Here is a 72089-nt window from a genome sequence, read left to right as displayed (position 1 = left end):
CCCAGAAGAAAACAATGGCAAGTCACTTCTGTGGAAAAATTTGCCAAGAACAATTACGGTCATGAGAACATGATCGCCTACGTCAGATAACCTGGCGCATAATGATGATGATGGAAGCAGGGCAAGACATCTGCAGGAAATGGCAGGGTCTTGAGGAGTGTTAGTGAACAACAAGGCCTTGAAGTACAAGTACATAGTTTCTTGAAAATGGTGACACAGGTAATCAGAGTGAAGGCTTTCATCAGCTGAAGCATTAAGTTTAAGAGTTGGGTGTTAAGTTACAGTTGCACAAATTATTGGTGAGGCCACACTGGGATTACTGTGTGCACTTCTGCTTGCCACGTTGTAGAAAAGAGGTAAATAAGCTACAGAGGATACAGAAAAGATTCACAGCATGTTGCCTTGACTGGAGGGCTTGAAATATAAATTGAAGATGGTATCAGATGGCTATCAAAAGCAACATCTTCAAGACGGGTCACAAAGCAACTTTCACTTCTTTTACACCATTTTATTTCAGATGTGGTTCTGCTACTGTTGGAGCCTGATATCTACGATCTGTCAGTGTGTGCCACAACCACAGATTCGGCAATTGTGCTTGGGAATATGCACGTATCAGTTAATTATTATTTCATTGTGATAGTATTTAACCCCATTCATTCCATCGTAGTTTTTGTCAAGACTTGAACCCAGGACACAGTAACACTTCGCTGCCTGAATTCCGCCTTGCCTGAGAAATTGGACTGTTGAGTCAACTGAACCTGAAGACTAGTGGTATTTGTTTAATTCTTAGTTGTTCTTTTCAGCCGCAACGTAGGCTTCGTTTTCCATTTGAAAGTTTTAGTTAACGGTCCTGTTTGGCCTAGCATTTATTGTTTTCCTTTCCCTTTAACACTGGTTGCATTAAAGTCTGTGAAATATCAACCTCCTTCAGTGTCTGTCAGTCCACATTTGGGCCATTGTCCGCACCATGGTGAGTGTGCTTGTTGGCTGATTGGGCAAGTTGACGCTTTGCCAAGAGTGCTTCACGAGGCTGCAGGCAAGGTATGTGACATGAACTCCAGGCGATAGGGCTCAGGCCCATGATCGACAGCATCTCTCGTTGCTTGCTTGTTTTGTTTTTGCTGCTATTTGTGCAACTTGTTTTTTTTCACACGTGGGGGTTAACTTTTTATCTTTGAACGGGTTCTGTGGTTCACTTTGTTTTGTGGCTGGCTGTGGGAAAGACGAATCTCTGGGTTGTATTCTGCATACATCGATATTCAACGTACTTTAAATTCTTTGAAATTGGATAGGCTGGTATTGCTCTCCCTGAAGTGAAGGGGTGACGTTAACAACCGCTATTTATAGTATGCTTCCATCTGGAAAAACAAACACTGCTGTATGGTTAGATGTTTCCTGCTTCATAAACAATGTGAAGCTTCACCTAATGTTCACCATATACAATATATGGGTGTATTGTGTACAGTTCAATAGTACAGGTGAACTTATTTTCTCAATAAGCTATTTAAATTGGATTGTAAATATTATGTCTTGTTTATCCTTGACAACTTAAAACCCAGCTAAAGTACCTTTCAAATTCATGATGTTGTTGTATAAAGTAATAATTGCTTCTTCCTCCTCTTTAAAGCACATGCTCTGTGGAAGGAATGATCATGAAGCAAGCCTGCTGTTCTTTAAAAAGTGACCGTATCTGCAGAAGTGTTACCTAGAGTACTGTATGCTACACAGTAAAACAATATAGCCAGAAAGCATTGTTCATTTTTAGAAGTACTTTTATTTTTGTGATCTTGCTTGCACTTCAGAATTTTTTTTCTTACAAAAGAAGCATCATTCCATGCAAAAATTCACATATTAGGCCTTTTCAATGGGATTCCACTGCCCCTCCTACCCCATCCTTCCGGTCTGCAGCAAAGCTAAGCAAGGTGCATGCCTTACACATCTGGTTTGCATCAGTTGAACAGGGGAGTGCAGAAACACACTGGAATGGGAAGAACGACATCCTTGAAAGAGAGTATTGGTTTTGGTGGGGACAGACCAATACGAACAGAGGTGTTGATATGAATGGAAGGGCCGAAGACAACATACCTGGAATCTTGAAAGTGCAGTTGTACCAGAGCTTTTAGCTGGAAACCAATGCAGAGGATGAATTCGGAGTTTAAAAGGAGGTGTGGATAGAGGGTGAAGCAACAGAGGATGAAAATAAGATTTTGGAAATTTTGTAGGAACTTACAAAGATTCTGCATGACATCTAAAACTTTGACAAACTTCTATAGATGTGTATGGACAGGTTGTATCACAGCCTAGTATGGAAAAACTAAGGCCCTTGAATGGAAAATTCTCCAAAAAGTAATGGATACAGTCTAGTCCATCACGAGTAAAGCCCTCCACACCACTGCGCACATCTACACAGAGTGTTGCTGCAGGAAAGCAGCATCCACCATCGGGGACCCCACTGACCAGGTCATGCTCTCCTCTCACTGTTGCCATCAGGAAGAAGGCACAAGAGCCTCAGGACTCACACCACCAGATTCAGCAAAAGTTTTTACCCCTCAACCATCAGGCTTTTGAATCAGAAGGAGTAACTTTACTTGCCCCCATTACTGACCCGTCCCCACATTCTCTGGACTCACTCACAAGGACTCTTAATCTCATATTCTCAATATTTATTGCTTATTTATCTATTTAGTATTTACACAATTTGTTGTCTTTTGACTGCCCTAGTTGTACGGTCTTTCATTGATTTTACTCTGGTTATTGGATTTACAGAGCATTCCTTCTAGAAAATAAATCTCAGGGTTGTCTTCGGCTGTCCATCGATTTTCGATGATGACTGAGTCCTGGGCAAGGTTGTATATGGTGGCATACCTACGGTAAAGGTACTTTGATAATAAATTTACTTTAAACTTAGAACTTCTGAACTTTAAAACCAGCATGAATATACTGAGAGTAAATTGATGCCAATTAACTTGAAGTTTTGCTTTTCTTAAATGACAGAGAGGATCAACAGGTCGGTAGTTTTCTAAGAGACAATTAAGAAGGTGAAATATTTGGCTGGTCCTAGACTGGAGGCCATCAAATAAATAGAGGAAAAAAGCTAAATTAAATCGAAGAGGGAAATCTAAATTAAAAACAAAAAATGGTGGAAATATTCAGTAGGTCAGGCCACATACCATATGTGGGAAGAGAAACTTAACTTATGAAGCAGTCAAATGAGGTTGTTTCCCAGACAGAAGGAAGGTGTACTCTGGAGATCCCCAGGTTCTCTGACCTTTACTTTTCCTTTATTTTAATGACTATGATATGAGTGATTAGGGCAAAATCTCTAAAATTTGCATCTAGGAGATGTGTAATATGAGAATTAAAAGATCTGAAGAATAACTGCAGCCTGATATAAAGAGGATAGGTGGCAGATTACTGCTGATAAATATGAAGCATGACATGGCAGGAAGAACAAGCAACAGCAATGTATGCTAGAGAAGACTATTGAAGCTATAAGAACATGAACTGTGGTAAATATGCATTCATTGAAAATGGCAAGTCAGGCTGAGAAAGTGATCTTTAATTGCAGATAGGGTTATTGTCTTTATAAAAGAGGCATAGGCAAAGAAGTCAAGTTCAGCATGTATAAAACCCTTGTTCTGTCAGTATGGACTCCTCACTTCAGGAAAAATCTACTAGCTTTCGAGAAGGTGCAGAAGATATCTACAAACATAATCCCAGGGATTAGGGACCGAACCCACGTCAATTGATTGGAATAGATGATTCACTCTTCTCGGAAAAGAGCATGTCACAAAGAAATCTGAATTTTAGCTTCAAAATGGGAAGATATAGGAGGCAGAGGGGAATTGTACCAATTTCCAGAGAGAACAAGGCCACCAGGAGACATGGAATGAAGGAAATTTGCAGAAACAAAGTTATCACGAATTCATGATATAGTATACTGTGTATATACGAGGGGTGATTGATAAGTTTGTGCCTAAGGTAGAAGGAGATGAGTTATTAATTTCAAATGCATTTTTTTAAACCAACACTCAGTTCAGGTCTGGAATGCAATGTAAAAGATAATAGTGTTGGAACATACAATTCTACTGCTTAATAAGGTACTGGATAAGCATCTTAAAAGGGAAAAGTGTACAGTATTATGGGGAGAAGGTGGGTTGTAGGTCTTGCTAAATGACTGGAACATAGAGTCTGAATAACTACTACATAGTGCACTTTGGCTATTGCGTTATCAGTCAATCATTTGTGATGCAATTAATGTATTTTTACATATAACCTGTAATTAATTATTTAAATAAACAAAAATGCTTAATTAAACATATATAAACACACACAGATCACATAAGTATTATTGAAATAGTAAACACACAATGTTCCTCCCTGCTTAGATATCAACTTCAACTCAGTAGAATGCAACTCAGCTACGAGGGGTGATTGATAAGTTTGTGGCCTAAGGTAGAAGGAGTCAATTTTAGAAAACCTAGCACATTTATTTTTCAACATAGTCCCCTCCTACATTTACACACTTAGTCCAGCGGTCGTGGAGCATATGGATCTTGGACCTCCAGAAAGAGTCCACAGCATGTGTGATTGATAAGTTCGTGGCCTAAGGTAGAATGAGATGAGTTATACAGCTCTCGTTACATGCACATGCAGTTCAACTCTTTGAGTGATTATACAGAAAGTTTGAAATTAATAACTCATCTCCTTCTACCTTAGGCCACAAACTTATCAATCACCCCTCGTATATATATACACATATACTATATCATACAACTACTATATAGACATCCATAGTATTGTAAATTTTAAATTGCCCCATTGAGGCATAAAGATTTAATTGCTGTAGAGGATTTTTTACTCTTGTGTGATAACATCGTTCCTGACAAGTGAGATCATTTTACTTAGCCAGTAAGACTTATGGTTGTGGAAGCAATCTCAGGTTCAGGGATATCCTCCATGGTGGTTGTAGGAGCTGATTCTGAGACTGCAGGAAGTGGTTCAGACAGTGGTAGCAACTTCCTCCTCCCTTTCTCTTTCTGGATCTACTTCAATCCCTTTCTTCTTCTTTCTCACATTCCTTCTCTCTTTCACACCATTCTCTTTCTCATTCACATTCTTTCTCTCCATCTCTTCCCTCCTAGCTTGTGCAACGACCTTGGGAATGTCCATTTAGTTCACTGGAGTATTCTCTTATGAATCCTTTTTATTGCTTCCTTTGCAATCTGATCTCTCCTCTTGGTTTCCTCGTCCACAGCATCATCTGATGAATCCTCTGTTTTCATACCTCTAGTGACTTTTTTCTTTTTGGCCTTCCATTCATCCAGCTGTGCTTTTGTCTTTGCAACTCCTTTTACAAGCAGCATTTTGTCTCCCACTTGCAGTTTCTGCAAATAAAGTTTAATGCATTCAGAGTAGATTCTGGTTCTTTATACTCACAAAAGCCGAATGCTTGCAACTTTCCTGAAGCTCCCTGCACTCTCTTCCAGCTTCAACCAAGCCACATTTTGCAAGTAACTGCCTGATGAACATATCTAAAGCTTTCTCAGGTGTGCTGCTGACAAAAAGTGTTGTAGTTGGATCACTGCTTCCATCACTTTCATACTTCCTCTGAGCAGCATGGTCCTTCCTTGGTCCAAAATACTTCCCAACCAGAGGCACAGAAGTTGCCATCAACACCTGTTTGTCTTCTGTTGGGCGACAGTTCATCGTAATCAGCAAGGAGACAGTAGTGGCATCATCTAGTACCTTTCTTAATTTGTTTTTGGTTGGCTTCATTGCAAGGAATGTGGCATACAAATGGTAGATGGATCTCCAGTCAAATCGTAGTTGTCTTAGCCACTCATGTCCCTACAATGCTGGCCTTTCTGTTTTTATCACATATAAGCTCAATGTGGCTTGTTAGTTGTTTTATTTCACAGTTATGGATGTCATTCTCACAGGAGTTATCTTCTGCCAGTATAAGTTGGATATCTGCAGGCTTCAGTTTGGTATCTCTGAAATCCCTTTCAAACTCATTTTGTGGAATGACTGGAACAGCTGAGCCAGTGTCAAATTCTATGTTAATTAATTCACCATTCCCTTCTGGTGTAAGCCATATCATTTGTATATTGTTAATTTTCACACTGTAAATCCTAAGGCTGCACAGTCCCGTGACACTCCCATCATTATCAGATTTTTTTCACTAACAGTGTGCAGATGAGTATTATTTTTGAAACTGAAACTTGACTTTTTAGCATTTTCTCTCCCCGTGCAAACTATACATTTTTGTCTGCCTGACATGCTCTTTGTTTGTTGAATTGAATTGACTTTATCCCTTACACCCTTTACATGAGGACTAAAAATCTTTACATTACATCTCCATCTAAATGTGCAATGTGCAATCATAGTAATTTATAATATATAGAACAGCCAATGTAATATAGAGTACACTCAAGTCAGCATGAGTTCATCATTCTGATGGCCAAGAGGAAGAAGATGTCCTGGAGCCTGTTGGTCCTGGCTTTTATGCTGTGGTACCACTTCCCGGATGGTAGCAGCTGGAATAGATTCTGGTTGGGATGGCTTGGGACCCCAGTGATCCTCTGCACCCTTTTTACACACCTGTCATTGTAAATGTCCTGAATCATAGGAAGCTCACAACTACAGATGCACTGGGCTGTCCGCACCACTCTCTGCAGAGTCCTGCGAGTCAGGGAGGTACCGTTCCCATACCTGGCAGTGATGCAGCCAGTCAGAATACTCTCAATTGTGCCTGTAGAAAACTCTTAGGATTTGGGTGTCATGGTTCGGTCCATGAGGTCCGCGTTCTGGTTCACGGTCCTGTCCATGGACTCCGGGTCTTCTGGCTGTCCATTGTTTCAGTTGTGCTTAATCACCGGCACCTGATTCTCATATTAGGGCTGGAATATAAGTGGCCCTGGGTTCAAGTGTGGTTGCTGGTTTGCCTTGTTGGTATCTTGTTCCTGTGGGGTAAGTCAGGCTGTTCTTGCTGTTACCCTATGGTGGGATCTGTCCCTTCCTGTCCTTGCCTCTGTGGGGTAAGTCAGGCTGTCTTTGCTGTTACTCTGAGGCTGGACTGTTCCCTTTCCTCCCTCTGAAGCCTGGCCTGTAGCCCTGCCCAGCAACCGCGCCTGAAGCCTTGCCGGCAATCTCGCCTGTATCGCCATCAAGTTCTGCCGCTGGAGTGAGACTGGAGCCTTGCCATGCCAACAGAAGGAACTATCTATTGTTGAGCTTGGAACTGTCTCTTTGTGTCCCTGTGTTTAGTGTCTGTATATGAGTTGTTGCCCTATGTCCCCTCCCCAAGGAGGAGTCCTGATTCTGTGTAAAGCCCTGGCCATACGTCCTGTTCCCAAGGAGGGGTCCCAGCTCTGTGTTCTGTGTTTCTGTGCTCCAGTCAAGGCTCAGTGTTCCTGTGCTCAAGTCCAAGGAGGTTCCAGTCTGTGTCCAAGTCCAAGTCATAGCCTAGGCCCTGAGTCCTAGTCTCATCCAGGGCTAGTGTCTGTGTCCTGCTATGCCTCTCCCCACTTCTGCTTTGCTCTCCCTCGACCAAGGCTCCTGCTCTCCCTCGATCAAGACCAAGTCTGAGCTTCATGTCCTCCCCCAGCCCTGGAGTCCTGTGTCCTGCCCCCACGTCCAGTCCTGTTGCCTTGCCATGTCCTGTCCTCGCCTGGATCTGGAGTCTGAGCCCGAGTCAAGACCTAGGATCCGGGTCCCTGTCCAGTCTCTGGCTCGGAGTCCTTGTCCAGGTTCCTAGTTCCTCATCCAGGTCCCACTTTCCTACTCTAGTCCTAGCCCATCCCCAGTCTCCTAGTCTTGTCCAGTGTCGTTTCTTCCCTACTTCCCTTGCTTTCTTGGTATACTTAGTCCTCTCCCTAGTACTTCAGTGTCTGTGTTTTGCATTTGGATCCATTCCCAATGCCCCATTATGACATTGGGGGCCCATACCAAACTTCCTCCTTCTTTTGAGGTGAAAGAGGCGCTGTTGTGCCTTTTTCACCACACAGCTGGTGTGTACAGACCATGTGAGGTCCTTGGTGATGTGGATGCCGAGGAACTTAAAGCTGTTTACCCTCTCGACCCCAGATCCATTGATGTCAATAGGGGTTAGCCGGTCTCCATTCCTCTGTAGTCCACAACCAGCTCCTTTGTTTTTGCGGCGTTGAGGGAGAGGTTGTTTTCTTGACACCACTGTGTCAGAGAGATGACTTCTTCCCTGTAGGCCACCTCATTATTGTTTGAGATAAGGTCAATCAATATATTGTCGTTGGCAAATTTAATTAGCAGATTGGAGCTGTGGGTGACAATAGAGTCATGGTATACAGGGAGTAAAGGAGGGGACTCATTACGCAGCCCTGAGAGGCTCCTGTACTAAGAGTCAGAGGGTTGGAGGTGAGGGAGCCCATTCTTACAATCTGCCGGCGATCTGACAGGAAGTCCAGGATCCAGCTGCAAAAGGCAGGGTCAAGGCCAAGGTCTCTGAGCTTCTTGGCGAGCTTGGATGGAACTATGGTGTTGAATGCTGAACTGTAGTCCCAGAACATCATTCTCACATAAGCATCCTTCTCAGATGTGTAAGGACAGCACGTAGAGCAGTGGCTATTGCGTCATCTGACTAAAGTTGTTTTGGTAGGTGAATTGTAGGGGATCCAGTTTGGGTGGTAGCAAGCTGCAGATGTAGTCCTTGACCAGCCTCTCAAAGCATTTGCTTATTATTGAGGTGAGTGCGACAGGACACCAGTCGTTCAGTCATGTTACCTTGGTCTTTTTTGGTACAGGGACAACGGTGGATAATTTGAAGCAGGAAGGCACTCTACACTGGGAAAGGGAGAGATTAAAAATGTCAGTAAACACACCTGCCAGTTGTGCTGCGCTTTGTTGTATTTTCTGCAAGTTTCGCCTTTAAACTTGTGTTTATTTGGTGTATGTGAGCCCCTGTCACAACAGTAATACAGTTTGTTCAGCCGGGCCGGTTTCTGTTTGGAAGTAATTTTGTTCATGCTCACTTTCATTCCTGCATCAGTGTCTGCAGTTTCCATTGAAACAGCTCTTTCAAAGGTAAGCTGACTTCAGTTTGGAGCCAGTTTTGAATGCTTTCTTTTAAAATTCTACAAAGTAAAGTGTATCATTAAGCCCATTACTGAACTGGCAATGCTCAGACAATCTCTTCAATTCAGCCACGCATGCTTTAACTTTTGACTCCACATACAACACCTAAAGCGTCAACAATGGCTTTGTTTCTCAGAGTTCCTGCCTCACTTTAATAATAGTAGCAAAGCTTATTTGTGATGGTTTGGTTGAAGCTGTCAAACTTTGAAGCAAACTGTATACCTTTAAACCTAATGCACTCAGCAAAATTAGCACGTGCTTCTTGTTGGTTATTTCATTTGCTTCAGAATACTGTTCCAATAGCTCAGTATACATGAACCAATTACCCATCGTGTAATCTAACTTGTCGATCTTCCTGATGTAGCCAGCCATTTCTGATTTTTTTTAAAATTATTATTACTTGGAACACACTCTTTGCAAACCCATAGATTCTTCAGTTTTTTGACTTTTTTAAAAAACTCAGTTGTGTCTTTGCTTCCAAAGAACATTTTGTTACTCGCTGTCTTTTATTTTATATCCACTTCAACATGTCGGTAGGCATCGCAAGTTCATTTTAAAAGTACCTCATTTCTAATGTTTTGTTTTGTAACATCAAAACATTAAATGAATTCAAAGACAGTCACAGGAGCCTGGGAGTGCAGTTGTAGCTTCACCTTTGCTTTACGCGAGGTGCGCACGCATCACATGGTAGTGTGATGAAGTTTGCAATTTACATATTTTAACCTATAACCAATAATTAATTATTTAAACATGCAAGAATGCTTATTCAAACAATATAAATATATCCGTGTGTGTATGTATGTGTGTGTATATTTATATATGCACACACGTACAAGATCACACAAAAGATCACTCAGATGTTACTGAAATATTAAATACACAGCTGGTCTCTATTGTGCACAGAGTGGGAAGGAAGCAGTAAAAGAGGAATCATAATTGGGGGGGGAAGGGATGAGAGAACAGAGGAAGGGAGAAGTTCTCTAGAGATATTCTGTAATGATCAATTGTTTGGAATCAAATGACCACACCTGTTGTCTCAGGGATGAGTGTGCCTGCACCTGCACCCTGACGCTGGCATGCCTTCTTGGCCACTTACCTATGCCTCTCTCACAAAGTTCAATCTTGCCATTTCCAACAGATTTACAGACTCGCTCTCCGCTTCACATGGCCAAATGCAGTACTGAGCACAGTACTGTGTTGTAACCTGATAAAGCTTCTACAAAATTTTACAGCTGAGCAACCAACAATCCAACAGTGCACTAAACAGCACCCATAAAGCAATCATTATTCCTGTGTAGCCAAAGTTTCCTATCACTACACTTGGAAATTCAAGTTGGCGTAATCAATGATTTAAGGATAAAAAATTTTAATAACTCAAAGGAGGTTTCTGATTTACCATTCCTGAACTACTAGAATGTGAATTTGTGTCTTTCCTGGTGCTGATAAAATGACATTGGTGGATGGCACATGTTGCATATTCAAATCCAATAAATAATTAAACAAAGCGGCCAGACTGAACAAAGCTGCAAAAGCAGCTGCTGCTCTGCATCATAAAAGTCCTGTTTATCATTCAAAACGAAAATCTCAGGATGCTTTTTTATTTTTATCCAAATAAAAACTGCTCACTGTCATTCCCTACTTATTTTGCTCGTGCTAATGATCAAATTTTAGGGACAACAATTTTCAACAAAATAAAACACGTCATAGAACATAGAATAATTAAAGTTAACTCACTGTTAAACATGCATACACAGATTTGAGTCTGTATGTACTTAAGTTTAGATAACATCTGCAAGGACTTGAAGGAAATTCTGACAAAGTTTTAGACCAGATGTTTGCAAATTTGCAGCCTGCTTGTTCTATAACACTTCTGCAGAGGGCAATAAAGCACATTTCTGCACATATGAAATAAAATGCTTAACTTGCAGCTTATATGTACAGTACAAACTTCAAGCCAAGGAAAAGCTGCAGTAATCATGCATCTTGGGAAGTCAAACCCAGGTAGGACCTTCACATTGAAAGGTAGGGCTCTGGGAAGTATTGATACACAGAGGGGCCTTGGAATTCAGGTACGTGATTCACAGGCAGACAGGGTGGTGAATGCAGCTTTTGGCAAGTTGGCCTTTAGTCAGGGAACTGAGTCCAGAAGTTGTGATGTTACTTTGCAGTTGTTCCAGACATTGGTAAGGCCTCTTCTGGAATACTGTGTTCAGTTTTGGTCACCCCGCTATTAGAAAAACACCATTAAGCTGGAATGAGTGCTAAGGAGATTTACTAGGATGTTGATAAGACTTGAGAGATTGAATTATGGAGAGAGCTTTGACAGGTTTTTTTCCTTGGAGTGTAGGAGATAGGAGAGGTGACCTTATAGAGGTGTATAGGGTGAATGTCAAGTAATAAACCTAGTGTTAGGGAATCAAGACCTGGGGGGATAGGTTTAAGGAGGAAGGTTAAAGATTTAATCCGTACTTGAGGGATATTTTTTAATGAAACACATTGGGTGGTATATCTATGTGGAATAAGCAGCCAGAAGCAGTGGCTGAAACAGATACAGTAACATCTTTAAAACACAAGAGATTCTGAAGATGCTTGAAATACAGAGCAACACATACAAAAAAATACTGGAGGAATACGGTAGGTCAAGAAGCATCTATGGAGGGGAATGAACAGCCAATGTTAAAGGGCTGTGAACCTTCATTAGGACTGGGAAGGAAGGGGGTAGAAGCCAGTATAAGAAGGTGGATGGAGGGCAAGGAGTTCAAGCTGGCAGGTGAGGGGAAGGGTGGGTGGTTGAGGGAGGAGTGGATGAAGTAAGAAGCTGTGATGTGATAGGTAGAAGAGGTAAAGGGCTGAAAAAGAAGGAATCTCATAGGAGAGGTCAGTGGACCATGAGAGAAAGGGAAGGAGCACAGGCACCAGAGGAAGGTGATGGACAGGTGAGGAAGAGCGAAGGCACAAATGGAGAGCCAGAATGGAGAATGGAGAGAAATTACTGGATGTCAGAACAATCGATGTTCATGCCATGAGATTACAGGCTTCGTGGACGGAATTTGAGCTGTTGCTCCTCCAACCTGAGTGTGGCCTCATCGTGGCAGTAGAGGAGGCCATGGACAGACATGTTGGAATGGGAATGGGAAGGTGAATTGAAATGGGTGGCCACCACAAAATTTTGACTTCTGTGGCGGATGGAGTGAAGGTGCTCAATGAAGCGGTTTCCCAAGCGGTTCAGTTATGGGAGCTCTGTGTGGATCGATATCTTAATACAAGCTATTGAATCATTGTTTCGTCTGCAAAATGAATATCATGTCTACTGTTCTGGCTCTCGCACAGCAAAATTCAACAAAAAAAAGAAACATAAACTTGCAAAGTCGCATATTTTAACAAGCCACAACTAAAGTCACATTGCTCTAATCTGTGGATTTTTTCACTGCTTAAGGTTATGTTTCTAACACTGGCAGACATGACTGAGAAACTTCCAAACCAAGCACAGGCTGCACAAAAGCTCCCCAGAGTTCACCACTAAGTGTGTACTCTCAGCGCTTAGCTGCTGAGATTCTGATACAGTGAGTACCTCAGTAGTAATACTATTGGTAACACTCCATTATTCGAGCGATCCAATATGGGTTGGATAGCCCACTTCCCTAACTGATCAAGATCCCCATGTAATCTATAATAACCTTCTTCACTCTCAACATCTAACTTCATGTCCTAAAGGTCTGAGTGTTTTAGGTGATGAAGCAAATCTCTTCAAACTCTTAACGAAATATAGCCAGTGTCTTACCTTCTTTATAGCTGCATCGATATGTTGGGACCAGGTTAGATCCCCAGAGATCTTAACACCCTTGAGCCAACACACTCTGTTTCTTACCTCCAAGCCAATTTTTAATCCAAATTCGATTGGAAGTGATTGAACCTTCCAGACTGGCCTAGTATGTGGGACCTGGTCAGAAGCCTTGGTATTGCAGTCAACTGCATACTTGGGACTAAGAACATCATCTAAAGGTTTTCAAAATGGTACAAAAATAGCAATATAGCAGGAGCAGGTGGTTGGCTTTAGGTGGATGGCTGAATTGCAGACATATGGCAGGTGTGATTTTATATGGTTTACGTGTGAAGTGATGGACTCTGAGACAGTTTTTTTTCTAAATGGGACAACCAAGTCAGGGGACAGGGGCAAGGTCACTCAAGTACATGTTCAGAAGTTGAAAGGGCACATCCACAAGGCAATAAGAAAGCCATGGCACACATCTAATTTTGCAAACAGGCCCCTAGAGTATAAAAATAATAAAGCAATGCTAACATTTTATGATGGGTAATCCTGTGGTCAATTGCAAGCAATGTAGGGCAACACAGTTTAATACTGTGGTGAGGGTATGGGCAGTGGTATTTATTCCTCTACAGTCCTTTTTTCTTCGGTGTGTATAGATTTGGCTAAGGTTGGAGAAAACATTGGAAATGCTCAGCAGGTTAGGCAGAATCTGGTGACTGAAACGATTAAACTTGCAAGGCACATGGGAGTCCATGTCTTGCAACACACACATAAAGTGATTTGTAACTTCACCAGAATGGCTCTTGAAACAATTCTTTGAAAATAAGCATGGTTTCCATGTGATTAGCTTTCTGATTGTTTCTAGTCTATAACAACGCTTGTTCAAATGTACAAATTCATCATATCACAGAGTCAGTGAGAGTCATATGGTAAAGATGTTATACAATTCCTCAGTACAACGAAGAAAACTGATGGCAGCAAAATACAAAGTAGTGTGAAGATGCTTCTCAATAATAAAATTACTAGAAATAATTATGAACAAAGCTGAAGAGCTGATGAAGGCAGCACTGAACATAAACAGGAAAACAGTCAAAAAGTTACTATTGAGTGCTGTTCACAACAGGCCAATGTTTGAATTGCTTCTTTTCTGTCCAAGATGACACTCTATCAGACTATCTTCTGCGTTATTCTTAAAGACCTTTGCTGTCCTCTTGTTGTTAAACTATGTTGCCTTTACTCCTTACCTAGGTCTTGGAGCCATCAGGCCATTGGCTTTGCTCAGTGATTAACACCAGTGGCTCACTATTTAAAATTTCCATTAATCACTTGCCTGAAACTGTAGCCCTTATCTTCCCATTTGTGGAATTCACATTTGATGGAGGCGAAACTGATATCATAGCAAGTCCTTCCTATCACATGACAAATCACTAAAAAAGCTTTAATTAGGCCATTTCACATATTAGTCATTACCACATCAGTGGTTCTTAAACAACGTTAGTTGCAAATATCAGTGTTCTTAAAGTAGACTGTGCAATACCATTATTCTGGAGACATTACTGAGTTCCTTCTGTCTTCTGCATCAGACTCAGAGTTGTAGGGCACAGAAACATTCCACTCAGCCTAACTCACCCATGCCAACCAACATGCCTTTCTAAGCTACTCCCATTTTCATGCATTTGGCCCATATTCCCCCATTCCTTTTCTATCTGTGTACCTATCCAGACGTTTAAACCAACACTGATTCTATCTTCATCTAGCAGCTTCATCCAACATACCCATCTCTTCCTGTGTTCCTTGACCCTCAGATATTTATTAAATATTTCCCCTCTCACCTCAAGCCCATATTCCCTAGTTTTAGACTCCCTTATCTGGAAAATGTCAGTGACTATCTATCTTATCTATGCCCCCACACCCAATTTTTATAAACTGTTATATGATCAACCCAGTCTCCCATTCTCCAGCAGGAGCTGATATGTATTTAATATTTCAGTAATGTTTGATTAAGCCCATTTTGTACTCAGCAACCACCATCCCAGTCAACAATTTTCAGGGTGTCAAAAGCCTCACCACTAGCTGTTTGATTATGGTTGCAACATTTCGACATTATGCACATCAGATCTGCGCCATTTAATCTCTGACTCATTACCATGTCACACTTTACAATGGCATTGGTTGCCCTGTGGGATGGGATTTGATTAGGGACATCCCCCCCCCAACCACACACTCACACATATAGAAGTTCCCCTTCCTGTAATTTTTCCCTAAACTCCATGGCAACACTTTCTGCGATTTCTCCATGAATGGTTTCCATTAAAGTTTGGCTGACTTCTTAGTGGTCAGTGCTGCCAGGATATGTGAATTAGCAGCTTTTCATGCAGCTGTTGGAACCTCACTGATTCATTTCCAGGTACTGTATATATTACCTCTACACTGTTTCTAAACATTTCCAGATACTTTGCAAAGGATCTGATGGAGCTATTAGTAGCACATCTTGAGAAATGGTAAGAGTTGGGTCACATGGTGAAGTGAAAGGTGGGACCAAACAGTATTCAGAGCATGGAGACTACAGCAACTTAATGGTTAATTTACCAGCCAGCAGACAAAGTCTGAACCACAGTTGTGAGTTTGAGTCCTACCCTAGCAGAGGGAAAGATGAAACCCAATTGCTAGGCAGTTACAAGCCATGTTTTATCAGCTCTATTTGAGCCAAACCCCTCCCACATGTCTTCAATGTTAATGCTCCCCTGCAGTGTCAAAGATGGAGTACAGAGTCTCCATGGGGGGAAGATGTCAGGTTCGGGCTTCACAGAAACACTGCTATACTCCTGGGCTGTGATGCGGGCAGCTTTGAAATTGGCTGGAAGAAAGTGTGCAACTCCCAAACCACCCCTACCACCCCATGTTAACAGTCAATCTCAATGCCACGTTGGCAGTATTCTGCATTGGGCTGCTATCTTTTTGACCCAGACTGGCTCGAAGCTGAGTTCTGAAGAAAGGGACTGAGGTTCCGTGAGTCACACATACTTTGGATAACTTTTTCCATGGAAGTGTAAACCTATTCTATTTAAAAACCGTACCATGGATGAGACACTAGCAGCTGGCAAAGATGCTCCCACCTTGCTCTTCAAAAATTCGAGGAATGATAGTACTATGGTCCTTTACATCTCTGGTCAGAGAATGAATGCATTCAGAAGTATATGGATCTTCAGAAGAAAAACTGGTGTGAGACCTTGCCATAAAGTCAAGATTCTGCAGATATGGAAATCCAGAGCAAAATGCAAAAATTCTGGAGGAACTCAACAGGTCAGGAAGCATCTATGGAGAGGAATAAAGAGCTGACGTTTCTGTCTGAGACCCTTCAATAAGGAATGAACATATTTGTTTCTTTCCTCCTGGCTGCAGCTGCTGGTGGCAGATATTCGTAACTAGATGAACAGGTACCTTTAAGTTAGCCAGCGCCTTTGCAGAGAAGCAAAATGCAATGATCTAATGCCTTGCTTCCCACACTGACAGAAGGGAAAAGGGGTGTTAGTGAAGTGGAATCATCTCTGATTTTGCAACGATAAAAGCTTAGTGACATAATAACACAAACCTGTGATCACTAATACAAATTCCTGCAGATCTCTATGAAGAGGAGCCAGGGATGGTCTGTCTTCCATGTGCTGAGAAAGGCATCTTCTCCTTTTCACACTGTCCTACAGGACAATGTGGAAATGAATCACAATGTCAACACAAGGGCATGACAGAGCAGAGGTGAGTGCGAGACACAGCAGTGTGAGTGAGTGAACAATGCGTGCTGGCAGTAGAAGACATGGTGAAATGGTTGGTTGTGTCCACACAGGTGTGTGTCTAAGTTCGGCAATCCGGGATTTGCTGAATGTTTTTTGAGTTGTATGGCATGTTCAGGGAGAAGTAGTACCTCTGTGGTAGCTGCACATCTTAAGACCCACCAGATACTCAGTTCTCATCTGTGGCTCCAAGTAGCTGTTTGTGACAGCTGCCACAACCTGGCAAACTGCTTTGACAGGTGGACTAAATCAAGTAGGGATAGCTGATGGGCCACATACCCCAGTGAGATAGGAACATGCCTGTTCCAGCATGCGATGTCAGCCCCAGTGGACTGGGTGGATGAGATCCAATGGTCAGGAAGTTGGTTTTGCAACACTTCATGGAGAGCAAAGGGCATGACAAGACACTAAAGAAGCAACCAAGGAAGACCCCAGTTGGGATGGCTACTCGTACTACTGGACCTCAACTTCTGAGGTCAAAGGAGTAGAAATGGGTTGCAAATGGGTTGTCTACTTTAAAAACTCTCAGGTAAGTGTTTCACTGTCATTGCTGGATCTAATGGGCAACCAACAAATCAATCATGTGAGGCTTACAGTGCAAACCTTCACCGAGTGTGAACATGGAACTTCTTCCTATACTGCTCCCCATAGCTGCCACTATTCTCACTCCATAGGGTGGCCGCAGTTTTTGCAGTCAGCAGGTTCAATTTTGTCTACAGCAGCAATAAGTCAACATTTGCTAGCACCTGCCCCCCAGCTCTCTTCCAATAGCCCTGCTGTAACGCATAGGTACACAAGTCAGGGATGAACTGATCCACACAGTGCACTTAGCCAGTGGTCTGTACAGAACCATCAGCAAAGATAGTTGTGGTTCAGGCTGATAGGGGTGAACGTGGAGGCTTGCTCTATCAGGTAAAGTATGCTTTGTGACTTTATGTTGGGGGAGAAACATCAGTGCTGGTGATGCAAAGAGACCAAATAAACTCATCAAAAAGGCTGGATCCGTCCTTGGCTACAACCCGGACTCTTTTGAGTTAGTGATGGAGAGGAGATCACTAAACAAACTGTTAACCATTATGGAAAATCTGGCACATCCTCTCCATGACCTACTGAATAAGCAGTGGAGCACCCTTTCGAACAGACTCATTCAGCTTCGCTGTCACAGGGATCATTGCAGAAAATCCTTCCTACCTAATGCAATAAGTACATACAACAGTTCATCTCTGTGCAACAGGAGAACACACAGAGTACAATAGACTATTATTTCATAAATTATTGCACATTGGTAAATTACTATTGTGTATATTATTATTCTGTACTCTATTATTAGTTACATCTGCACACTGCTAAGTGTGTTTCTAAATGTCAAAAGAATTCCCCACTCAAGATCAATAAAGTATTTATTATTACTATTTCGGCCATGGACATTGAAAGCTCCAGACAACCTCCAATAGTAGAGCATATCAGTTGCTGTGAATTATGCATGCTGAATGAGTTATTAACCATTAATAAAATTTAGTGCAGTGTGCACAGATGTGTGCATGTGAAACACAATGAACTCAAACAAGAACTCAACTCATGAACTTTATTCAAGGATTCTTCATCAACTCCCATAGGATTATGTCATATGATTGACTGTCCAAAGAGCCTTTAGTTATATGACAACCTTAAAGTAAGGATTGTTGTCCACATCCTTTAATTTACATTGCTTTCCATGTTTGGGAAAATTTAAAAAACAAAAGCTGATCTAATGTATTTACAACTCTTATAAATATAGCTAAGGTATAAGTTTCCACATTATCTGTAATCTTCAGCAAATGCCAGCATCACAGAATGGTTGAGTCATAAAGGAGTCTATTCTGTTCATTAAGTCCATACTGTTTCAGCACAGTATTATCTGGATAATTGAACAGTTATATGTTCTCCATAGTTCTTTCCTTTCAGATACTTGTCTATTTCCCTTTGAATACTACAACTGAAATTGCTTCTACCATACATTCAGCAGTGCATTCCTGAGCACAACTACTCACTGTGTAAACCAGTTTTCCATTTAATACTTTAAGTTCCTTTGTCAATCACCTTCCTTCTTTGTCTTCTAGTCGTTGACCATTTCATTAGAGGATAGTTTCTCTCCAACTCCTATATCTATGCTCTATATGTCTTTTAACTACATAGGTATGTGGCCTGGGACTGAAGACAATACGATGGGTGATTGATAAGTTCGTGACCTAGGGTAGAAGGAGTCAATTTTAGATAAACTAGCACATTTATTTTTCAACATAGTCCCCTCCTACATTTACACACTTAGTCCACAGTCATGGAGCATGCGGATCTTGGATCTCCAGAAAGTGTCCACAGCATGGGTGATTGATAAGTTCGTGGCCTAGGGTAGAAGGAGATGAGTTATACAGCTCTCGTTACATGCACATGCAGGTCAACTCAGTGATTATACAGAAAGTTTGAAGTTAATAACACATCAGTTAATAACTCAACAGTAACTTCAAACTTTCCGCATAATCACTCAAAGAGTTGACCTGCATGTGCATGTAACGAGAGCTGTATAACTCATCTCCTTCCACCTTAGGCCACAAACTTATCAATCACTCATCTGTGGACACTTCCTGGAGGTCCAAGATCCGTATGCTCCACGACCGCTGGACTAAGTGTGTAAAAGTAGGAGGGGACTATGTTGAAAAATAAATGTGCTAGGTTTTCTAAAATTGACTCCTTCTACCTTGGGCCACAAACTTATCAATCACCCCTCATATGTTGGTGTTTTATAAAGGTTTATCATGACTTCTTTGCTGTTATACACTTTCTCTATGAAGCCTGGATCCCTTCAGCTTCCTTATATATCTTCTCACCTTGCTCTGCTACTTACAATGAACTATGCTCATATCACTCCAGATATTTCTGATCTTCAATCCTTTCTATAACAAATTAATATTGCCTTTCCCATTCATTCTAACAATCTGTCACACTCCCAAACTAATGTCTCTCTATTAGAGAATTTAAGTGAAATACCTGCCCTTTTACCTCTTTGCTTCCCACTATTCTGGGATTGAAAAACACTGCATCCATGTGAAGAAATAAATCATTTGCATTTCTTTCAATTTAGCATACTGGATTCAGTGCTCACTCCACAACACTGAAGAAATCAAAATACACGTAAGGTTTGTGGAACATCTTTGCTGAGTGTCATAAGATGGTCCCTCAGCTCTCAAATGCAGGTCACATTAACTCTCCATTCCACTGCCACTCCATATTCATACCACTAAGTTGTAAAGCTACCCAAGTGTAACATAAGAAGTTGTTTAAGATTGCATTTGCCCTCTACGCAGCAATAGAGAAGGCCAACAACAGACAGATTGATTTAGGTGTGGGAAGGAGGGTTAAATGATATGTAACTGGAAGCTCACAATGGTTGCTGAGGACAGAGCATGGGTACTCTGCAAAACAATTGCCTAGTCTACACTTGGTTTCTCCAATATAGAGGAGACCACATCATAAACATTGGATTCAGTAATCTCAGATAACTAGTCTTTGCAATTTGGAAGGTTATCAAACTGAAATGTTTACTTTGCTTTCTTCTCTCCACAGATGCTGCCTTCAATTTTATATTATATTTCTAGCATTGGATGTTTTCTGTTTTTTGCTTATTGAATGGCAGAGTAGTATACTTTACTCCTGCACCAGTTTCCAAAGCAGGACCATTCATATCCAGTTTATGTTACTGAATCCTCTAAAAGTGATTTCTTAAAAGACTTTAAGGTGCTAGCTCTGTCGTAACAAAATAAAATCCACTACTTTTTCTTTGTAAAATTACTTTACAATTTACTTCTGAACAAAAAAAAAATTTTAATTTTCAGATAAGTTGCCTTTTTCTAGTTTAACTCATTACTAACCATGGAACATTTTATACTTGGGTAATGTTAAATTTAATTTGATCTCAATGGGGTTAGGAATGCATCATCCAGACTCTCAAGAGTACCTTTGGTTGGGGTGAAGACAATTAAATGCAGTAAAGGAATGTGGAATATGGTGGTACTGCTTGTAAAGACCATAGGACCAAAATATATAAGAAGCAGAATAAGGCCATTTGGCCCATCGCATCTGGTTTATCATTTCATCATCTCTGATCCATTTTTTCCTTTCAGCCCCAATTTCCCAACTTCTTCCCTTATCCCTTCAGCCCTTGACCAGTCAAGAATCTATCAACCTCTGCCTTAAATATACACAAAGACTTGGCCTCCACAGCTACCTGTAGTAATGAATTCCACAGATTCACAACTCTGGTTAAAGAAATTCCTCCTCATCAGTTCTAAAAGAGTGCCCCTCTATTCTAAGTCTGTGTCCCCTGGTCCTAGACTCACCCCCAATGAAAATGTTATCTCCATATCTACTCTATGAAGATGTTTCACCATTGGATAGGTTTCAATTAGGTCACCCTTCATTCTTCTGAATTCTAGTGAATAGAGATCCAGAGCCATCAAACACACTTCATTTGACAAGCCTTTAAATTCTGGAATCATTTTCATAAACCTCCTTTGAACCCTCTCCAGTGTCAGCACATCCTTTCTAGATAATGGGCTCAAAACTGCTCATAATACTTCAAGTAAGGCCTCACCAGTGCTTTACAAAATCTCAACATTATATTATATCCTTGCTTATACAACTGTAAAATATCTGTCATTTATTTGACTAGACAACTGTAGTTGTGCAAAGACTTGATGCTTAAAAAGGTGGGGGGGGGGGGGGGAGTCCTTATTGGACTGGATTTAAAAGCAAAACAATTTCATGGGAAAAGTGCATACATAACAAAATGGCGCAGATCATTTTCATTCTGAACAACATATCTCAACTTTTCTTCAGGTTTTGTGCTTCATATCCAAAGTGCTTCATCCATGTTGGTTCATAAATCTGAGTGCAGGGATTTGGGATCATGTTCTGAAAGGTGCAGTTATCTGCAGATTGAGGTAGGTTTATAGATTGTTCTTGATATACCTGGATGTCATTTTGAGGAGGATTAATAGTTGCTGTCAAATGAGAGGTAGATAAGGTGCACAAGCCATCATCACTCAGATGATCAGATGTTCCATCTGCACATGAGTCAACTTCCAAATCATCTTTCTCTGCATTGTCATTGATGGAAAGTTTCACTGAACTTAAAGGAACATCGGAACAGTTCCAAAACTCCACATCTGTGATCTCCATTTTAATTTCCTGAACTGTACCAAAATGGTGTACTGCTTCTGGTGCTGGAGCCTCTTCAGTGCTATTATTGCTGCTTGCTTTGTTGGTATTTTGTACACCTGAAAACTTCTGGTATTGTAAATGAAACGATGCCGGGTCTCCAGGACTTAAGTTTTGAGTATAGTTTGCACAACCCTTATTTTCTGTAGATGGTTGTAAGGAGGAAAGAAGCCTCACATTGTCACTGTCTGAGCAACTATCTTTTCTTTGCAATAGGCTGTTACACTCATAACCCTCACACTTCAAGCCATTACTTTGGTAACAAAGATGTTCATTCATATCATCAGTGAATGAAGCTGCAAGTTCTACTCTCTGACTTTTCCGGTAATAATCACTTGAGTGATCATCCTGTGTAATGAATGAGATATGATCATCTTCTGGATTTTCATCAAGCTCTTGGCATTGCAGATTCACATGCAAATCCTGAGAAATTATGACCTATTCAAATAAAGAGACATTAGTTTTAAGCATTATTTAGCATTCTGTTCAACAGGCTTAAACCTCAAATAAGAACAAAAGTAATCCTGTCTAACAATCTCATGTTCAGCAGATCATGTGGCCATGGTGTATGATCCTTCTGTATCTCTATCCCATGACCTCCACCTTGAGCAGAAGGAAATCAGACCATGCCTGGAATGCGACAAGGAAATCAGCCTGAAAGCAAATGGGGTCAGTGAGTGTCTGGGAGGAGAACTATAACAGGAAACCCATGGAGTTTAAACTATGGATCTGATCTTTTACCTGGGGCTTCTCCATCATAATTAAGGATATCAGAATTCCCTGGGTGTGCGATTTCGAAGAGTCTGGATAGTTATTTGTATATCATTGCCACTATCTGTAATTCAAATACATTGTCTTTTGGTTTAGTAATTCATCATACTTCCTGCCTTTCCACCTAAAGGTATTTTCTTCTTCAACTGCCATAACCCTACTGACATCACTGGTTCCCTCTTATGTGCTCCAAGCAAGCTACCCACAAGCAAGTCTCAGCAATGAGCTGCAGGAGGCAAGTCAAGCCTTCCATTCTTCCCACATCCAAGAACACACACGTGCAGCAAAGGATAGTCAACGTGGAATCAGAGTCGCTTTAGCAGCCCGTGGTACTGCTTCACAGTGGAGCTAGTTCAGAACCCCCAGCCTGGACTCCTGCTATTTTTCAGGGTTAATTAACACATTGGATCAACTTTGTGATGCAGCACTTCAACCTTTTTAGTGCTATTTTGGAAAGGTCCAAAATGTAACTATACAGCCAGGTAGAGTAAAAGTGATTTACATACCAAAGATTTGGGAAGTGGTGTCTGGACCAAGTGTAGATAGGTAAATTCTTTCAGTATGCAGATCATAAAACCAGCTCCTATTACACCCAGAATGAAAACTGCTGCAGCTATCAAGGGTGCAATCCATATTATATCTATCGAAGAAGAGAACAGACAGAAATCAGGTTTAAGACCTCTGCTCAGGCAAATCATCATGGAAGTCACTTACATTTTAAGTCTCATAAGTTATCTGCATCCTTCATAATAACACAAATAGGTGGAATTGTTCATGGTTAATTTGGGTTCAGTAAAGCTTTGAGACACCAGAAATTCTGCAGATGCTGGAAACATTGAGCAAAACACTCAAAATGCTGGAGAAACTCAGTAGGTCATGCAGCACCTATGGAAAGAAGTAAACAGTTGACATTTCAGTCCGACACCCATTATGGTCCTGAAACGTCAATTGCTTATTTCCCTCCATTGATGCTGCCTGACCCAATCAGATCCTACACTAAAGATTTGTATGGCCCAATCACACAACAAGTAGAGCTGCTGCCTCACAGTTCTAAGGACTGGTTCAATCATCACCCCCTTGTATGTGTATGTGGAGTTTAAATAAGGTTCCAAGTGCCCATTGTTCCTTATCTGGTTCTAATTATCACCTTCCAGAATCTGATCTGCAACCCTTTGTTGTCTCTGCTTATCACGTTCCAACGTCGGAGACTACCTCTACTCTCTCACGCCCCTAACTGGCTCCATTAGTCCAACATTCCCCTCCATATCTGGATCCACCTATCACCTCCCCCTCATCTCTTTATACTATACACTCTCAGCCCCGATGCAAGAGAGAAATTGCCAACTGGAGGCAGGGCTGACTGTGATCATTGGCGGTGGGTTTGAGGTTCTGCTGGGTGAACAATTGCAGGATTATAGCTGGGTGAGTGATCAGTGAATGAGAGAAAAGACTAGGTGACATTGTTACGACAGCTGTTGTGTTTGCTACTGCAGTGGGGATGAGGTCTCCATGTGACAGCTGGAGAAGCATTCTCATACATCCTCATACCCATCCCTTGACCGTGAGCCTACCTACCAATGATCATCAGGCCACTGTCTCAGTAACATCACAGATCATAACCACTTCAGGGGATTTATCCTCCACAGTCTGCAAACGAGTTGTTACATAACTCCATTCTGTTCATCAGCTCAGATGAAACGCCTCAATCTGAAACATCAACTGTATCTCAACCCTCATCCCCCCCTAAATGTCACTCAACTCACTTAGTCACTCCCACCTCTTTTTGTTGGTATAAATTCCAGTATCTGCTGTCTCTTTTGTCTCTGCAGTTGATTTCCCTATACTAGACTTGGACTTCCAAAGAGCTCCCTTTGAATTACCCAAAAGCAGACTCAGCTGGTGTCTCCACAAGCAACGTTCATCAATAGACTGCTGCACATTTCCAGTGTCCTCAGCATGTTATTTGGAAATCACACAGAGGAAGCAAGGGTAAAAACCTCAGATTTTCCATTTACTGTGGTAGATCCCCAATTAACCTTCACGTGTTAATTTTTATGTAAAAGAATCACTTCACATGCAAAAAAATTACATCATTAAATGCAAAACAAGCAATTATTTGGTAGCAGAATAATTCTAAAAGGAGAAAGTAATATTGAAAATAATTATTTAATTTGGTTATTTACCTGTATTTTGGGGTGAGGTAGTTATGCAAATCTTTTTAGAATCCTTTAAGTGAATGTTAAGTAATGATTCAAACCTTGCTACAACACAGTATGTAAAGTTGGGTTTTAGGTTTTTAAACAGATAATATCCTTTCCCCAGTTTATCGGGTTCTATTTTAGCATCCTGTTGGGAAAAACACAACCATTAACTACTGAGCAGAACGACATAAAACTAAGATACATCATTTCATAAACTGATTTCAAAATGCAATGTAATTATGAATATATACAGCAAAACTGCAAAATAACTTATTTAATTGCCAGGTGCAGCAAGTACAGTAATACAGGTCATTGCAGACATTCTTTCTATGTTCACAGTTAATGTTCACAGTAGTTAGTAACAGTTAACAGTAAAAAAAAAATACATTATCTATTCATCAAGGTGGGTGCAGTTTTGGTCAACCAAGATCAATGACAAATCATGAAGGGGCTTTTCACACATATATAATAAGCTCCAATTGTCCAGTAAAACATCTTCGAACTATCAGGGTAGAGGTGGGTCAAAGCAGAATTCATTGAAAACATGGTAACTGGACAAACATGAACTGCATCAATCAGATACTCCTTTATTAACAGAAATGACTGCCTCCTTGTGCTGTCCTGACCTGATCAACTGACCCTAGGACTTAAAAAGAAGAAATTCAACCCTTTGAATTTGCTCATTTACTCTAATAAATATCTCAAAAAGCTATAAACATAATTTCCCCCTCATAAATCTATGCTCAACCATTTTAGCTTTAATGTCACAGGAGGCAATGCAGCCCATCATGTCCATGATAGCTCCCAGTAGATCCATTAACTCTATTTCCCTGTCACCTATATTGTTTCCCCACATACCCATCAATTCCTTTTTGACCTTGTCTGCCATTAACATACTGCTCAGGAGGCAACTGATGTGCCATCATGTCTTTGGGTTATGAAAATCATCATCTCCTCCTTACTGACCAGCAACACAGGAGCATCTCAGGGCTACATACTTAGCCCACTGCTCTCCACTCTCTATAAAATACCTCCAGATGTGTGGCCCAGCATAACTCCAATGCCATCTACAAATTTGCCAAACACACCACTGCTGTCTGCAGAATCACAGGTGGTGTGAGGCAGCATACGGGAGCACTACGAGAAGAATGTTGTTCTTCAGCAGCAACCTTGCAATCAAAGTCAGCAAGACCAAGGAACTGATGGTGGACTTTATGGAAGGGTAACTCAAGACAACACACACCAATCCTCGTTGAAGGATCTGCAGTGAGAAGGGTGAGCAGCTGCAAGTTCCTGGGTGTCAACACCTCAGAGGACCGATCCTGCCCCAGCCATGGAGAAGGCTTGCCAGCTTCTCTACTTTCTTAGAAGTTTATGGAGATTTAGAACTCTGACAAAGCTCAACAGATGGATAATAGAAAGTATTCTGACTGATGCATCATGGACTGGTATTGGAAACTCTAATACATAGGAATGCAAGAGGTTATAGACAGTAATGGACCAAGCCAATTTCAGCACTGGTACATCTTTTCCCAACATCAATGACATCTACTAGAGGTGATGCCTCAAAAGACAACATCCATTATCCAGATCCCACATGAGGGCCATGCCCGTTTCTCAATGCTGCTATCAGACAGCAGGTACGGGAATCTAAAGATCCACACCTCAAAGATTCAAAGTGCATTTATTATCAAAGTATGTATACTGAATACAACATTGAAATTCATGCTCGCTCAGATGGGCCCAAAACAGAGAATCACCATGGAACCTGTTCAAAGAAAACAACAAACACCCAAAACGCAAACAAGGAACAAATTTTGCCAACAGCAAAAACCAAGTGAACAACACATAGAATATCAAACGTCAAACCAGGAATCCAGTAGTACTCAGTTTAGTTCAATTCAGCGCCACACCTCCAGCTGAGTATAGGCTGCAGAACTATTCTGTGCTAAAGTCCCTCAGTCTGCATTGATCACCTCGATCAAACCACTCAAAAACAGCAAAAAAAAAGTAACCAGAATCCAGAAACACATGCAACATGAACCTCAAAAACCCCAAAATGGGTCCACAGCCTTGTCGATCCATCCCAACACTCATGTGCTTTTCTCCAACAGCAGCCAACTGGAGCGAGAGGAAAACAGATCAAACACGACAGATGATGCTGAACACTCACCTGTCCTCATCAGTTTCAACCTTGCATGATTCCTCAATCAGAGAGGAGCAATGGAGTTAATCATGGGCCCATGACTCACATGCAGGCCTCCAAGCCACCAGGCCAAATACTATGCTCCCAACTTCACCAAATTCCCTTAGACAGAGCAAAGCGTCCACTCGTTCAATAGGCCCAAAAACAGATCATCAAAATGTAAATCACAGCTTCCAACTGCATGCAGCGTGGGTAAAACACAGTAGCAGCTTTGTGAACTGCCTGCAGGACACCACCATTAGTCACGGTGCTTGCTGGAGCTATCTTAAAGATCAAAATAAGATGGCAGCTTCTTTCCCAACGTCATTGGGGTCTTGAATTAACCTGAGAAGCCACAACATTACCTCAGAATGTATTTCTTTTTCACTCTATCAGTCTTGTACCAGTGTTGATACAGTAAGGTTATTTTGTGGTTTACTTGTGTCCATTTGAATTATGGATAATCTATGATCATTTACATTTATGTTGTCTTATGTCTGTAATGTACCATACTGCTGCTGCATAAAGATAATTTTCATGGATTTATGTGCCTAGGCATGCCTATTGGCAACAAAAATCTTAAACTTGGGAGGAAACCATTTAGTCATATAAGGGATATTCACTACACCCTGATACCCAAGATCGGGACTGACATATGAAATCTGTGAAACAATAGGCATTAGTGACATACTTTTTATAATTTATAGCACAAAGTATTTGTTTTAATTCCAGTCCCATTGCTTTATTCCCATTACTAAATTTTCCTGTTCTGTAAATGAGTCATACATTTTTTATAATAAAGGTCAATATAACATCTGTCTTCCAAATAAGTTGTTGTATCTGTATGTCAATGTGCAGTGATTTGTGTACAAGGAAACACAGGTTCATCTGAACACCAGCACCTTTCCATTTCTTGTTTTCTGACTCTGTGGCTCAGAAGGGAAGGGGGAAAAAGAGGAGCACTATAGTGATGGGGCTGAGATGAAAATTGGATCAGCCATGATGAAATAGCAAAGCAGACTCAATGGGCCAAATGGCCAGACTCTGCTGCTTTTTTTATGATCGTATGGTGATAGGGGATTCAACAGTCAGAGGAGCAGACAGGAGATTCTGTGGATGTGAAAGAGATGCCTGGATGATATGTTGCCTCCCAGGTGCCAAGGCTAGTGATATCGTGGATCAGCACTCTGAAGATGGAAGGTGAGCAGCCAGAAGTCGTGGTACATATTGATATCAGCAACGTAACTAGGAGAGGGATGAGGTCCTGAAGGGAGAATATAGGAACTAGGTAGAAAGCTGAAAAGTAGGATTTCAGGGGTAGTAATTTTTGGATTTCTGCTTGTGCCACACACCAGTGAGTGTCAGATAGGATGATATGACAGATTAATGCATGGCTGACAAATCTGGGCAGGGGGATAGGATTTCAGATTTCTGGATCATTGGGATCTCTTCTGAGGAAGGTACAAAAAAAAAAGGACAGGTTACATCTGAACTTGAGGGGGACTAATATCCTTGTGGGCAGATTTGCTAGACCTGTTGGGGAGGGTTGAAACTAATTTGGCAAAGGAATGGGAACTAGAGTGATAGGTCCAATGATAGGGCAGTCAGTGTACAGGTAGATGCAGTACATACAGAGTCTGTGAGGAAAGATAGGTTCAAAACTGTAGTCAGTGGTATAGGTTGATGTATATCTATTTTAAAGTGAGAACTATCAGGAACAAGGGTGATCAACTTAAAGCATGAGACAATACATAAAACTACAATCTTGTGGGCATTCACGAGGAAATCTGCAGATGCTGGAAATTCAAACAACACACACAAAATGCTGGTGGAATGCAGCAGACCAGGCAGCATCTATAGGAAGAAGCGCTGTTGATGTTTCGGGCCAAGACCCTTACTGACAAAGGTCCTGACGAAGGGTCTCGGCCTGAAACATTGACAGTGCTTCTTCCTATAGATACTGCCTGGCCTGCTGTGTTCCACCAGCATTTTGTGTGTCTTGTGGGCATTACAGTGATTTGGCTGTCAAAAGAACAGGAATGGCTGCTGAATGTTCTGGAGTTTAGATGTTTCAAAAGGAACAAGGAGGGAGGGCAAAGGAGGTGGGAAAGTGACATTGCTAATCAGGGACAGTATCATGGCTGCAGAAAGGGATGACATCATGGAGGAATTGTTTACGATGTCAGGGTGTGTGGAAGTCAGAAACAGGAAGGGAGCAATCACTCTATTGGGAGCATTCTATAGACTGCCCAATAGCAGCAGTGACACTGAGGAACAGACCTGGAAGCAGATATTGGAAAGGTGCAATAATAACAGGGTTGTTATTCGGAGGTCTTCAAATATCCTAATATTGATTAGCACTTTCTTACTTCAAAAAGTTTTGATGGGGCAAACTATCTTAAGTGTGTCCAGGAAGGAGTACTGATAGAATATATAAATAGGCAGACGAGAGGAGAGGCCATTTTGATTTGGTACCAGGTAATGAAACAGATCCGGTGTCATATCTCTCAGTGGGAGAGCATTTCAGAGATTGTGACCACAACTCCATGACCTTTAAAATATCCTTGCAGAGGGATAAGAACAGATGGCATGAGGAAGCATTTAACTGGGGGAGGGTGAATTATAATGCTATTTGGCAGGAACTGGGGAGTATATATTAGGAACAGATGCACACAGGAAAAGGCGAAAGAGAAGAGGACATTCTTTAGGGAGCACTTGCTGGGGCTTCGCATAGGTCTGTCCCACTGAGGCAGGGAAAGAATGGTAGAACAAAGGAACCACAGCTGACAAAAGGTGTGGAACATCTAGTGAAGAGGAAGAAAGAAGCTTAATGTTAAGGAAACAGCAATCATAGGGGCTCCAGAGAGTCACAGGGGTAGCCAGGAAGGAGCTGAGAAATGGACTTAGGAGAGCTAGAATGTTGCATGAGAAGTCCTTGTTGAGGAGGGTTAGGGAAAACTCCAAGGCATTCTACACACGTGAAGAACAGGAGGATGGCCAAAGTGATGGTAGGAGCAATCAGGGATAGTAGAAGAAACATGTGCCTGGAGTTGGAGGAGGTAGAGGTTGTTCTTAATGAGTACTTTGCTTCAGCATTCATTAGTGAGGGGGACCTTGATGACTGTGAGGCTGATATGCTAGAACATATTGATATTAAGAAAGAGGAAGTTCTTGAGCTTTTGAAAAATGTTGGGATAGGTAAGTCCCCAGGGCCAGACAGAATATACCCCAGCTTACGATGGGAAGCAAGGGAAGAGATTGCTGCACTCTTAGCGATGATCTTTGTATCTTTACTGGCCTCAGGAGTAGTACCAGAAGGCTGGAGGATAGGAAATGTATTCCTATGATCAGGAAAAGGAGTAGAGGTAACTCTAGGAATAATAAACCAGTGAGTCAAATCAGTGAACAAATTATTGGAGAGGATTCTTAGAGTTAGGATTTTTGAGGATTTGGAGAAGAATAGTCTGATTAGCGATAGGCAGCATGGCTTTGTGAAGGTCAGGTCACGTCTCACGAGCCTGATTGAATTCTTTGAGGATGTGACCAAGAACATTGATGAAAGCAGAGCAGTGAATGTGGTGTATGTGGATTTTATTAAGGCATTTGATGAGATTCTCCATGGTAAGCTCATTCAGAAAGTCAGGAAGCACGAGTTCCAGGGAAACGTGACGGTGTAGATACAGAACTGGCATGCCCATAGAAGGTAGAGGGGTGTTTGTAGATGGAGCATATTCTGTCTGGAGGTTGATGATCAGTGGTGCTCTTCAGGGATCTGTTCTGGGACCACTGCTCTTTCTGATCTTTATAAATGAGCTGGATAGTTGTGTTCATAATTTTGCAGAAGACACAATGGGTTGTGGAGTTGAGGGTACGTGGAGTGTTGTTGTAGGTTGCTATGGAACATTGACAAAGAAGGTCTGAGAAGTGGCAGATGGAGTTCAACTTGTAAAGTGTGAAGTGGTTCATTTTGGAAGGTTGAATCTGAAAGCTCAATGAAGGTGAACGGCATTCTTAACAGTGTGGTGGAACGAAAGGTTCCACGTCCATATTTAGCTCTGGTCATCTCATTAATGGAATGTTGTGGGACCTTTAGAGTGGTGCAGAGGAGATTTACCAGGATGCTCTCTGGACTAGAGGGCAGGTCTTATGAAGATGGACAGAGTGAACTAGGGCTATTCTCTTTGGAGCAAAGAAGGATGAGAAATAATTTGATAGGAGTGTACAAGATGATAAGAAATGGGCAGAAATGGCTAGTACAAGGGGGCATAATGTTATGGTGATTGGAGGAAAGGATGGGGGTGTCAAATGAAAGGTTAAGATCTTTACACAGTTGTGGGTATGTGGAATGCCCACCAGGGGTAGTGGTAGAGGCAGATACATTAGGGGTATTTAAAGAACTCTTAGGCAGGCAAATGGATGAGAGATAAATGGAGGGTTATATAGTAAGAAAGGGTCAGATTGGTCGTAGAGCAGGTTACAAGGTTAGCACGGCCTGTATTGTAATGTTCTATGTAACAGCGCTGAAGGCCATTCATTGATAGGAATTTTGAACTGCCAAGTCCCAATCACTATTATTGCTGTACCTCACTAACAACTTCTGAAAACTAAGTTTATTCCAACTTGATTTTCTGTCCATAATGTAATACTTAGCCCACACAGGTATATTATTCCCAGTCCTATGTGCTTTAATTTCATTAGAAGACCTCTTTTTATCTGGAAGTCCAAATGCTCCATATCCATTAGTTCTTCTTTATCTACTTTGCTGGTTACAATCCCCCTTAAAATAGATATATCACACATATCAATATTTTCTCAGTGACTCGGATCAGGCTAATTAGATTGTGGCTCATTTTCTCTCTATCTTTAACAGTGGGGTTATTTCTTTATTTATTCAGGGACATGAAAACAAGAATGGACCATGCAAACACTTGAAAATGCAATGGCATTCAGTCAGGTTACAGCCGATCATTTACCAATGGGCAGTAATTAAGAGATACGTTCACATGTTATGCAGTTCATCATCTGTGTGGATCAGCTTTATTCTAGCTGTAGGAAAAAAAGCAAACATTTACATGTGATGGTGCTAACTTGGCTCTGATTTTAAGAGAACGTATTGTTTTAATAGTGGCTATTCTTTTAACAAATAGTTATGTAAAATATGTGTATGGATGATAAAAATATAACATTTTGATAACAACATGATGATAAAAAAATACATTGTATTCTCAATACAATATTATCTTTGATATTATTAATATTACCAGAATGGTTTAAGTAAAATATTCATACTTACCATATAATGTTTGTCATTTTTGTCAAATAAAATAGCAATATAAATCAAATGTGGATCAATATCCTTCAGTATCTTTAGTTTATTATCTCCTTGCTTGTGTGGTGTCAGAGGCATGTCAAGCGTAACTTCAATGGTTTGGATATTGTTCTTCACATGAATAATTGGGGGACCCAAGATGGCTGCATGAAATTGAAACAAACTTTAGAAGAGTAACAAGAAGATAGACATTTTAAAAATTACAGCATATTAAATATCAGTTGGACATGATGATGATGATGACGAAGTCGACTCAGGCCTAGGCCAGCATCGGGCATTTTCATGCCCTACAAGGTGCGGAACGAAAGAACGAGAGAAAGTGGCACACCACTCCTCACACAGACATTTTGCGGTATTTTTCTTTATTTTACGAGGTGAAGTTGTGAGCTCAACACTCAACCTGGCACAGATGCAAAGCATACTCGGGAACTGAATTCGAACCCGACTGGATTTGAACCTGGGAACCTCCGGTCCGGAATCAGGTGCTGATGTCACTGAGCCAACAGCCGGAGTCAGTGAACACAATATGATTGAATTCTACTTGAAATTTGATAGGGAGAAAGTAAAGTCTGACGTAGCAATATTTCAGTGGAGTAAAGGAAATTACAGTCATATGAGAGAGAGGATCTGGCCAAAGTAAATTGGAAAGCGATGTTGGCAGGGATGACAGCAGAGCAGCAATGGTGAGAGTTTCTGGGAAAATGAGGAAGGTGCAGGATAGGTGTATTCCAAAAATGAAGAAATACTCAAATGGCAAAATAGCATAATCGTGACTGACAAGGGAAGTCAAAGCTAATAAAAGCAAAGAGAGAGTTTACAACAAAGCAGAAATTAGTGGGAAGATAGAGGATTAGGGAGCTATTAAAACCTAGAGAGAGTGACTAAAAGAATCATTAGGAGGGGAGGGAAAAGATGAAATATGAAAGCAAGCTAGCAAACAATATCAAGGTGGCTAGAAAAAGTTTTTTCAAGTATGTAAAAAAATATAAAAGAGAGATGAGAGTGGTATAGGACCACTAGAAAATGAGGCTGGAGAAATAATAATGGGGGACAAGAAGATGGCAGATGAACTAAATGAGTATTTTGCATCAGTCTTCACTGTGGAAGACACCAGCAGTGTGCCAGATGTTGAAAGGTGTGAGTGAAGAGAAGTGAGTGCAGTTACTATTACAAGGGAGAAGGTGCTCTAAAAGCAGAAGGGGAGGGGGGGGGGAGGGAAAAATGTGTTTGGTAGTTTCTGCCACCTCCAACGGGATCCCACTACCAAACACATTTTTCCCTCCCCCCCCCTTCTGCTTTTCACAGGGATCGCTCCCTACATGACTCCCTTGTCCACTCGTCCCCTCCATCCCTTCCCACCGATCTCCCTCCTAGCACTTATCCTTGTAAACGGAACAAGTGCTACACCTGCCCTTACACTTCCTCCCTCACCACCATTCAGGGCCCCAGACAGTCCTTCCAGGTGAGGTGACACTTCACCTGTGAGTCGGCTGGTGTGGTATACTGCGTCCGGTGCTCCCGGTGTGGCCTTTTATATATTGGTGAGACCCGACGCAGACTGGGAGACCGTTTCGCTGAACACCTACGCTCGGTCTGCCAGAAAAAGCAGGATCTCCCAGTGGCCACACATTTTAATTCCATGTCCCATTCCCATTCTGATATGTCTATCCACGGCCTCCTCTATTGTCAAAATGAATCCAAACTCAGGTTGGAGGAACACCTTATATACCGGCTGGGTAGCCTCCAACCTGATGGCATGAACATTGACTTCTCTAACTTCCATTAATGCCCCTTCTCCCCTTCTTACCCCATCCCTGACATATTTAGTTGTTTGCCTGTTCTCCATCTCCCTCTGGTGCTCCCCCCACCTCCTTTCTTTCTCCTGAGGCCTCCCGTCCCATGATCCTTTCCCTTCTCCAGCTCTGTATCACTTTCACCAATCACCTTTCCAGCTCTTAGCTTCATCCCACCCCCTCCGGTCTTCTCTTATCATTTCGCATTTCCCCCTCCCCCCACTACTTTCAAACCTCTTACTATCTTTCCTTTCGGTTAGTCCTGACGAAGGGTCTCGGCCCGAAACGTCGACAGCACTTCTCCCTATAGATGCTGCCTGACCTGCTGTGTTCCACCAGCATTTTGTGTGTTGTTGTTGTTTGAATTTCCAGCATCTGCAGATTTCCTCGTGTTTGCCTACATCTTCCACCCCTGTAATGCAGACTACGAATAAGATTTCAAGACCTCATCATGATTCACGATATCACAAAAAAATACTTGACAAAACCACGATAAACAATTTAACACACACACACCCACCCCCCCCGAGGAACTCAAGAGGGGCGTAGGAGAGAGGGGTGAGGGGTGGAGGAAATTGGGTGGAGAAGAGGAGGTCGAGGAGAAAGGATTGGAGGAGAGTGGGTTGGAGAGGGATTTCAGAGAGAGGATGGAGAAGATTGGGTGGAGGAAAGGAGTTGGAGGATGGGTGAGCAGAGGGGACAGAAGCTGGGGGTCATCAGGAGGCATACAAGAGCAAGGTAGATCAGTTGGTGTCACAACAACTTTGCACTCAGCATTAGTAAGACCAATTTGATTTTGGAATTCAGAAAGGGAGGGTCAAGGGAATAAACACCAATCCTCATCAAGGTATCAGTGGTGAAATGGGTGAGCAGTTTCAAGTTCCTGGGTGACAACATCTCAAAAGACCTCTCTTGGTTCAAGACAGCTACTTTCCTACAATCACCAGGTTTTTAAACTGACCTACACAAATCCAAACCCTAACTTAGTAATGTAACATACAGATAGTCTTGTACTACCATGGACCCATCACTAATATCTTGTTCACTTTTTCCCTCTTTGCTGCCTTGTATATTTTATGTATAACTTACAGTATGTTCTGTGTGTTGTCCGAAACAATGTGACTGTGATACAAGCTCCTTTTTCACTGTACCTATACCTCATCGTATTGGTGTATGTGACTTGATATTTTGTCAACAGGAAAAATATTTGGATTTGTTTGCTCAGACTATTATTCTCAAAGCATTTCTTTAACACTATCAGTAAACATGGAAACTGAGATCGACAGCACATTACATAGACATTGTGCCAGCCATGTAACCTACTCTAGAAACTGCCTAGAATGGCCCTACCACACAGCCCTCTATTTTTCTAAGTTCTATGTACCCATCTAAGAGCCTATCCAGTCAGGCATGATGGAAGGGCACCACCAACATGGGCAGTCAAGGAATAATACTTGGAAAGTTCTGTTGCCTGCTGAAGGCAGGAGAGTAGCATGAGATGAGATAACATCGCCAGTGTAAATATCCTCTTGTTTGTCTCTTCATGAAAGCTCAAATGTCTCAGTAGCAATGAACTAGAAGGTAACAAACAGCAGGCTGAATCTCATCAGGCTGTAGTGAGATAAGAGTAGAGGGTCTCTAAAGCTATTTCCAAAACTCCCAAGACCACACCAACAGATGGCGGAGCTGCCATTACTAAAGTAACAGGAAGAAATGGAGTTCAGAAGTAACTGAATGATGAGGCCTGGCTATGAGACCAATGGATTTTGAGGAGGGGGTCGGGGTGGGGGTCTGATTGTACATGATAAAAGAGGCAAAAGTATGCAACCACTCCTTTCCCTACCTAGATTGGCTCATAGATGATAAATAAACTGTTACACGTTATAGAGCCATACAGCATTGAAACAAGCTCTTTGGACCTGTACATCTGCATTGCCTAACAGGCATCCATTTTGAGGCCAGCCTTATGGGCACGTGCATCCATGGATAGCAAGCGTCATTTTGTTCCCTCCACATTTCCATCATTTCCTGTTTTATGAAATTGTTTTGTCTTGTCCTGAAATACTATGTATGACAGGAATGATTCTGTGCCACGATTGAGGGGGCTCAGGAATACCGCTGAAGCTGAATTCTCCCACAAATATGCCAAACTTCTTGCTTAGACATCAGCAGATTGTGTCAAGGTTGTACTTTGAAAGCACCCACACAAGCATCTAATCAATGAAGACAGTGATTCACTAAAAATCTTTTGTGGCTAAAAATCACAAAGAACATAATTTATGGAAAACACTCAGCAGGCTCAGGTAACAACATGCTCCCTGCTACTTTAACAGGGTTTTTCCCGCCTCAGAGGGATTGATTGAGACAGAGTTCATTAGGGTGGAATTAGTAAAACACGTCGAGACAGCAGAACTCCAGTCAAATTGATCTCTGCGGTGTTTCAGGAAAACATGATTTTTAAGTTGACAGTATTATTATAATAAATCGTATACTATTGGTGTTTAAGAAATAAAATTGGATTTGACTTGTATCTTCAAACCTGAACCTCCAGGAATGATCTGAGTTCAAAGTTTGATAGTACACACAGCCTGGGAGTCAGACTCAGAATCAGGCTCATTGTCACTAATAACTGTAGAACATAGAACAGTACAGCACAGTACAGGCCCTTCAGCCTACAATGTTGTGCCGACCCTTAAACCCTGCCTCTCAAATAATGCCCCCCTTAAATTCCTCCATAAACCTGTCTAGTAGTCGCTTAAATTTCACTAGCGTATCTGCCTCCACCACTGACTCAGGCAGTGCATTCCAAGCACCAACCACTCTGAGTAAAAAACCTTCCTCTAATATCCCCCTTGAATTTCCCTCCCCTTACCTTAAAGCCATGTCCTCTTGTATTGAGCAGTGATGCCCTGGGGAAGAGACGCTGGCTATCCACTCTATCTATTCCTCTTAATATCTTGTATACCTCTATCATGTCTCCTCTCATCCTCCTTCTCTCCAAAGAGTAAAGCCCTAGCTCCCTTAATCTCTGATCATAATGCATACTCTCTAAACCAGGGAGAATCCTGGTAAATCTCCTCTGTACCCTTTCCAATGCTTCCACATCCTTCCGATAGTGAGGCTACCAGAACTGGACACAGTATTCCAAGTGTGGCCTAACCAGAGTTTTATAGAGCTGCATCATTACCCCTCATCTCTTAAACTCTATCCCTCGACTTATGAAAGCTAACACCCCATAAGATTTCTTAACTACCCTATCTACCTGTGAGGCAACTTTCAGGGATCTGTGGACATTTACCCCAGATCCCTCTGCTCCTCCACACTACCAAGTATCCAGCCATTTACTTTGTACTCTGCCTTGGAGTTTGTCCTTCCAAAGTATACCAACTCACACTTCTCCGGGTTGAACTCCATCTGCCACTTCTCAGCCCACTTCTGCATCCTATCAATGTCTCTCTGCAATCTTTGACAATCCTCAACACCACCAGCCTTTGTGTCATCTGCAAACTTGCCAAACCACCCTTCTAACCACACATCCGTTAATAAAAATCACAAAAAGTAGAGGTCCCAGAACCCATCCTTGTGGGACACCACTAGTCACAACCCTCCAATCCAAATGTCCACCACGACCCTCTACTTTCTGCAGGCAAGCCAATTCTGAATCCACCTGGCCAAACTTCCCTGGATCCCATGCCTTCTCACTTTCTGAATAAGCCTACCATGTGGAACCTTATCAAATGCCTTACTAAAATCTATGTAGATCACATCCACTGCACTATCCTCATCTATATGCCTGGTTGCCTCCTCAAAGAACTCTATCAGGCTTGTTAGACACAATCTGCCCTTCACAAAGCCATGCTGACTGTCCCTGATCAGACCATGTTTCTCTAAATGCCCACAGATCTTATCTCTAAGGATCTTTTCCAACAGCTTTCCCACCACAGACGTAAGGCTCACTGGTCTATAATTACCCGGACTATCCCTACTACCTTTTTTTGAACAAGGGGAGAATATTCACCTCCCTCCAATCCTCCGGTACCATTCCCATGGACAACAAGAACATAAAGATCCTAGCCAGAGGCTCAGCAATCTCTTCTGTCGCCTCGTGAAGCAACCTGGGGAATATTCTGTCAGGCCCCGGGGACTTATCCATCCTAATATATTTTAACAACTCCAACACCTCCTCTCCCTTAATATCAACATGCTCCAGAACATCAACCTCACTCATATTATCCTCACCGTCATCAAGTTCCCTCTCACTGGTGAATACCAAAGAGAAGTATTCATTGAGGACCTCGCTCACTTCCACAGCCTCCAGGCACATCTTCCCACTTTTATCTCTAATCGGTCCTACCTTCACTCCTGTCATCCTTTTGTTCTTCACATAATTGAAGAATGCCTTGGGGTTTTTCTTTACCCTTCTCGCCAAAGCCTTCTCATGCCCCCTTCTTGCTCTTCTCAGCCCCTTCTTAAGCCCCTATATTCCTCAATAGACCCATCTGATCCTTGCTTCCTAAACCTCATGTATGCTGCCTTCTTCCACCTGACTATATTTTCCACCTCACTTGTCACCCATGGTTCCTTCACCCTACCATTCTTTATCTTCCTCACCGGGACAAATTTATCCCTAACATCCTGCAAGAGATCCTTAAACATCGACCACATGTCCATAGTACATATCCCTGCAAAAACATCATCCCAATTCACACCCGCAAGTTCTAGCCTTATAGCCTCATAATTTGCTCTTCCCCAATTAAAAATGTTCCTGTCCTCAAATTCTATACTTTTCCATGGTAATGCCAAAGGCCAGGGAGCGGTGATCACTGTCCCCCAGATGCTCACCCACTGAGAGATCTGTGACCTGACCCAGTTCATTACCTAATACTAGATCTAGTATGTCATTCCTCCAGCCAGCCAGTCAACATACTGTGACAGGAATCTGTCCTGGACACACTTAACAAACTCTGCCCCATCTAAACCATTGGAGCTAATCAGATGCCAATCAATATTAGGGAAGTTAAAGTCACCCGTGGTAACAACCCTGTTATTCTTGCACCTTTACAAATTCTGTCTCCCAATCTGTGTTCAATACAACATAGATTGTATTGGAATTTGTTGTTTGGCAGCAGTACAATGCAATGTATAAAAATTACTGTATATTACAATGGGAAATATAAATATATATTTGCAAAGAGAGCAAAATAGAGAGGTAGTGTTCATGGACTGTTCAGAAATCTGACAGCTTAGGGGAAGAAGCTGTTTCTAAAATGTTGAATGTGCATCCTCAGGCTCCTGTAACTCCTCCCTGATAGTACTGATGAGAAGAGGGCATGTCCTGAGTGATGAGTGTCCATCACTTCCATTTGAAGACATTCTCAAACATGGGGATGCTAGTGCCCATGGAGCAGGATGAGCCTACAACCCTCTGAGATTACACTCTAGCCAGAGATGCAACCGGTTAGAACAAACTTCATGGTACATCTGCAGAAATTTTAGAGTTTCGGTGGCATATCAAATCTCCTCAAACTCATAATAAGGCACTGGCATGCCTTCTTCATGAATGCATCAATATGTTGGGCCCCAGGTAGAACCTCTGAGATGGTGACACCCAGGATCTCGAAACTGCTAACCCTTTCTACTGTTGATCCCTCCATGAGGATGAGTGTGTTCTCCCAACTTCACCTTCCTGGTCCACAATCAATTCCTTGTAATAACTGAAGTTCAGTCCAATGTCGTAATTCTGATAGAATTCAACCAGCCGTTCTTTCTAACTTCTCTACGCTCCCTCATCATCATCTGGGATTCTGCCGAAAACAGTTGTCATTGGCTTTTAATCTACCTAGCCACACAGTCATGAGCATAGAGACTAAAGCAGTGGGGTTAGCATGCATCTTATCCATAAATTCTGTGGTGATGAAATAAAAGTACCATATCACAGGGCCAGAATCACAGCACAGCTCTTCATACTCCTGTGAGGTTTGAGCCAAGTACCCACTTGGTAACCGTGTAAGCTCTTTGCTACTTTCATTAATTAATAATAATTGTTTCCACTGCATTACAAATAGTATGGAAACTGATTACCATATAGTGATGGTTCCTCAATGTGTACATGTACTGTTTTTGTCAGGAAAAAACTGAGACGACTACTGTAAACCTCACGAGTATGCACATCCACTATAGCAATCAGTGGGTAACAAGGGCTGAAGCCGTCACAACTGTGCCAGTACTTCAAAAGAACTGTGCTAGCTGCATGCACTTCAGGATGAACTCCACTATGGATCCAAGCCATTTTCTTATTTTGTAGTTTATATTTCAAATCAGAATCCTTAGAGTGATTTGCAACAGTTTGTAGATTACATAAGAACATAAGAAATAGGAGCAGGAGTAGGCCATCCAGCCCGTCAAGCCTGCCCCGCCATTCAATAAGATCATGGCTGATCTGTCCGTAAACTCAGCTCCATCTACCTTTTTCCCCATAACCCTTAATCACTATGTAAAAATCTAACTGTATCTTAAACATATTTAGTGAAGAAGTCTCAACTGCTTCCCTGGGCAGAGAATTCCACAGACTCACCACTCTCTGGAAAACATGGTTTCTCCCCATCTCTGTCCTAAATCTTTTCCCATGAATCTCGAGGCAATGTCCACTAGTTCTAGTCTCACCTTGCAATGGAAACAATTTTCCTGCTTCTAGCTTATCTATCCCTTTCAAAATTTTGTATGTTTCTATAAGATCCTCTCTCATTCTTCTGAATTCCAGAAAGTATAGTCCCAGGCAACTCAATCACTCCTCATAGGTTAACCCCTTCATCTCTGGAATCAGCCTGGTGAACCTTCTCTGCACTGCCTCCAAAGCCAGTATATCCTTCCTCAAGTAAGGAGACCAGCACTGCACACAATGCTCTAGGTGCAGCCTCACCAGTATCTTGTATAGTTGAAGCATGATCTCTCTGCTCTTGAATTCAATCCCTCTAACAATGAAGGCTAACAATCCGTTTGCCTTCTTAATAACCTATTGTACCTGCAAGCCAACTTTTTGCGATTCATGAACAAGCACTCTGAAGTCCCTCTGCACACAGCATGCAGCAATCTTTCACCATTTAAATAATAACTTTCTCTTCCATTACTCCTTCCAAAGTGGATGATCCCACATTTACCAACGTTGTATTCCATCTGCCAGACCTTGGCCCCCCTCACTTAACTTATGTATATCCCTCTGCAGACTCTCCACATCCTCTGGACAATTTGCTTTTCCACTCAGTTTAGTGTCATCAGCAAATTTTGCTATGCTACACTCAGTACCCTCTTCCAAATCTTCAATGTGAATGGTAAACAGCTGCGGGCCCAGCACTGACCCCTGCGGCACCCCACTCACCACTGACCGCCAACCAGAGAAACACCCATTTCAGATTGTTTATTGTCATTTAGAAACCACAAATGCAATTTTAAAATGAGACAACGTTCCTCCAGAATATCACAAAAGCATATGATAAAACAGACTACACCAGAAAACCCACATAACGTCTGGCAATCCTCAATCCAGAGTCTGGAGACGCTGCTGCGTATTAATATCACGCTACCGTCTTAGCGTGTTCCTTGGAAAGGAGCTCCAAGTCCACCAGACAAACAAGACCAAAAACTAAAGCTACAAGACCTGCACAAAACCACATAGTTACAACATATAGTTACAACAGTGCAAACAATAGCAAAATTGATAAAAAAAACAGACCATGGGCACAGTAAAAATGTTAAAGGACTATAAGTTCAAAAGAAATCACCACACAGTTTCCACAAGTCCCCAGGGTCCCGACAGACTCGCCATCCCACGCCGGCGGCAGAAGGAAGTACCCCCGCTATGGACTTCCACAGCACCGCTTGACTCAGCCTCACAGACACAGCAGACAATGAAAACTCCGTCGAAACCAGCCTCGCAGATGCAGCGCACACTGAAAGCGACCTGACCACAGTGGATTCCGAGTCCATTGAACCTCTGAGCCAACAACTATCCCCTACGGCACAGTTTCTCCAAGCACCATCCTCTGCCGAGCGTATTAAGACGGCCCGCCAATGGCCATTGGCAACGCGACCCCGAGGACTAGAGGCCTGTTCTTCCCAGCAGAGTCCCGGACCTCACAGCAGCAGCAGCAATGAAGAAAGTCTTCCGTTTTCAATCGATTATGATTGCGCACGGCACCCCACTTCACAAATAACAGATAATCAGCTCTGGAGTGGCCGCAGCAAGCTGCGTCGTGCCGCCATCTTGGATCATATTATTTATATATCATATCATTTATACCAACTCTCTGCCTTCTATTGGTTAACCAATCCATTATCCATGCCAATACACTTCCTCCGACTCCATGCATCCGTATCTTATTTATAAGTACCGGTATCTTGTGCGGCACCTTATCGAACACCTTCTAGAAATCCAAGTATACGACATCCACCTGTTCCCCTCTATCCACTGCACTCATTATATCCTCAAAGAACTCCAGTAAGTTTGTCAAACAGGACCTGCCCTTTCTGAATCCATGCTGTGTCTGTCTAATGGAACCACTCCTTTGTAAATATTTCATTATTTCTTCCTTAATGACAGCTTCATGCATTTTCCTGACTACAGATGTTAAGCTAACTGGCCTATAGTTGCCTGTCTTTTGCCTACATCCTTTTTTAAAAAGTGGTGTGACATTTGCTGTCTTCCAATCTGCCGGGACCTGCCCAGAATCTAGAGAGTTTTGGTAAATGATTACCAATGCATCTACTATAACCTCCGCCAATTCCCTCCGCACCCTGGGATGCATCCCATGAGGACCAGGGGACTTATCTACCTTCAGGCCCTCTAGTTTGCTCATCACTATCTCTGTAGTGACAGTGATTTTATCAAGGTCCTCACTTCCCATTTCATCCATAACATTCTTCTTTGGCATATTAGACGTGTCCTCCACCATGAAGATCGACACAAAATAGTCATTCAATGCCTCAGCCATTTCCTTATCACCCAATATCAATTTCCCCTTCTCGTCTTCCAAGGGATCTACGTTGACTTTGGCCACCCTCTTCCGCTTTATATATTTATAAAAACATTTACTATCTGTTTTTACATTTTGTGCTAATTTACTTTCATATTCTATCTTCCCTTTCCTTATTTCTTGTTTAGTTGTTCTCTGTTGCTTTTTGAAGTTTTCCCAATCCTCCAGTCTCCCACTACTCTTTGCGACTTTGTACACGAGCTTTTAATTTGATACTATCTTTTATTTCCTTAGTTATCCAAGGCTGGTTCTCCCACACTTACTGTCCTTACTTTAGACTGGAACATATTTTTGTTGAGCACTGTCCTCCCTCATCCCGTTGTGGTCTCCCTTGTTCAAGATTATTGAATTTGTGATGATTTTGTAGATTGTAATGAACAACAAAACAACCAATGATTTTTCTGAATATGCAGATTGCTGCATCAGATTTAATAATAACCTGTTATGCAATCCTATGTAAATAGCACAGCCACGACCGCATTGTCTTACACAGTGCTCCTCCCCTGACAAAATCTTAAATCTTTGTTTTTCAATGTTACTGTCAACATCAAGGGAGAGCTGCACCCAAAGGATGTTTACTTTCTGCAGTATCTGTGGCATTCATTCAAGGAGACTAACTCTCTGCAAGGAATGAAACCATGCAATGACGTACAAATGACAGGAATAGGAATGGAATTAGCATTCATTCTTCAAGGATTGGCAAACTGAATGACATTGCAGGAAAATAAGAAAATGGACCGTTCAGTTAAGATGCAAAAAAAACCAAATACTTGAACCAAATTGGCAAAAAAAAAATCAATGATGATATTTGTTTTTTTTAAAAACAAATAAATCATGTTTCAAATGTGCAAGAATAAACTTCCACTTCAAATTCACAGGTTTTTCTTTTTTAACAAGTCATTTCCAAAAGATTTGTTGTAGAAATGTTTATCATAATCTCTCAACACTAAGGAGTGACAGTTTCACAGCAAGAAACACTGTTGTCTCACAGTTCCAATGGCCTAGTTTCAATCTCTACCTCTAGTGTCATCCATATGGAGTTTGCACCTTCTCCCTTCAGTGATCCAAGTTTCCTCTGGGTGCCCCAACCTCCTCCCACAAGCCAAACTACTTGAAACTCCTTCTGACCATATACTAAATCAGCATTTCTTTTTCTATCCACACATATGGTTTATGTTTATATTTATTCTACTTGTATAATTCCTATTTTTATCTTACTGAAAATAAGACATTTATATTTAATTGATCATTTAACTTTACAATTTCACTTTGTTATATAGTTGTGTTTTTAAGGTCATGTTTCAACTGTTCCCATGTTATTTAGAATCCATTTCTGATGCCAGAACTTTCAAATTATCTTGCACATCCAGTATCTTGATGTTAATAATTTTTGACTTTTAATAGACTATATTTTTGTGAATGTTTTGCTTAGCCTATTACAGATTTCCTAAAAGCTATATTCTTATTTGATTTACTCTGGTGATGCTTTTCTGTTTCCTCTAGTCTAGTATCTATTACAGTTATCTTGGCTCACTGACTCCTGGACTAAACAAAGTTATTAGTTAATGTTAATCATAATTCAGAAAAAAATAACTTGATTGCATTTAAAAGTAGTGTTAACCAGTAGTCATTTAAAAAATGAGGGGAAGAAAAACGATTGAAAATAAAAGATCAGAAAGTGGCCAAACCAGAATTTCAAGCAGCTCACTTCCCATCATTAAGAATGTAAACAGGTTTCTCCAATAACATTACTACCGTATGACTGTGGGTCATGAGTGAGTTGAAACCCACAAGCATATTTACATATGCTTACCATTACATCCAAAAACCAATGACTGAAAATGACGATTGAAGTAATCCTAGACCCTCTCTGGTATCCTTTCATTTTAATGGCTCAAACAACTGATGATCAGTATTGCAAACAGGAGGAAATCTGTGGATGCTGGAAATCAAGGCAACACACACAAAATGCTGGAGGAACTCAGTAGGCCAGGCAGCGTCTATGGAAAAGAGTGAACATAGAATAGTACAGCACAGTATAGGCCCTTCAGCCCACAATGTTGTGCCGACCCTTAAACCATGTTTACCATATATCCCCCCACCTTAAATTCCTCCATATACCTGTCTAGCAGTCTCTTAAATTTCACTAGTGTATCTGCCTCCACCACTGACTCAGGCAGTGCATTCAACGCACCAACCACTCTCTGAGTGCATGACCATACACTTTCCAACGTTGTATTTCACTTGCCATTTCTTTGGTCATTCGCCTAAACTACCCAAGTCTCTCTGCAGGCTGTCTGTTTCCTTAACACTACCTGCTCCTCCACCTATCTTTGTATCATCGACAAACTTAGCCACAAAACCCTTAATACCGTAACAGTCGACATTTTTGGCCAAGCCCCTTCATTAGGACTGAGAGTAGCATTGGTTCTACAGAATTGTATTGGTTCTTGCAAAATTTCTGTGGCTGCAACAGCCGATTTCCTGCTCTGCATTTTGCTTTTTGGACTGTCATTGGTTCCCTGCTGCTCTTGCTGCCTGCTGAGGAATGTAAGTCAAATGAAAATTCCATCTCATACATCTCTTCCTTCTGTAGGTGTTCATACAGTACATGCTCACACCGATTAGATCACGGATTCAGCACATAAATACGCCCAGTTCCACCTCTCAGTACTGCTTTGATTTAATATGCCATCCCACAATCTTTTATTCTTTTTTTTAAAAAACCAAATAATCAAATGCTTGTAAAAGAGAGAACAGCAGATTCAGCAATTTGTACCACAAGTTCATCAGCAAATTCTGCTCCATTAACTCAGCAAATAACATCTCAAGAAATTAAATCAAAGCTGATTTATGGATAGATGGATTGTATTAACACATTAATGTCTCGCATGAAGAACCTACTAATGTTTTATTTTTCTATTTCATTAATACTATTCATGTGTTTTCTTTATAAATTCTCTTAAAGACACATCTTCTAAAATTTTCTTGCCTAAATTCTCCACTACAAAACTTTACCTTAAAACTTTCTTCATTAGCTAAATGTTGGATCACTATGTATTCCACAGTACTTCCAATAAGGTGGCAGCATGTTCAGATGCAACAGCTTCTTAGGGTCCAACCAAAGGTGTTTTATTCTTTTTTTTAAAAGAAACAATCGCAAGACAATGCAGGACTCCAAGAACTTTGTGTACTGCAAACTACCCCATCAGTGAACTGCTTCTTGGCAGGGGCACTAGACTGGGTGCAGGCTGTGCTGCTGCCTGCTACAGGAAGGGATTGGAGTTGGTGTGTGAAAGGAGCATGTAGTGTAACCATGGGTGATTGTCCTTGACATTTCTCTTGCAATAGTAAAACTCTGTTGGGCATTGATAATGTAAGATGCCGCAGACCTGGTTCCTTGTTTGGCAACAGATGGCGGGAGAGTTGCATAGCCTCGGTTGTAGTGAGGAGTAGGCCTCAAGCCGTGAGCTTGCTTGCTGTTGCAGTCCATGAGAGGAGACGCCAGGGGCTGTGCAGCATTGCGTCGGTGCTCAGTTGGGGGCTGGCTTCTCCCATTGGTGCTGCCCTCCATAGTTCGATCAGTGGAATGACAGGCTGGACTACGTGCATATGTTTGTCTGCATACTAGCAGGAACTACACCATCAACTTGCAGGACATATCACTTGGACTTGGGTTAAATATGTGTGTTTTTGCATGACTGTGTGTGTCCTTACTATTTTGTTTGTGCTGTTTATGATCTGTACCTTGGCCCTAGAGGAACACTGTTTTGCTCAGCTGTATCTATGCATGGTTGAATGATAATTAAAGTTGAATTTGATTTGGATTTTGCCTTGTTCATTATCTGCATGTCAGAGTCTATCAGATGCTGTAACTATGGACTACCCTGGGACTTTAGGTTATGTCAAAAGCACTGTGTAAAAGCAAGTTGGCTACCTAGCACTGGACTTCACAATAACATATCAGATTTACCTTTAAAGTCCAACGTTTGCTATTCAGGTAACTTAAAATCCACAGAGACATTCATTCATGAAACAAGTATTAAAAGTTTCCAGGGAATTTAACTGCATCCCCCAATCACTTGTTCACATGAATAAGTATTATAACCATGGATTTTGATCAATTTAGCTGAGAATATATATTTGTGAATCATATGCTACTTTTCTCCCCCCCCCACAGTAGAGCCCAAAAAGCAGGGAAAATTGAAAAGCATAATTAACTAAAAATTCAAAAGCTGAAATTTCAGCAGTTCAAAAGTATTCATCTCTCCTTGCTCAGTATTTAGTTGAATCACCTCTCACAGCTATTTTAGTCAGGAGTTTCCAGAAAAGGACAAGTCTCTATTAGCTCTGCATAATGTGATGGACCAAGATTTGCCCAATGCTCCTTGCAAAATTGCTCAAGTTGTGCTACATTTGTTGGGGAGATCAGTTCTCTTCCATTGGTTTCTCTGGCAGTGGGCTTCGGACCATTGTCCTGCTGGAAGACAAGTTTCCTCCCCAGTTTAAGCTTTCTGGCAGAGGCAGCAGGTTTTTATCCAGGATCTCACTGCATTTAGCAGCATTCATCTTCCCATCAATTCTGAAGAGATTTCCAGTCCCTGCTGCTGAAGATCATCCCCTTAGCATACACAAAGTACACTGCAGATGCTGTGGTCAAATCAACACGTACAAACAAGCTGGATGAACTCAGCAGGTCAGGCAGCATCCGTTGAAATGAACAGTCAGCGTTTTGGGCCAAAACCCTTCATCAGGACTGAAGGAGGAGGGGGCAGGGGTCCCATAAAGAAGGTGGGTGGAGAGTGGAAAACCAATCAGAGGAAAGATTAAGGGGTGGGAGGGGAGGGGAAGCAGGGAGGGGACAGGTAGGAAAGGTGAAGAAGGAATGTAAGGGGCAAGCACTATGGGTAGTAGTAGAAGGCAGAATCATGAGAGAGGTGATAGGCAGCTAGAAGAGGAGGCAGAGTGAAAGGGGGATGGGGGAAGGGAGGGGGAGGGAATTACCAGAAGTTGGAGAATTCAATGTTCATACCAAGGGGCTGGAGACTACCCAGGTGTTGCTCCTCCAACCTGAGTTTAGCCTCATCATGGCAATAGAGGAGGCCATGTATGGACATATCCGAATGGGAGTGTGAAGCAGAGTTGAAGTGAGTGGCAACCAGGAGATCCTGTCTGTTGTGGCGGACGGAGCGGAGGTGCTCGACGAAGCGGTCCCCCAATCTGCGTCGGGTCTCACCGATGTAGAGGAGGCCGCACCGGGAGCACCAGATGCAATAGATGACCCCAACAGACTCACAAGTGAAGTGTTGCCTCACCTGGAAGGACTGTTTGGGGCCCTGAATGGTGGAATGCTTCACACTCCCATTCGGATATGTCCATACATGGCCTCCTCTACTGCCATGATGAGGCCAAACTCAGGTTGGAGGAGCAACACCTCATATTCAGTCTGGGTAGTCTCCAGCCCCTTGGTAGGAACATCGAATTCTCCAACTTCCTGTAATTCCCTCCCCCTCCCTTCCCCCATCCCACTTTCACTCTGCCTCCTCTTCTAGCTGCCTATCATCTCTCTCATGATTCTGCCTTCTACTACTACCCATAGTGCTTGCCTCTTACATTCCTTCTTCACCTCTCCTGCCTATCCCCTCCCCCACCCCTTGATCTTTCCTCTGATTGGTTTTTCACCTGGCACCTTCTTTATAGGGCCTCTGCCCCATTCTTCTTCAGTCCTGATGAAGGGTCTCGGCCCAAAACATTGACTGTTCGTTTCAACAGATCCTGCCCGACTTGCTGTTTGTACGTGTTGATCCCCTTAGCATGATGCTAACTCCGCCATGCTCTGCAGTCGAGATGGTGTTATCTGGTTGATGTGCAATATTAGATTTACACCACAAATACTGCTTGGTGTTAAGGTCAAAAAGTTCCACTTTAGTCTAATTTGACCACAAGACCTTCTTCCACATTGCTATCTTCTATGTGGCACATTGTAAAGTCTTTGCAGGCAAGGATATGTTTTTTTTAAAAAGCAAATGCTTCTTCCTTTCTGCTCTTCCATAAATGGCCTTTTTGTGCAAGGCCTTGGAGATTGTGGAGCCTTGAGCTCTTGAGCTTCATCGCAAGTTGCAGCCACCGACTGCTAAAGCTCACTCAGAGTGACTGTTGGCATCAAAGTAGCCTCTCTCACAAGTGCCATTCTTTTCTGATGACTAACTGTAGAGGAGTGGCCTGACCTGGGCAGTATGGCTGTGGTTTCATATGTTCTCCACGATGGCTTGCACTGAGCTCTGAGGTATATTCAGTGCCTTTGAGATGGACTTGTGCTTCTCTATTATTTTCCTGACTTGTCTTTAATGCTCTTTTATCTTCATTTTGGTTTGGTCTGTTGAAAACCTACCATACTGTTGGACCTTACAGAGGAATTCATTGAAAACAGGTGACCCTCCAATTTTCTAAATCAACAAATTGAGAGAGTTGCTAAGGTAATATGCAGTACTGCACTTGAGGAAAGTTAGTATAGTAACTACAAAGGAGATAAATAGCTTTTCAGCCTCATAATTTCTGTTTTTAATTTTTAGTAAACTATTGACAGGTTTTGGAATTTATCTTTTGATTTGACATGTTTTGTAGATTAGCTCAAGAAATCCTACTTCAATATACGTTTGTATTATAAATTTAGAAAATGAGACATTAAAATGTGAAAACAGTCATGCGGGCTAAATACTTTTTCAAGACACTGTATGTTGCATGATAAATGATAAGAATGGAAATAACACAGTTGGCTGTTTCTGAAAAAACATTGTGTCAGGAGCAAAAACCCAAAACCAGTACTTGGCTTCCGACAGAGAAGGATTAGGGTTGAAACACATCTTCCATTCACCCTGAGATTCTGGGGAGCGCTATGGAGCCACGAACCAAGATGGCAGCTTAACGTGGAGGCTCCGTACAACCTTGCACTAAACAACTTTAAAACCACAAGTTAACAATATCAACTGAACTTGGGTTATGTCAAAAACAACTACAGTCAAGGACTGTGATATCTTCACCCAAAAACGTGGCTCAAAAAAAAAAATCGAAAATCAACACCATCAACGAAGCAAGATGAGGACGTTTTTAGCAATATGGCGGAGCTAACGGCAGTGCTAGATGAATTAAAGTTACTTCGCTCTGAGTTTGGATCCAAACTAGACAGTATAGTTGACCGCCTGGGTAAGATGGCCAGCTCTGTCGTTGCCTTGGAAAACAATATGTCGGAGGTGAAGCGAAATGTTGCTTCTGATACCTCACGGACGGTACAGGCTGAAAACTGAATAATGGCAGCAGAGGAGCACGTGGAAAAGAACGAGGCTGAACTAACCAACGCGATAAAACGAATCGCCTACCTGGAATTCAAGACTGAGGACCTGGAGAATCGGAGTCGAAGGGAAAAACTTGCGGTTGTTCGGCCCCTGGGAGGGCGCTGAAGGAAACCAGCCACTGCTGGAGTTCATACAAAACATGCTACCGCGCTGGCTGGAGCTGGACACCGACAGATCCTTCATCCTAGAAAGAGTTCACCAAACTCTTGCACCATCAGAACGAAACCAGAACAGAGCGGTTCTCATTCGGTTTCTGAAATTTCAAGATCGGGAGTTTGCTTTCCACTCCATTAAACAGCATAATGTTTCGTATGAAAGAAACAAGCTTTACTTAGCTCAAGACCTCTGAGCTGACACCATATGGCAGTGAAACAAGTTTAACGTGGTCAGAAGAGTGTTTGAAAAAGGAACTTACCCGGATTTCAACATAATCCATGCAGGATGAGAGTCCTCCACAATGGGAAAATACACCTGCTTTCATCACCAAAAGAGGCGGAAGGTTTCCATCGAGAAAACGCTTGAGGGGTTTGATTAAGGCAGTTGTTTCCTTCCATACACGAGGATCAGCTGATACTGATGGCTTAACAGGTATAAGCCTACACTGAGTCCCAGAAGACATCTTTCTCTCTTCCTTTATTTTTCTTTTACTAGAACTGCCACGTTAGCCTCTTTTATTCTATTCTTGAAAAGATACCACATTTAAGAGGTTGTTTATACTGCCAGAATAGCTTTAATATTTTGCCAATTTTTATTGTTTACAACATTTTTGTTTGTTGAAATCTTAATTCTATTGAGATGGGATTCCATGGACCTGAAAGAACATTTATAATAGGCAATACTGGCATACAGTTCAGTGGCTACTTTGACTTTATTTCTATGCTAATTTGGTTGAGTATATAATATTCTAAGATATAATAAGGTGTGTGGTTGATGGACACCACTCGTTGCCGATGGAGTTAGGTTCGCATAGTTGAGGGGCTCCTCCATAGACAGGATCAGCACAAGCTCTACAGTTCTTTGTTTTAAGTAAGGGAGGGGGAATTCAAGAGTTCAAATGTCTAAGTGTAAATATATATGTGCTTTTTGTTTTTCTATACGTATGTCATGCACCCAACACAGCAGTAATAGTTCTTACTCCTTTTCCTGGTTTAGTTGACATATACTATATATGGAACAGACAAGCACTCAGAATATCTTTAATATAAAAGTCACAAGCTGGAATGTTCGGGGACTAAAGAACTTAACCAAACGGAAACAGGTTATGAATAGGATCAAACAGCTTAAGTCCAAAATAATTTTTCTTCAAGAAACTATCTGACAGTTTCAGATATTAAACTGGTACGGAATAGACGGCCTGGCCAAGTAATATATGCAACATACAACAACTATGCTAGAGGTGCACTATTCATAGAACGATACCATTTCAAATTATGAAAACAATCCAAGACTCAGCCTGAAGGTATGTTATTGTGCAAGGTAATATCCTCTCTTTCACATTAAACCTAGTCAGTATATGTGGCCCAAATGAGGACAATCCCAAATTTTTTTCCAAGATTTCTTCCTTACTTTGTCCACTTTACAAGGCTTTTATATCATTGGAGGAGACTTTAATTGCACTTTAAACCCAGTAATGGATCACTCTACAGGCTGTGATACCTATAAAGCACAAACTAGAAAATTACTAAAACAATACACTGTGGATATAAATTTGGTTGAAGTATGGAGAGAACAAAATCCTGGCAAAATAGAATACTCTTGCCATTCAAGTATATGTAAATCTCGTTCTCGTATTGATTATTTTCTTGTCTCAAGAGAGCTCTTATCAAAGATTAAAATTTGCTCGTATGATAGCAATGAAATAGCAGCATGGTCGCTTATTTCATAAGTATTCATAGTCCCCCTAACTGGCGATTTCAGGTGAGACGGCTACAAAACCCGGACTTTGTTAAATTTGTGGGAACTAAGATAGATAGTTATTTTGAGTTAAATACAGACTAATGCCAGCACGAGATGGAAGGCGTTCAAGGCATATATTAGAGGAGAAATCATCAGTTATACAAGCTCCAAGTCCAAACAGCAAGAAATAGAGATGGAAACTTTGTAAAAATAAATTAAATCTTTAGAGATAGAACTAAATGAAAGGGATGATCCAACAAAACAAAGATCTGCTACTTTTGAGAGCCAAGTATAATAAATTATCTGCTGATAAAGCTGCAAAAAGTTTAATGTGGCTGAAGCAATCTTATTACAATCAAGGAGAAAAAGCTGGGAAACTTTTGGCATGAAGAATTAAAAATACAGTCTGATAGAGCAATTAACAGTATAATAACCTCAAGAAGCCTAACAGACCCATTGGAAATTAATAACAGTTTTAGAGAATTTTATGAACATTAATATAGATCAGAATGCCCCCAAGACTCTGAAGAACAGGACATATTTCTTGATCAGTTTCAATTCCAGACACTGACGGAAGATGCAAAAAAAAGGGGTTAAATAGAGGTTTAACAATTGAGGAGTTATCACAGGCTATCCAAAGTATTAACAGTGGTAAAGCACCACTGACAGCCTACCAATTGAATTCTATGAAACATTTCAAGAAAAATTACTAGCCCCACTCTTAAATATGTATGACGAATCTTATCGGAATGGAACTCTCCCACCCTCTTTAAGGCTGGCAATGATAATGCTGATCTTGAAGCCAGGCAGACCCTGAGATTCCACCTGTCCTTAGACCATAGATCAAATCATCTCCTATAACCCAAAACAACACATTAAAAAATTAAAACGACTAAGGAACACTCAAACATACTTAAAATAAGACACTTAAACCTACTGATTTAACTCATTCAGCATCTGCTTCTTCCCATAGAGCATAGTTTAGCCTGTGCAGGTTGCGATTTGGGAAATACACAGAAGTCTCCACAGTCACAGTCACAGTCACTTTAACACTGATGGGGGCTTCAGGTATCTAGGGGCTGGTCCATAACCACAGAGACAGGCTTGTGCTCAGGAAGCCCAAACTTCCACTGAGCCAAGCTGGCTGTTGGTGACGTCACTATTTATTACGTAATTATATTGAAAGCTCCAGTCATTTGTCTAGAATCTTTCATTAGCTAAAATTAATTTGAATCTAATCCTCTATTGAAGGGGTTCCCAACCTTTTTTATACCATCGACCCTTACCACTAACTGAGGGGTTTGTGGACCCCAGTTTGGGAACCCCTGCTCTATTATGAAACTGATAGTTAGCATGCAATTCCTACCCTATTTCATTCTTCTTTAAAACGATGCCCTTGACTCTATTACATCCACTACAAAAGAACATGCTTAACCCTCTTCCAAAGTGCAACCTTAAGTGCTGCAAGGAATATCAACCTAAACAGCATGCTCTGGTCTCTGCAGTTCGATGCAAACTGTCCTCACCCGACTGAGGAGTAAGAGCGCTCCCAACTAAGGAGGAAACACGAGGAAATCTGCAGATACTGGAAATTCAAGCAACACACACATAATGCTGGTGGAACACAGCAGGCCAGGCAGCATCTATAGGAGAAACACTGTCAACGATTTGGGCCGAGGCATTTTGTGTGTGTCCCAACTAAGGAACCATTTCTTGGAATCAAAATTGATGGTATGGAGCCTTTGCTAAATTATCAGAGCCAAAAGCAAGATGGTTGTGCACTCACTGTCACGGTTGGGCAGAAGCTCATTCGATTCCGTCCACGTAGATTCAGTCTGGTTTGTGACACTCTTAACACGAACCCAGTAAAGGCTGGAAAAAGACCTGAACCTCTGTGATAGGTCACACGACAGTTTTGTAATGTTGGTGCATTTCTTCACTGGAGTGAATATCCCTTTAGCACTGTTTTAAACAAAATAAAAGAGTAAATGAGTGAATCATACTGCAATGCATCAGAACCACTTAAGATTTCTGTGGAAAAAGCACTTGATAGAGTTGAATGGCCATATTTATTTAACACGTAGCAGCATTTTAATTTTAGTTCAAAATTTATATCATGGATTAAATTAATATACTATAAACCCTTGGCTTCGGTCTTTACCAATAATCAAAGATCTCCTTTTTTTCAGTTATTTTGTGGTACAAGGCAAGGCTGTCCTTTAAGTCCTTTACTATTTGACATTGTTTTGGAACCTTTGGCTATAGTCATTCGTGAATCACCTAATATTTTGGGTATTACTCGTGGGGAGGGGACGTATAAGTTATCATTATATGCTGATGATTTGTTACTACACATATCCGACCCTGAGAGATCTATTCCTGCTATTTCGTCCTTGCTTGCTCAGTTTAGTAACTTTTCTGGTTATAAATTGAATTTTAATAAGAGTGAATTATTTCCATTAAATATGCAAGTTCCAATTTATAAACATTTACCATTTAAAGTTGTTACAGATTATTTTACTTATTTGGGTATTAAAATTACTAAAAAACAAAGATTTATTTAAAGTAAATTTTTTACCTTTAATTGTCCAAATTAAGCCACTTGCTACCAGGTTGTCTCCATTATCTTTGTCATTGGTTGGTCGAATTAATGCTATTAAGATGATGGTATTACCCAAATTCTTATATTTATTTCAAGCATTACCAATTTTTATACCTAAATCTTTTTTTGATATTATTGACTCCAAAATATCTTCTTATCTGTGGCAGAATAAAAATCCTAGACTAGGTAAAAAATATTTACAGAAGCCTAAGAAGGAGGGCGGTTTGGCTTTGCCAAACTTGAGATTTTACTATTGGGCAGTTAATATACGATATTTAATATTTTGGACACAAGTATCAACTATAGCAGCTTGCCCACAATGGGTAAATTTGGAAGGTAAATCTGTACAAGACTTTTCATTGTTTTCAATTTTAGGATTTTCACTTCCTTTTTCTTTATCTAAATTGAATAAACAAATAACTAATCCTATAGTCAAACATACATTGTGAATTTGGTTTCAATTTCGTAAATTTTTTGGTTTGAATAAGTTCATCTTATCAAGCCCTATAATATCTAACTTTTTTTTTCGGCCCTCTTTTATGGATCAAGCTTTTCTTTTATGGAAAACAAAAGGTATAACATGTTTTTGTGATTTGTTTTTGGTTGATAGCTTTATGTCCTTTGAACAGCTATCTAATAAATATAATTTACCTAAAACTCATTTTTTTAGATATTTGCAAGTTAGAAATTTTTTGTATAATGAGTTAGTCTTTTCCGAAACTATGTCCATTGGACATTACGGAAAGAATTTTAGCTCTGAATCCTTGTCAGAAGGGTTTAGTAGCTGTCATTTATAATATGATCATGAAAATACAGCCAGAAGTATCAGAAAAAATTAAGAAGGAATGGGAAAAAGAACTTCATTGTCTTATATCCACTGAGCAGTGGGAGAAAATTTTACTATTAGTCAATTCGTCTTCTATTTGTGCTAAACATGCCCTAATACAATTTAAGGTTGTACATAGAGCTCATATGTCTAAGGATAAACTTGCTCGATTTTATTCTTATGTTAATCCAACCTGTGACAGATGTCATTCTGATGTTGCTTCATTGACCTATATGTTTTGGTCTTGCCCTCGTTTGCAAAATTATTGGAAAGATATTTTCAGTATTATTTCAATAGTTCTGAATATCAATTTCCAACCACATCCTATTACTGCAATTTTCGGTTTACCGATGGCGGATAATAGTCGTTTATCCTCCTCATCTCAACGAATGATTGCATTTGTTACATTAATGGCTAGAAGATCTATTTTATTGAATTGGAAAGAAATTAATCCTCCAACTATATTTCAATGGTTTTCTCAAACTATCTCTTGTTTGAGCTTAGAAAAAATTAGAAGTGTTATTTTTGATCCTTCAATTAAATTTGAAGAAACTTGGAGACAATTTATTCAACATTTTCATATGAGTTAAATTGTCTTTTCCTAAACCTCACTTTTATTATCTTTAATTATTTGGATGGAGGTTTGGAGTTATTGGCACTACTGTATATATTTGACAGTATGCAATGGCCCATGTTGGTTAGTGTTTTTTCTTCTTTTTTGGGGTTTTTTTTTTAAATTTCTTTTGTTCATAAATACTATGAGTTTGGGAGGTTATATATATTGATTATTATATATTTGAATGCCTACTTAAACTATTAACTATGTACTCTCAAACTCTTTGTATTCATGTTTCATTTATGTTTGCTTAAAAATTAATAAAAAGATTTAAAAAGAAAAAAGATTTCTGTGTACAGATTGCCAAAAAGATTCACATAAAATCTACAAACAGTAAACTGACCAATTTTCATTTAAATGAAAGAGACTGGTGCAAAGTTATCAGAATGATTATTTATAACAAATTCATTTAAATACATCATTGAATGTTTACAAAACAATACAGGCATGAGTATTTTGTTTCAGCCATTTACAGAATCTTATCACACTCCTGTGGTCTCATTCAGGTAAAGCGTGATAAGATAGCAGATTGTATTGAATAAGCACTTATAGATCCCCACTTAAGCCCTAATATAAAGTCATATAGAGTAATAGAACAATCCAACATGGAAACAAGCGTTTAGCCCTCCTCCACACAGACCAAGATGTCTATCTAAGTTAGTCCCATTTGCCTATTTGTTTTTAAACCTTTCTTTTCCATGAACCTGTCTAAACATCCTTCAAACACTGTAAACACACCTGCTTCTACTGCTCCTGCTACAAGCTCAATCGATATACCTGCCATCCTCTGAGTGAAAAACTTGCCTCAGATCTCCTTTGAATCTTTCCCCTCTAACCTTAAACCTCTAGTTTTAGACTCCCTACCCTGGGAAAAAGGCTACAATATACCCCATATACACCCTCGTAAGTTTATAAACTCCTTCAAATTCACCCTTCAGCCTCTTCTGCTTAGCCCCATTCTATCTAATCTTTCCTTACCACTCAAGTCCTCCACTCTAGGCAACATCCATGTGAATCTTTATTGCATCCTCTCTAGCTTAATCACATCCTTCCTATAATGTGGTGACCAGAACTACATACAATACTCCAAGTGCCATCTAACCACTGGTTTCAACAAGAGTAATAAGACATCTCAACTCTTGTACTCCACCCCACAGTTAATGAATGGAAGAATACCGTACACCTTTTTTCTGCCGTCTAACTGTGTTGTCACTTTTTAGGAACCACATACCTATACCCATAGATGTTTCTATTCAATTACACACCCAGGGTTCTGCCATTGGGTAAGAATATCTCCGTAGCATTGGGCAAGAGGCCCAAACTTGTAAATGACAGGCACAATGACACACAAAAGTATGTATTTTACAGTATTGATAAAATGGAGGAAAGACTATCCCTTTCCAAGTTAGGATGCTGTGGAAACTGGACAAGACTTATAGGTGGCATGTTCTCTTGCACAGGAAGCATTTGTCCTTGTTGGTGATGGAGGTCATTAATTTGAAAGTTGCTACTGGGGTAGTCTGGGCAAGGGTATTTTACACAGGATACATAATTCAGCTACCCATGATGGGGAACTGAATATTCAGGGTGTAGGATGGGATACCATTCCACTGGTTGCTTGATGCTGTATTGCGAGTTCAAGTTCATAGTGAAGGTCAAGTTTTTTGTCAAAAAGTTTATTTTATTATCGAAGTATGTACGCAGGATGCAACTAAGATCTGTCTTCTCCAGGTAGCCATGGAATACAGAAAAACCATGGAAGATGTTGAAAGAAAAGTCATCAACACCCCTTCTCCACATGAAAAAGAAACAGAACTCTCAAACCCAACTCCTCCCTCACATAAAAAGTGACAGATTGTTATGGGTATAAATTCCATGAAAATTACCCTTTTACATCAAGCTTCCCAAATGTTATTGAGCTGTACTTATCCAGGAAAGTTGTAAATTTTCCATCACACACCAGATTTGCAGATTGTTTTATGGTGCAAAGGTTTGGGAAATGAGGAGGTGGGTAACTTAGCACAGGATACTGTGCCTAAATCGTGTTCTTGAAGCTTTAGTACATACCATATTTGGCTGGTCTAGTTGAGTTAAGTTCAAAAGGGATGGCAGAAGACTCAGTGAGTACATGCAATTGAATGTTGAGTGGTTAGACTCTCTTTTTTGTGGAGGTTGACATTATTTGGCAAAATGTTGCTTGCCACCTACCACACCATGTCTGCATGCTGTCTAGATCTTGCTGTGCAGACATGGGTTGTGGAAAGAGAAACAAAGCTAGTGTTCAGGTTGCTCTGACAGAGGACTTTGACCTGATATTTTATCTTGCTTCTCTCACAATAGGCAGAAGCCTGACCTGCTCAATATTAATAGCTGTTTCTTTTTTTTAGATCTTAATTTTCCAGCATCTGCTTTTTTTAATTTTCATTTACCTGAAAATGTTCATTTTCAGTATTATTGATGGTCTTTGTCTTGAAACATCAACTGTTTCTGTTACTATGGATGTTGCATAGTGTACTGAATGTTTACAGAATTTATTTATTGAGCATGGAATAGGCACCTCCAACCTTTCGAGCCCTGCCGACCAATTTTAACCGAGTTTAATCACGGGACAATTTACAATGACCAATTAACTGGTAGGTCTTTGGACTACGGGAATGAACCGGAGCTTCTGGAGGAAAGACAAACTCACACAGATCGGAATGTATAAATATCCTTTCAGAGGACTCCAGAAATGAACTCCAAACTCTGGTGGCCTGAGCTGTAACTGCATCATTGTAACCACTACCTACTGTGGCACGTGGTTTTCTGTTTTTTATTCCTTGAGAGGTCCAAGCTGAACATGTTAGTTATTGGTGCGGACATCTCTGTCCATGCCATCACCCAACACTTTGCTGCTGATTGAGAACGGAACTTCTGTCTGATAGAAGTTTTTCAATATTCACGTAGATTTGTGTTGCAGTATCACTGGGTCTGAACTTTATTTTCTGTTTTGCCTGGAGCTACTCTCAGTACTCTCTTATGTATTTCTGACTGAACCAGAGCTGAACCTCTGCTTTGATACTGAGGGAGACACCAAGCCATGAGATTTCAAATTCTGATTTTATACTTCTAATTTATCGTTACTGGCCTGCCTTGCTTCAGGGATTCTCAGTTTTGAGCTGTAAACTCTGTCCTGAGTCTATTGTATTAGCAACACAACATAATGGAGACTGTGTTTGGTGGTACAAATGGTGCTTTGTCCACAAGAATTGTGCAGCACCTGTCACTTTTTCCCATTTTAGGGAGAGAGAGAGCCTGTGGTATGTCGCATTACCAGGTGAACGAGTAGTCTTTGGGTTACTGCAAGTCTGTGTCTTTGCTGATGCTTTGCTGCATGCTTGAGTGCTCAGTGGGAGATCCCAATGCTTTTTGCTGGTGGGAGAGGGGGGACGTTGCCTTGCCTTGTGAGTGGGAGGGGGGAGCTAGGGGTGGTCTTTGGGGTTCTAACATTTAACTGTTATTTATTCTTTGGGGCACTCATCTGTTTTCATGGGTCTTTGTGAAGATAAAAAAATTCAGGATGTTTATTGTATACATTTCTCTGACATTAAATGTACCTATTGAACCTAATGCCAAAGACATGCATCTCTCACACAAAGCCAAATGATAGAAAGACCAGGTAGTTTTATTCTTTGTCCTTTTTCTCTCAGGATGAGACACAGAGCGCAGTATGGCCACCTTCCCCTTCAGGGATCTTTCAATTAGATAAGTGGTGGAGTTACAAGCCACATGGTATTGTACATTCAAATCCCTCAACCACTGTGCATTCAATGTCCTTTCTCATTCCAAATGTTGTTATGGAGAAGGAGCGAGACACTGGCCAAGGAAGGTGGCAAGTATTAATGAGAAGGAAATGTCCTCATTTATATTTGTCTGATGGAGACTTTATTGAGCTTGCTGTCATTACTGTCACCAAATGATGGTGTAATTGCTGAGGACCGCCAGGAATAACTCCCTTCACCTATATTTTTTTGCTCTATATATATCTTTTGAGCCTTTTTTTTGCCTTCTTGGTTGAATATGATCAGGATGAGCATCAAAGTTCCAGAAAGGATAATGGAACACCAGAGGCACATAAAAGCTGGCATGTTGAATATTTACAATGCAGAAGAGAAGCAGAAAATGTGTTGTGGTATTGTTCAGCAACCCAACTACAGAGACTAACACTAACTTATTCACCAATGGCACATATTGGGCTTTATGTTCCATACCTATATGAAGAATTACAACTGTTCCTTTAGTTTATTTAGCAATACAGCCTCAACTCATGTTTTAGGTACAGAAGCCTGAAGGCACACACTCAGTGATTCAGAAACAGCTTCTGCCCCCCTGCCATCCAATTTATAAATGGACATTGAACCCATGAACAAACACATTACTGCTTTTTTAATTTATGTTTTTACACTACTTATTTTAATTTAACAATGTAATATACATATATACTTACTGTAGTTCATTTAAAAATATATTTATCATATATTGCACTGTACTGCTGCAGCAAGGTTAACAAATTTCACAAATTATGCCAGTGATATTAAACTTGATTCTGGTTCTCTTCTCCACAAGATAGAACAGTACAGAATAGGAAGAGGCCCTTCAACCCACAATGCTGTGTCAAACTAATTAAACTAGTAATTAAATGCCTAGCTAAGTAATTCCTTCTGCCTACACGTCCATAATTCTTTATTCTCCGCATATGTGCCGAAGGTCCTCTTAAATGCCTCACTGTATTTGCCCCCACTACAACCCCTGGTAGTGTATTACAGGCACCTACCACTCTATCTAAAAAAAAACACAACAACTTGTCCCACACATCTCTTTGGAACATATGTACTCTCATCCAAATGCTTTCCCTCTACTATTTCAACACTGGGTGAAAGATACCTGCTGTCCACACTATCGAAACCTCTTGTAATCTTATAACTAAATGAGCGACACAATTTAAATCTCACCAGCAACTTCAAGGGCAAACACAGATGGGCAAGAAGTGCTTTAGCACTGAAGCCTACACCGGCATCGACCATCTAAGAAAATGTAAAGCATTCACCAGATTAGTTCTAAAATTCAATATAGAAACTGATGCTTACTTCAAGTTGCAGGCCTCAACTGTGTATCGTGTGTCTGGGGGTGACTCAGCTCCTGGTTTCCACGTGACAATATACCTAAAGTTTTCTGAAATTAACTTCACATTCTGTGGCGCTTCCAGCTGACTGAAAACTAAAGAGTAAATGCATTATAAGATTGTCAATACAAAAAGTCAATGCATATTTCACAGTACGCAAAATTTTACCACAAAGCACAAAAAAAACTGCTGAAGGAACTCATCGAGCCAGGCAGCATCTGTGGAGACAAAGATATGGGTGATGTTTCAAGTCAAGAGCCTGAATCAAGGAGTATAAAGAGGAGAGAGCAGGGAGTGGGAGGGAAGCAACAGCTGGCAAGTGATAGGTGGATCTAGGTGAGGAATAGTTAATGAGCTGATGAAGCCAAGAAGACGTGAAGATAGTGACAGAGACTGGAAATGGTAAGTGGAGCCAACAGAGGACTGCAGATTATGGGATTTGATAAGATAGGTAGGTGATAAGTGGAACCAGACAAGGAATCGATGGTGGGCAGATGGGAACAACAGGGGAAGGAGATAGGAGACACAGAGGGTTGAGTGTGTGGACGATAGGTAGATGAAACCAGCTAGAGAAGAGGAAAGAGGAAGGTTATAAGGGGTTGTAGAGTGAAAGGGTTTAGTGGAGTGATGTTATGCGAGTGGACCCGAGTGGAACAGAAGGAGAGAGAAGGGGCAGAGGGGTGCAGGTTATCTGAATTGGCAAGTTCAGTGATCATACCTTTGGTTTGTAGACTACCCAGGTGGAATATAAGGTGCTGTCCCTATACTTTGTGATTGGCCTCACCCTGGCAGTGGACGAGGCCAAGGACAAACAGGTCAGTAAAGAAATGAGGAGATGAGTCAAAGTAGATAGCAACCAGAAACTCAAGATAGCAATTGTGGAAAGTATGCAGGTACCCGTGTCTTTCGTGTCTCCATCTTTTTAAAACACACTTTAAGCAGCTTTCAAATGATCAGGGATGAATATCTCAGACTGAAAATACTAGTCTGGAACGAACATGAAACACCAGAGGCAAAGAAGAAAAGGCAAATTCGGGGCTTTGAACACTGAAAACAAATACGAAACATTGAACAGTATGATTGCCCTTTAGTTTAGCAGAAGTTGAATTATTAAAATAATATGATCAATTCAAACTTACCATTTAAGCAGAGATTCATGAATATCAGTATCCAAACCACTGATTTAATCATCCTGCTAATGTCCCATAAAGCCGACTGTTCTTCATTGACATCTTAAAGCCTTTGGAATGAATGAGGGAAATAATTGTTGGGGTTTGCATTTGAAGTTTTACAGTACAAAACTACAGGAGATGGAAAACTAGGAAGCAATTTGAACTTATTTCACGAGATCCTCTCCAGTTTTTCTGTGGACTATTTAAGTCAGAGTATCTAAGCACCAATGATGTTTGAAACATGCAAATTAAATTATATATGAATATAATGTAGACTGGTTCATGTTGCATAAATTTGCAGAATTCGATTTTACTTTTTTTTTAAGAATGGTAATTATTATGGATTCAGCAGTTACAGAATCACGTGGCTATGGCAGGTATTAATTCAAACAAGCACCAATGTTCTGTTAAACATGCTCCAATGTAAATTCAAACTTTAAAGTTCAAAGTAAATTTTTTAATCCGAGTACATATAGGTTACATATACAACCCCGAGATTCATTTTCTTGCGTGTACACTCAATCAATCCAATAACCATAATAGAATCAATGAAAGACTGCACCCACAGAGCAGACAACCAGTGTGCAAAAGACAATAAACTGTACAAATACAAAAAGACAAAAAAGGCAATAAATATTGAAAACATGAGATGAAGAGCACTTGAAAGTGACTCCATAGATTGTGGGAATAGTTCAGTGATAGGGCAAGTGAAGTTGAGTGAAGTTATCCCCTCTGGTTCAAGAGACTTATTGTCGAGGGGTATTGACTGTTCCTGAACCTAATGGTGAGAGTCCTGAAGCTTCTGTGCCTTCTTCCTGATGACAGCAGCAAGAAGTATGGCCTGGGTGGTGGAGGTCCCTGATGATAGATACTGTTTTCTTGTGACAATGCTCCAGGACAGGTTCTCTGAAATGTTAATGCTGAGGAATTTAAAGTTGCTGACCCTCTCCCCTCTGATCCCCTAATGAGTACTGGCTCACAGACTTCCGGGTGTCCTCTTCCAGAAGTCAATAATCAGCTCCTTGGTCTTGCTGACATTAAGTAAGAAGCTGTTACTGGGGCACCACTCAGCCAGATTCTCAATCTTTCTCCTACGTGCTGATCTATCACCACCTTTGATTTGGCCTATGACATCAGTAGTATCATCAGCAAACTTAGATATGACATTGGAACTGTGCTTAGCCACACAGTAACAAGTGTAAAGCACCTGTATTGATGAAGTTTATGGAGGAGATGCTGTTGCCAATCTGACCTGACTAGGGTCTGCAAGTGAGGAAATTGAGGATCCAGTTGCACATATCCAAAATATGTATCATTAATCTAATTGGTAGTTGGCAAGTTGCTTTGTCCAGAAATACTTAATATATTTTCCCAGTGTTAGTTACACATAAATGAAGCCAAAAGAAGATGAGCTGATCATTTCTGAGAATTTAAATTGTAGATTTTTATCCATGGCTTTCTTTACACCATGCCTGATCAACCCACTGCTTCCTAACTCGACAAAAGTATGTACTTTAAGTACAATCTGTAAAATTCAAATGATCAAGTATTTTTATGAACTTCAAAAACATACTGAAAATTTTTTTTCTTCTATTACAAATTCTTTTTTTCAAAAAAACAGGACCACATTTAAGGTAAATGTGGAACTTCATTTACAATTAGACTGGCAGGTTCTGGAACTAAAATAGGGAAGGATGATGAAGAAATGTATTTTATACATCACAGTGAGACTGTCATAATTTAAATAGATACACAATGGTGGATGGAAAGAGCCACTGATTTAGTGATGCTGTGTTGCAACATTTGCATTTATTCTTATCTTGAAAGCTATGTTTAGTTTGTTTTCAAAGTTATAACAGAGTAAATGTTATCAGAAAGAAGCTCAGCTAACCAACAAAATTTGCATTTGCACATCAGTATTTCTGGCTACAGAGAGTTTTGCTCCTAATGCTATTGTGGAAAACAACTTCCCGAACAAATTTGGATAAATTTCACATCCAATCAATTTTATATCCAGCACTTTCTGGTGGGGCCTAAAATGAGCATTGACCATGTTAAAGAAACTGAGATATTTTAGTATTCAACTAAAAACAAAGATGTAAAATGTTATACTGGCAATCCTCCAAGAGGACATAACCTTGTTATGGTTTTGAGCTTTGCATGCCTCAAAGACCTGGAGAGCTTTGTTGGCTAGAGTCAGGGCCTTGCTTTGGATTTTGATAGGGTCACTCTTGCCAACAGGTCAAAGAGTAGAAACCTAAATAAGGGTAGTTCACTGGTCCTACAGTTTTGGGGGTTCAACTCAGGGCTAATAACTTTGACTGATCAAAAAATTGTTATGGAAACAGCAATGAAAATTCCTCCTACATGGCAAAGGACAGACAGATGGAGGAACTTCATTGCTGCCCTAAACAGCAGCGGCATAATATAGGCAATGTAATGTACACTTTAGTACCTCATGGTTAGGGCAGAGGTGGAGAACTATGTTTTGGTCACCACACTGTAGAAGGTAGTGAATGCACGGGAGTGGGTATAGAGGAGATTCACTGGAACGTTAAAAGGAAATTAATCAGAATGTACTTATGAAGAGAGATTGGAGCCAAGGAAGCTGAAAAGGGTCCTGAATGAAGAAGATGGAATTATTAAAGGCCCTGGTAGTAAGAAACCTTTCTTCAGATCAAACACATTTGAAACCACAGTGCTTAGGATTAAGATATGGGATTTAAAGGTAGAATGACTGGGAACAGAAACACACACTGGCTGATAGCGATGGAGATAGGAACTCTCATAACATTTCAGATGTATTTATCAAGAGGCTATGGACCAAGAGCTGGTAAATGGAAAGGTCCATGTCAATACTGTTTTCCACAAGGATTGTGTCTGCTATTTTAAAAGAGGTGTTCACCTGATTGCTTCAAAGTTATATCGATGTATTGAAATCTGTACTTGTACTCGATTCCATATTTTCTATATCTAGATTCTGAACATAAACCAAAAATAGCTTTTTACTTGAAAAGCAGACTTATAAAATGCTCTAAAATGCCACAAAGATTGACAAATAATTTCTAAAAATGAATGGACTTACACTATCAAGTTCTTCACCAAAAGACACCTGATACATTCATCACCATTTCCAAATAAAACCACAGTTGCATTCTCTGTCATCTGACTTTATATTTTTCTCCATTTCAATAGATGTTATTGATGCTAGAGGAAAATGTTTTGTTTTGATCCTGCTGATTAGTTTACATTTTGTTACACTTTCATTCCTCTACTTTATAAATTTTAGTTATACTTATGTATTTTGATAACTGCATTATAGGGCTGTGACAATATTTAGGCCATTGGTAAACAATTGATAATCTTTTGAATTTATGTGAAGTGAAGGAGGACCTTCATATACTCGATCAGTGTGTCTATATTTTTCACTCTCTCTCTCTCCTCTGAATTTTATCTCATGTACGGTTAATCAGGCTATTATGGCCTTTAGTTACTCTTCCATTACCAATATTTTTCCCTTTCTCACTTGTGTTTTTTTTTGTCTCTCTCCTTGACACTCTTTCCCTGGTCCTGTCACTGATAATTGTTCCCGTCGATGATACCTCTTGGTATTCACCCAAAGAAAGTTGCTTCTAAGTTGAATGTCAATCAAAAAAAAAACTAAAATAATTTAGCGATAGCAAGCTACCATCCATCATCGACATCCCCTTAGCTATCTCCACTCATTCCCTTCTCAGCAAAAAATGTTTGCTCTCCAAGTTTGCTTCATTTTGATGAAAGGCCATTGATGTGAACTCTATCTCAGATGTTGCCATCTATTGAGTATTTCCAGCACTTTATGCTTTTACTTCAGATATCCTGTATGTGCTGTTCTTTTCTCCTTTTTCCATCATTAACAGGAATTACCTCAGCATTTTTAAAAACTATTTTTACAGTGCTTTCCCAGTATATATAATGAATAAACTCTTCTGCAGTTTCTAGCCAGGTACAGGGATCCCTGAAGATGGCAGACTTTGACATTCAAGTATCAGTTATAATCGATACCTGTACCCGGCTAGAAGCTCAAGAAGAGTTTATTCTAAGTTGTACTGTTTTAAAACAAGTGATATTTGTATTTTAATTATCAACTATTATCAAGACAAGTAAAATTGAGACTGCTATGATCAAAATACATTTTGTTCTTATGGAATACACTTTAGAGGTTGAAGAAGCACTGATTAGTATTATATATCCATAGCATCGTACATAGTTAGCAAGATCAATAAGGTCCAAACCATATTCCTATCTACATTCTAAAACATCTCAAAAGTATTATAACATGTAGAAGTGACAGTGTGAGAAATATTTAAATCGTAAGAGTATACTCCAGTGACTCTGCTGCCTTGGGAAAGAGTTTTTTGCAGCTGCTGTTTAAATGGTAGCCTTTGTGCAACACAAGAAATTTATTTATTGAGATACAGTGTGAATAGCCCCTACTGGCTTTTTGTACCATGCCACCCAGCAATCCCCTGATTTAATCCTAGCCTAATCATAGAACAATTTACAATGACCAATTAACCTACCAAACGTAGGTCTTTGGACTGTGGCAGGAAACCGGAGCACCTGGAGGAAAACCAAGCAGTGGGATTTGAATCCAGGTCACTGATACGGTAAAGCATTGTGCTAACCACTACACTACCATGCCTCCCAAGATCCTTGAGCCTATGCTTCCTAGTACAATTTTCTCTCTTCACAGCATCACACACTTTTAATGTGAAGGAGTTTTAAAAAATGCCACTTGTTAGAGGAAATACTGGTAAACATTTCAGAGAACTGGCAACAGGTGAAAGTTGAAAACGATGAATGTACTGCCCCAGAAAATAATGGGTTAGCAAACAGAGCAACCAGGCCACTTAGGAAATGATTACTCTTACTGGTTTGATGCAAAGATTGTATTTGGTTGCATATACATGTTGGCACAAGACCAAAACAGAACTTACTTTGTTGCAGAAGTAACTGCACAACAAAATGTTAGATCGGAGGGCAGTTGCTTCCTCTGTTAATTCACTTTATAATAATACAAGCCAATTTGTTTTGAGTACTTCAGTCATGGAAGATAGAATAGGACATGGACCAAGTTGGTTCAATGCTGTGTGACTCCAAAACTCTATGAAATGTTTGCAATATTGAAGGAAAGCTTTAAACAACATTTACCAAGCTCTTTTCTTTTAGTTGGCCGGCAAAATTGGAGGTGGGGTGTGCGGGGACCACTGTGTTGTCCCGATTTGTTATACTTGTCAATTCTCCATAATTTAATTTCTGAACAAATTCAGAACTAAGCATTATTTCCATGTGAAGCTAATCTAATGACATTGAAAAGGACACGAGAAAGTAGATATTGAAAATTAATGGATGTATTTTAAATATAAGAAAGGGTATATAACTTACTTTTACCTGATGTTCTTTCACCCTGCAGCAGCAATAAGCAGCAAAGAACAAGAGACAATTCTTTTGTCACAACCACTGCGGTTTCTTTTATTATCTTTCCATTCCCTTAACAAAACGAAACGCTGAATTTCTCCAGAAGGTGTAAACTTCCCCTATACACGGCTGGAATAAATCCATCACGCGTGCTTCTTCCTTAAACTCCAGAGTTGTACCTTACCTTTAAATTCAGCGATACTTTCTGGCAAACGGGGGCCGCCGCTGTTTTCACACTCTCGAGTAGATATTAATAACCTCCCGCTGCACATTTCCGTGAAGAGATACGCCTTCGTGCATGTTGTTAATACCGCTGTCCCATTTCCTGGATACCAATCAGAAGTCTCATCTCTGCTCCAAAGCACCTGGAGGCGGCTCCTTGGTGGAACAGAAATGACAATGATATTGTGATGCTCTGGGAGGGCGTGGTCGACAGCCCGCCCCTGCATTTCTAATAATCAGTACTGTTCATTGTTTTTGTGTTAAAATGCTTTTGTGGGAATATGGTGGGAAGTTCCAGTTCATTTACTGTTACATTTTAGCTTGGGCTATACAGTTACTTGCTTGTGTATTTATGGGTCCCCCTAACTGTAACCGGGGTGTGTGATGGTCACCTCTCCCCCGTCTGTGTGAGACTGGTCGGGTTCACTCTCTGGGCCATGGTGCCCGGTCGGTTTCGTGTTTATCACAATAAAATGGTTGCTGAGTTAACGAGCTTCCTCGTCTGTCATTATGGACCAAATGCTCGCCACGATATTGCCCCCATCCTAGATATGTAAATCTTAATGTTCAAAAACGCTTCTGTGGTGATTTTCGATTCTTTAATGTCAATTTCTGAAGCTAAGTTTATTTCGCTCTTGCAGCAGGTGATCACAAGCACGGTTGCACTACAATTCTCTTGAAAAAAAATAGCAGGCACGAAACGGGAGCTAATGCTCACACACTTAGATCAACTGCCCTGGCACTCTGCTATGCACCTGCAGAATACTATGCACCTGTGTGGGGCAGATCAGCCATGCGAAGAAAATAGACCCGTTGCTTAACGAAGCCTGCTGAATAATCACGGGACACTGCGCCCCACACCCACTAACATCATTTACAGCATCCGAAGAGACACATCAACAAAAATTGAAAAAGATAAACAGATCTTGGACCCACGGCACCCACTACACCATCATGTGCCAGTTTCCAAACGCCTAAAATCTAGGAAAAGCTTTGCTACAGTGGAGGAACTACCGCACGGAACATCCCCCCAAACATACAGGATTGACCTCTGGCAACAAACAGAAGCCAGAACCCCACCAAACAACACAGTGCAAGACCCCACAGAAATGTTGCCAGACCCCGGGGGCCACTGCTTGACAGACGGATGTGGTGCGCTCTCAACAGAGCGAGAGCGGGAGTTTATAGGACGGGAGTGATGCACCATCAATAACTCTAGGAGACTGGAAGTGAATGATAGGCTTTTATTAACAGCGAAAAAGGGAGCACGACCATGTTGATGACTGAGGGAGGAGCAGTGCCCCCAGTCGCCTTTATACCGGGGTCTGTGGAAGGAGCCACAGGAGCAGTCAGCGGTGTGGGGCGTGTCCAGACAGGTATACATAGTTTACCACAGGGAGACAATATGGTGAAGTGGGGTTTAAAGACCAGCGAATCCTGTGAGTGTGGCAAAAGGGTGCAGAACATTGAACACGTTCTGCGCAACTGCCCACTCTCACCTGATTTAGCTGACGTTGACCTGCTCAACATCAACCAAACAGCACTAGAGTGCCTGGCTGTCTGGTGTGACAAGTTCAACTACTTTACCCGTTTGCTAAAAAACAATAAAGCAGATGCTGGAAATCTAGAGCATCGCACCCACAAAATGCTGGAGGTACTCTGCAGGTCTGAGGACATCTAGGGAAATGAATAACTTACAGGGCAGAGATCCTTCATCAGGACTAGAAAGAAAGCAGGACGAAGCCAGAAGCTAGGGGAAGGGGAAGGAGTATAACTAGAAGATGAGAGGTGAAGCCAGGTGGGTGGAGAAGTGGGGGGCCGGGAGGAATGAGGTAAGGAGCTAGGAGGTGATAGATGAAAAAGGTTAGGGGCTGGATAGAAGGAATTTGATTGGAGAGCAGAGTGGACCACGGAAGAAAGGGAAAGAGGGAGCACAGGCGGAGGTGATGGGCAGGTGAGAAGATGTGGCGGGCAGAGTGGGGAATTAAAGAAGCGAGAAAGGGGAAGAACAAAAATTATCTGAAGTTGGAGAAATCAATGTTCACGGCGTCAGGTTGAAGGCTACTTGCTGAGCCTAGGCAACAAGTCTCAGACACATCCTTTTGCTTACCCCTTGCAAAGGACTCCACCGAGAGCCATCAGGACACCATCACCAACCTCGCTGACTCTGGTGATCTCCATTCACTGCCACCAACCTCATAGTTCCCTTAACTGCACTGATTTTTCTATCCTCTACCCAAGATCCACAAACCTGACTGTCTGGGTAGGCCCATTGTTTCTGCCTGCTCCTGAGTCACTCATCATTTAGGCTCAACTCCATTTTATCCCACGTGGCTCACTCCCTTCCACCTACATCCGCAACACTTCACATGCTCTTGATCTCCTCAACAACTCTCAATTCCCTCGCCCTGATTGCTTCATGTTCATTATAGATGTCCAGTCTCTAAACACTTCTATACCATTAAGAAGTCCTTAAAGCCCTCTTCTTCTTTTTCAACAACAGAGCCGACCAGTTTCCTCCACCACCACCCTCTCCATCTGGTGGAACTGGTTCTTACCCACAACAATTTCTCCTTTGGCTCCTCCCACCTTCTCCAGACTCAACACGTTGCCATGGGCTCCCACATGGGCCGCAGTAATGCTTGCCTTTTTATCTGCTACTTGGAACAGTCCATGTTCCAAGCCTTCCCTAGGGTAATGCTCCCTGACTATTTCTGTGATACATTTAATGACTGAACTGCTGCTGCTTCATGCACTCATACTGAGCTCATCAGTTTCACAAACATTGCCTCCATTTGCCTGCTGGCACAATAGGTCCACAGCAGATGCCATTTCATTTGCTCTTCACTCAACCCCCCTGGAACATCTTGTCAGCAAAGGTGCACATATCAGGATGCTCTTATTGACTACAGCTCAGCATTCAATATTACAATCCCTTCAGTATTAATCAATAAGCTTCAAGACCCTGGCCTCAACACCTCCTTGTACAATTGGATCCTTGATTTCCTCACTTGCAGCACCCAGTAGGTTTGGATTGGCAACAACATCTCCTCCACAATGTTCATCAGCACTGCTGCACCACAAGGCTGTGTGCTTAGTTCCCTGCTCTACTCACTTTACACTTATGACTCTGTGGCTAAGCACAGCTCCAATACCATATTTAAGTTTGCTTATGACACCACTGTTGTAGGCTGAATCAAAGGTGGTGATGAATCAGCGTACAGGAAGGAGATTGAAAATCTGGCTGAGTGGTGTCATAACAGCAACCTCTTACTCAATGCCAGAAAAACCAAGGAGCTGATTATTGACTTCAGGAGGAGGAAACCAGAGGTCCATGAGCCAGTCCTCATAGGGGAATCAGAGGCAGAGAGGGTCAGCAACTTTAAATTCCTCAGTGTTATCATTTGCGAAGATTTGGCATGACATCAAAAACTTTGATAAACTTCTATAGATGTGTGGTGAAAAGTATATTTACTAGCTGCATCACAGTCTCATCTGGAAACACCAATGTCCCTTGAATGGGAAATCTACAAAAAGTAGTTGATACAGCCAA

At 41.0% G+C, this 72089-nt stretch overlaps 1 protein-coding gene across 2 annotated transcripts; it reads right to left on the bottom strand.

Annotated features, from left to right (window-relative positions):
- Positions 1-21418: 21418 nt before the first annotated feature.
- Positions 21419-68621, bottom strand: LOC140734081 (uncharacterized). Of its 2 annotated transcripts, XM_073057663.1 has the most exons (9): positions 68499-68621; positions 65760-65834; positions 62822-62922; positions 61648-61777; positions 54264-54439; positions 32372-32550; positions 24876-25038; positions 23199-23332; positions 21419-22359 (listed from the first exon to the last, which is right to left on the bottom strand). In XM_073057663.1, exons 3-9 carry the CDS (start codon positions 62871-62873, stop codon positions 21526-21528), a joined length of 1668 nt encoding a protein of 555 aa, XP_072913764.1. In that variant the 5' UTR covers positions 62874-62922; positions 65760-65834; positions 68499-68621; the 3' UTR covers positions 21419-21525. The 2 variants fall into 2 exon arrangements, with proteins under 2 accessions (XP_072913764.1, XP_072913763.1); XM_073057662.1 differs by lacking the exon at positions 65760-65834 and having other exon boundaries at positions 68499-68609.
- Between the last annotated feature and the right edge of the window lie 3468 nt (positions 68622-72089).

Source organism: Hemitrygon akajei, chromosome 10 (assembly GCF_048418815.1).
Source record: "Hemitrygon akajei chromosome 10, sHemAka1.3, whole genome shotgun sequence".
NCBI classification, from domain to species: domain Eukaryota; kingdom Metazoa; phylum Chordata; class Chondrichthyes; order Myliobatiformes; family Dasyatidae; genus Hemitrygon; species Hemitrygon akajei.
Note: the sequence above shows the minus strand (reverse complement) of the source record. Positions and strands in the feature narration are given on the sequence as shown.

Excerpts from the sequence above, each read along its gene's own strand:
- LOC140734081 (XM_073057663.1), bottom strand. The coding sequence starts at position 62,873 with ATGATTAAATCAGTGGTTTGGATACTGATATTCATGAATCTCTGCTTA. Across the intron at positions 61,778-62,821 it reads CATGAATCTCTGCTTAAATG|TTTTCAGTCAGCTGGAAGCG; the intron begins GTAAGTTTGAAT and ends TTTACTCTTTAG. Across the intron at positions 25,039-32,371 it reads AAAATGACAAACATTATATG|GATGCTAAAATAGAACCCGA; the intron begins GTAAGTATGAAT and ends TTTTCCCAACAG.